Genomic DNA, 72089 nt, shown 5'->3' on the forward strand with positions numbered 1-72089 from the left:
CCAATTATATATCCTTTCACTGAGAATTCAAAATACTTTTAGGACTTCCCTTGATGTATCTATGATTATGTTTTATTTAGGTCTACCATTGTAATTTGTTGGTGTTTTTTTAATTGGTTGGAAATGGCTTTTCTAAGTATAACCCCATCTCTACCCCACACTTCACTCCCCTCTGAGTGCACTTATAGTCATTCTCGTGATCTCCATTTCCTCATGTCAGCCCTCTTTTCCTGTGCTCCACATTTTCTTTGGGAACTGCAAGCCCTATATACATTTTGGTAGGGGTATTGTTCAGTAGTGACTCCGTGTGTAGTCACTTCAGCATCAGCTTTGACAGCCTGGTTTCCTTGACCTTCCATTGTTTTTATCTGACCCATCCCAAATCTTTAACACGCCCATCTCGTGTTTAGGTATGGGGGCACTTCTAGAGAGAATCTCAAAAGTGGAACCATTCAGTGTTTCGTTTTTTGTTTTTTTTTTTTTTTTTTGACACATATGCATTGAGCATTGGCTGTATTTGATGTACTGTTCTAAATGTTTGGGATATGTCCATAAAGAAAGACCACTACCCTCATAGAGTTTGCATTCTATGGGGGAGACATCCAGTGATCAGTAAACTAAGTAAATTAGGCATCAGTGCTATGGAGAAAGAAAAAGTAGAGTGGAGATCAGAGGTGGGAGGGCAGTTGTAATTTTCAACGGCATGGTCAGCTTAGCCTCCAATGAAAAGTTAAGACTTGAGCAAAGACATGAAAATAGGTGAGGGGATGGACATGCCTCACCTGGAAGAAGAGCACTGGGGTAAAGAGAACAGCCCCCAAGTGGCCTAGGGTCCTAGGGCAAGAGTGTAGCTGGTATGTTCCAAGAACAGGAAGGAGGGCAGTGGCTGGAGCGAGCAATAATGGTGGAGATGGGAGGGGATAAGGCAGGAGAGGGTAAGAGAATTTAGGCCAGGGAAAAGGTCATCCAAGGAGTGTGGATTTTACCCTGAGGGGTAAGGGGAAACAGAGCACAAGCAAAGCGTTTTAAATCGAGGAGGGACTTAGTCTGACTCAGGTCTTGAATGGCCCGCTCTGGTTGCTATAATGAGGAGCTTCTGCAGAGGGACAAAGGTCGAAGTTAGGCAGCAATTGCAGGGCTAGCGTAGAGAGGATGACAGGGTGATGGGTTGGTTCAGGGTGGCAGCAGAGGAAGTAGGGAAATGCAAGGAGATTCTCAATATATTTTGAAGGTATGACCAACTGGACTGACTGCTAGACTGGATTTCAGGTATTAGAGAAAGAGAAGAAAAAAGGTAACTCCAAGGTTTTTGGCGTGAGCAACTAGTGGGATAGGCTGCCATCAACTGAGATGGGGAAGGTTATGAGGAGAGCAGGCCTTGGGGTGGAGGACTGGGTGTTGCTTTTGGACATGTTGTATGTGGGCTGTCTAATCAGGGTTCCAGCTGGATGTGTTGAGTAGCTAGAGCCAGGCAGGTTTCAGGAGAGAGGTCTGTGCTAGAAACACAAAGTCGGGAGTTCCCAGGAAGTAGATGAGATTTAAAACCATTACCGTGTATGATATCCCAAGGGCATGAGTCCAGGTCGAGAATGACCAGCTCCTCTACAAATTTCCGTGCTCTGATATCAGCTGGACTCTGTACGCAGACTTCTATTATTCCTTTGCTTTTCCCTTGGCTTTCTAGCCCTGGGTCTTTTAATCTGGATTATTAAACTCCTGCCGAGAATTACAGGAAAGGTTATATGATGCTGTATACTTGACTTCACATGTGATTCAAAAAAGTCAGAAAAAAATGTTTATATTAAAATTACATTTTATGGAGCCTGCAAATAATTTTTTTAAAGCAAACACAATTTTTAAAAGAAAATGTATGCTTTTTCTACGACTCCTTTCATCTTTTTAATTTGTTGGAGGGATGTGTTCCCCAGTTTAGGAGGACTGTGGGAGGAAATTTGGGATGTAACCTTGCCAGTTCCCCATCACAGAGGAAGGTTCCAGGCTTACACCTTCATTCTTCATCTCACTTGGTTTTTGGAACTTTTGGTTGTTTCTCACATCAGATTGTTCTCCCTTCGTGAAGGTTTCTAAAGTATACAACTTGGAAAGAGTATTCCAAGGAAAGGATAAATGCGGTTTCAGCCATGGAAGCACCCTTGTAAATAGCGTGGCCTCCTATGGTGATGATTTTATAATGAGCACTACTTGTATGTGTGGTTTTTTTTTTTGATCCATTTGTTAAAAAATTCGGTTTCAGGACTTCGTACTTATATTTTATACAGCTTGATTTATCTTTACAATTCTCACAGTTGTATATGCATTAAAATTCTAGCTTCTCCCACAGGATACACACCAGTGAATTGGGCATGGGGGTACAAGGGATCTAAAGAACAGTGACTCCAACTTAAAAGAGTTATGAAGCCCGGTGGTGGGTATTACGGAGGGCACGCGTTGCATGGAGCACTGAGTGTGGTGCATAAACAATGAATTTTGGAACCTGAAAAAAAATAAAATTTAATTAAAAAAAAAAAAGAGTTATGAAACAAAGTCCTGGGCTCTGTTTGTTTCCACCATCGCATTTGTTGAGAGAGAAACAGAAGGGTGGAAGCCTCTGGAAAAGAGACATTTGGAGGAGAAAGTCTTTGATCCTTTCTTGAGACACCAGAAACACTTTAAGGAGTAGATAAAGACAGATCGTTGGAGAATAGAAAGACAATTAAAAACTCCATGAAAGGGACTCCTGGGTGGCTCAGTAGGTTAAGCAGCTGCCTTTGGCTCGGGTCATGATCCCAGGGTCCTGGGATCGAGTCCCGCATTGGGCTCCTTGCTCGGCAGGGATCCTGCTACTCTCTCCGCCTCTGTCTACCGCTCTGCCCGCGTGTGCGTGCGCGAGCTCTCTCTCTCTCTCTCTCTGACAAATAAATAAATAAAATCTTAAAAAAATAAACCCAAAACAAAAAACCTCCATGAAAAGCAGAAAGTTATATAAACAGAGCAGTATTATCATTGCCCTTTACTCAGCTAGATTAATCACCCTCACATAGGAAGCCTGGACTTGTTTTTAAACATAGGGCAAGACACTTTGAGAGCAAAGCACATTCTTTGGGTAAAGCAACATTTATTGAGCATCCATTGTGTGTTAGTACCTTTTTTTTTTTTTAATTTCTTTTCAGTGTAACAGTATTCATTGTTTTTGCACCACACCCAGTGCTCCATGCAATATGTGCCCTCCTTAATACTCACCACCTGGCTGCCCCAACCTCCCCCCCCCCCCACTTCAAAACCCTCAGGTTGTTTTTCATCTTTTTGAATATAATCACCTTTTATAAAATGCTCAACTTGCCTTTGGGATAACTACTAAAATTTCCATTTTTTAGTGGCAAAAACTCCAATATAGAAAAGATAAGAAACTCGCCCCAAATTGTGCAGTCACTCAGTAGCATGTTGGAATTCACATCCAGTCTGCTGGCTTTGAAAGCCCCATGTTCTGATGCTGCTCTTTCCCAGGGTCCAGGCAGAACAATTATAGAAATGATCATCATCCACCTGAATACTATGGATGAAATCAGTGTTTTAATCACAAATATCTTGTTAGCAGAAACAGAACTCCAAAATAAAGCTCTCCAAAAACAAAGCACAGCATTTATCCCCAACCAATGCATATTTATTAATAATTAGCCAATTATTCCACCATAGTAATATCGAAGGTAGCATTTATTAGAGTTCTTAAGTTAGTGGTTCTCAACTAGGGGCAATGTTACCCCAAGAGGATATTTGGCAATGACTGGGGGAGTGCTCCTGGCATCTACTGGGTAGAGACCAGGGAGGCTGTTAAACATTTCACCAAGCACAAGGCAGCCCCCACCTGCACCCAAACAAAGAAGTATCCAGCTCAGAATGTCAGCGATGCTGAGTTGAGAAACCCTGCCCTAAATAAAGAACATATGCAGTGAAAGGCAACAAATGTAACTGGGTTAATATGTGGATTCTTTCTCCTTTATTTCTCCAAAAGATAATCGAATTCTTGAATGAATATTTATTTTCCAATATTATTTTAGCTGTGTTTTGATAGGCAGATGAAAACTACCCATAATAGTCTGGATAAAGTGACCACTTACTGGTGTCCTGTGAAGGTTCAGGTGTTTATAAAGCGTGTTTGTCAGTGAAGTGTGTATCCTCCGTTGTATATACATTGAGGGTATTTTGTGTGTGTGTGTGTGTGTGTGTGTGTGCGCGCGCGCGTACACTTGCAGGTTTTGTCGGGAAGTATAAATTGGGTTTTGGAAAAAGATACCCCCCCACTACCTCCCGCCGTAAGCCCTCACTTCTTCCTATTAAGATTTCCCTTGCAACTTGGCCTCTTTTAAACTCCTATCTCGTGCATTCTCTCTTCTAATCTAATACCTCCGCGTACGTATCTAAACATGATCAGTGACAGTTTTCGCTGCGGGGTGAGGCTTTCACTGACAAGGCCGGTGAGCGCTGATTTGAGACCAGCCATTGTGAGTGACTTCAGCTGTCTCTTCAAGTGACATCCAGCTACTGAGAAAGGAGCGATGACGAAAGTTCTTTGGACAGAAAACTTTCTCTGACAAGAAGGTGACAGGTCCTTGCACAGCTGGTCTCTGATATGCCTCGGAAGGGGCCCATGGAGTGACTAATTTGAGCTTTGCAGTAGTTGGGAGGAAGCATGGGACCCATGTACTCTTAGGGCTTGGAGCAGTCTGTAAAACAGCCTGGATATAGACGCAGGCTGGAGGAACCCATCTTTGGTGGGCAATAGGCCAGGGAACCCTGTCTGTTTAGAACACGAGAACACTGAAAATATTCATGGTGCATGGACATCTGTTGTTTTGCCTGCCCAGAATCCATCCATTCTTCCTTCTCCTGGTCACAGCACCTCATTTCTCCTTTAGCAAGACACCCCATGCCTACTCTCATTTGGTTGGAGCCAACCCTGGCCTACTGATTCCAGGGGTTAGCCAATCAACACATCCATTCCCTTCATCACAGGGATTGGTTCAGAGAAGTGCTGGTGACCCCAGACAAGCCAAAGAGACTTGGTTCTGTGCCTTTTGCCATAGTTGTTAAGGAAGAGATGCTCATTCTCCCTGCTGTTTTCAAGCTATCGCTGTAAGCTTGGAATTTCTGGGAATCATGATGTGAAACAAGATACCTCAGAGAATAGAAGAGCTGAGAAATAGAGAGAAAGAGACATCCCAGTTCTAATGAAATTATTTGAGCTTCTAATTTAGCTGTCTGTGATGGTCCTTCTCCCCTAGACTTTCCATTACACAAACCAATGAATTCCTGTTTTCCTTTTAGCTGATTTAAATTGGTTTCTCCAGAGACAGATTCTTGATCCATACAAATAAATACAATTTTGAGTGCCTGCTATGTGTGCCATGAGTCCATTTTTCCTCACAGTGACCTCTAGGGTGGGCACTCCTGGTATCCCAGTTTAGGCAGAAGAAGGTCTGAGACTTGGAGAGTTTATGTGATGCCTAAGGCTGGCAACTAGTAAGGGTGGCACTGAGAAACAAGTTCTCTGTCTTAGAAATGCTCAGCTCCATTTTCTATGTGGAGAGGGTGGAACAAGTGGGTTTTGGAGCCAGACTGTCTGGCTATGAGCCTTTGTCTTAATGCTTCTGAGAGATGTGCCATTTATAGGAAACTTGATGGTTTTGTACCTCGGTTTTCTCATCTGAAAAATAGAGATTATCAATAATTGTGCCTATTTTAGGGAGGTTGCAAGGATTAAGTGAGCAGATGCATGTGAAGTTCTTAGAACAATACCTGAAACACAACGAACACTCAGTGCATGTTAGCTGTCTTTATTTTCTCTATCTGGGAATGAGCTGGAGTGGCTGCTTTAGGGGCAAGACCTAGGCTGTGCTGTCTTAAAACAGATACCCCAAGAACACTGAACACCTAAAGTGACTGATTAGAACTAAAAGTAATTATTCTATGAATAGAGGAGAAGTCATAAAAATAATGGGTGTTTTAAATGGGTAACGCATCATATTTCATTTATTCATTTGTTATGTAAGTGTTTATGGAGTAACCAATCAGTGTCAGATGTTGGATTGAATGCAGACATGAAGAGATCAGAGCTCTTTCCTTTAGTAAAAGAAGTTAAGGCAAGAATAATATTAATAGAGTAGGGAAAGTGTTGTGTACTAGAAGAGAGAAGAAGTGCTGTGCCGTGGAGGCTTGCTTGGAGGACAGATGTGAAATAGGACAAAATGAAAGGACTCAGGGCCCAGATGTTAGGTAGGCAGTGTCCTAGTGTACAGAGTTAGGGGTGTTTCATGAGAGGGAAGTAAGTGCCAAGCTGTAAGGAAATATGGATCATACTCCTCTATTCTCTTCTTTGAGGAAGGAGAGTATATACAGATGTCGAATGCCATGACCAGGTTCCGAGTTTGTAACAGGGTCCTACTGATGCGTTGAAGGATTGGACAATATTAGCGTTGAAGTTGACTACATTTTATGGTCTGGTCATCAGCTCATCAACACACGGACACAGAGCCCATCCACACTGGCTGGGCCCAAAATAAAGGAGTAGAAAGCTGGCTCTATGCACCTCTCCTTCCACTGATGTTCCTTCAGCTTATCCAGCTGACAACCTCTGGTGCCCATCTTGTGGTCCCACCCTTCTCTCTCTCTCAGAAATCTGTCTTGGTGTGTTCACCCATATTGTTTCTAGGTGTTAGGTACTCTTCCGAGGGCTGTCAGATTGGCTCTCTTCATTAATCCTCCATTCTTAGTACTTCCCCTTCCTACTTTTGAGGGCCCACCATTCCCTCTTGCTGGGCCAGAGCATTTTTTCTTTTTCCCTGGTGAAGTCAGTAGGCTTTCTGTATTACAATCAACATCTCACCAATCAGACTTTAGAGGGCTGATATGAGGGGAAGGAGCAAGGATTGGGTGACTAGGGACTCTGGTGAGTAGATTTTTGCTTGTGAGGAGCTCTTAGTCTAGAAGAGACACACATGCCACAATTAAATACAACAAAGTGTGAACAGCACATAAATAGTAATATATCCAAGGTCCAGGGTGGAGGAAGGACTAATTGATTTACTTGGTAGGAAATAGGACATAGTCAGGGAAGGTTTCCCATGGAAGATAATATTTCAGCTGGATTTTTAAGGATGGATAGTATTTCATAAATTTGGAAAAAAAGGATTGCATTGTCAAATATAGTAACACTAGTCACCTGAATTGAGATGTGCTGTAAGTATAAAATATACTACATTTTGAAGACTTAGTACCTCTCCCCATAAAAAACTCTTTAAGTATCTCCTTAATAACATTTTTAAATTGATTGTATGTTGAAATGATAACATTTTGGATATTTGGGGTTAACTAAAATATATTATTAAAATGGATTTTCTTTGTTCATTTTTAAAAGTTGTACATTTTTATTTTATTTTATTTTTTTAGAGAAGGAGGAGAGAAAGACAGAGGGAGAGGAGAGAGAGAGGCAAAGGGAGAGAGAATATTAAGCAGGCTCCACACTCAGTGTAGAGCCTGACCTGGGGCTCAATCTCATGACACTGGGATCATGGCTCGGGGCCCCACAAAATTTAAAATCACACATGTGACTTTCCTATTTGTGCCTTGTTTTAGTTATATTTCTGTTGCACAGTGCTGCTCCAGGCAAAAGAAACAGCAGAGGGACAGAGACAGGCATGAGTGAGGGCAGAAAACTGGTTGACTCAGTTGGAGTATGAAGACTTCAAACCTGAGGGGTGGGGAGAGACGCAAAATGTGGCTGGAAAGGTAGGCCCGGGGCAGACCACCTGAGGAGGCCCGAGTGATATTCTGACAACAATGGGAGCTGTTGAAGGGGTCAGATGAAGAGACTCCATAGGCAGATTTATGTTCTTCATCTTCAGGGCAGTCAGCGGGGTGCAGAGTCCTGATTTGTAGAAGACGTGGAGGCGGTAATTGTCCAGGGTAGGTGTATTTATTTCTCATGGCTGCTGTGATAGTATGCCACAAACTTGGTGGCTTTAAACAAAGAAGTCTGAATAAAAACAGGGTAGTTGGGATGGAAATGAGAGACCGTATTTGAATCATATTTAAAGATAATTTACATTAAAGCTTAGAATGATAGACTGTCCAAGATTTATTTCACAAAGATCCACAAGTGGGGAGGAAGTAAGCCTAGTAAAAACATTATTTCTCTGAGTCAATCAATTATCAAAGGGGAGAGGAATGGAAGTCATTACAGTATTCTCTGTACTTTTGCGTATGTTCGAAATTTTCCAAAATAAAAGCATTTCAAGAGAAGGTAATCAAGAATATTCCATTTCCTTATGTTAGGAATTATATTTCAGTTTTGATGTGCCTGGCATTTGAGGAGTCCCCTGTTGATGGATTGTGGGGTAGCCACAGATTTGGTTTTCGGTGATTTGACACTCTTGTATCACCTGACAGATAGGCCTAAAGACTTACTTTGTGTGGAGGCATGGGCACTTGTGACAAGATTTTGTCTCAGGATAAATGCCCTTTCATCACAAGAGAATGGGAAATTCATGTCACCTTGTCCAAACCAGGAGCAGTGAAAACCCACAACCAGCCAGGGTCTTGTTGGAAGGAAACAGTTTGTTTTCTTAATCATCCCAATGTCACTTACAAGTAGGAATGAACGACAGCGGTCCCTTTCTGACTCCATAAACTAACTGTCACACGGAAAGATGAGCCTATTTAACTGAGGGAAAATGCTGAAATAGTTTAATTGTGTTGTCTCTATAGCAGACGGTTGTTATCAGGGTAGAGGAGGGGGAAGCAAAACCCAATGAAATATTCAATGCAGACAAGAACGTGTGGGTGAGTGTGATTCTGTAGCTTAAACCACGTGCTTTCTTTTCAGATAATTTTTAGTTTTGCTGCAAAGTGTGGTATAAAAATGATGCGAGAAGAATGGTTTGCTGGTTTATTTAAAAACCTGCATACACCATTTACAAGGTATGTTGTTGACAGTTAAAAATGACATATCTATTATTCATGGGGTCCCCCTTGACATAGAAGAGGTTGCTTGAACTTGGCAGCTGTAAATGAGGGAAGAGGAAAGTGATGGAGTTCATGATGTAAATCTATGCTTAAACGTGTCTCAGACTATTTCAGGAGCTCAATATTGCAATTTTCCTATGAGGGATGACCAGCTCAGGGACATCCTCTTCCGATGTAAACATCACTTAATGAAGTTTCCTTGTACCCTCCAGTTGCTCATTGCAATTTCTTTGCTATATTCTTCTTCTCCTTCTTTCTTTCTTTCTTTTTTTTTGGGGGGGGGAGGGTCTGCCTTCTTCTGACCGGTGTTCAGGAGCATACAGCTATGCCAGCTGCTGACCTTAAAGCCCGAGTCTAGTGGTCCAGCCCCTCTAAGGACCAGGTTCCCCATCTTTAAAATTGATATGAAGATTTGTAGGTGTTTCAGGAAGTTTTTGAGAGAATTCAGGTATAATGCATGTGATGGACTTAGCACAGTATTTGCCCTACATGAAACACTTGGTCAACATTAGATACCGGAGAGTTTGAGACTTTGAGAATAAAGAGATTTGCCAGGCCTTAAAAACACCAAAGAAAATGAAACCCAAGTGCTGAAGTGTGACTTGTAGACTCAGGGTGGCAGCAGAAGTGCCAAGGAGCTGGTGAGATGTGCAGAACTTCAGGATCTACCCTGCACCTGCTGAATGAGCAGATACACTGTGACATGGTCCCCAGGTAATTTGTATGCATGTTAACTGTGAGAAGGGCTGGACACACTCCTCTTGCAAGATGTGGCAAGGGAGGGTTTACCTTTTGCCTTGGAGCTAGAAACACGGATGCTAAGGAAACCATCCATTCCAGAGAGCTGTCAGGATTTGGGGCTAGACACTAACTTTTGGACCCTGACTCCACCCCCGCTTTGCGAGAGTTTGTAGAACTGCCTCTTCCACTAGTCTAAAGTAACAGAAGTCTGGGGATGGAGGTCAGTGTGGGGGAGTACCAGAGTCATGAGTTGTTGGCTTAAAGTTGAAGAATTTTTGATTTTTTTCCTTCTGCTCCCCACAAAGCCAAGTAAGGGAATGTCTTCAGGGACATACTTCTGTAGACTGGGGATGCTTTAAAGAAGTGGAAATTGGTATGTCATACCCATTGAATGGTGACTGCATTGGGAACCTTCAAGCCCAGCCTGGTGGTACCATTTTGTCAGAGTGGAGCATGGTGAGGACACTCTTGGGGTTATTGACATATGGTCCCTGGAATTTGGGAGTGTGTCTGAACACAGGGACTAAGGGACTGATGCTTCTTCCCTAGAGATTTCTGAAGTCAGGACATGCCTGGGAAAAGAGATGAGAAAACTACCCCTTTCCAGGCCCTTGTGACCCTCAGAGAGCACAGAAGGAGACTGAGCAGTTCTTTGACTCCATGTGAATGAGGATGGATTTAGAGAAGCAGGCTTTGTCGTGCTGTCCTTCTTAGATGGGTTGAGTAGGGACATGATCATGAGTGTGGTTGAATGGGAACAAAACTTCCCATCTTTAGGGTCCCTGGTGATTGACAGGGTCAGGGTGAAGTTGTCTACCATCCCAGAAGACCAGGGCTCCTCTGGAAGGAGATCACCATATTGTAAAGATAGTTGGTAGCCAACAGAATCCTTAGACAATGACAGAGTGAGAGTAACTTCACAGCCACCAGGCAGGTGACCATTTTGCTCCAAGTTCTCGATTCCAGGGAAGAGATACCTTGAAACTAGCGTTTGGATTTCCCTCCCTTCAAAGTGCTAGGAGGAGAGGAGTGAAAATGAAAACACTTCCCCTCCTAGTTCCCTAAGAGTTACAAGACCAAGTTGGTGATAACAAATTGGGGGGCATTTCAAAGTGGATGTGAGTTTGGAGTCACAAGGTTGCCTGGACTTAGAGTACTGAAAATTATCATGAGATTTTGGAATCTAGTCCAAAGTTTACTAAAAGAATACAGTTAGAAAATAAACTGTAGTCCAGGGCGGTGACTGGAGAAAAAAAAATATAACGTTTCTGGTTTATATCTCTCTGAATTATACCACTATTAGCTCAAAACACAAGTTCCTTTGCCTTTCATATATTTCATATCCATAGTTTTGGCCATGACATCAATCCTTGGCTTTCGTGATTTGCAGTAACTTTCAGTTTTGCCTAAGGATGAATTTGAAGCCCTTGTTTGGAGCTGAGACCAGAGAGGGAGCATTGCCCTTTCACCTGCCTGCTTACCTCAACCCTCCTTTGTCATGCTTTACTTGTTTTCATGGACACAGCGACACTGGCTGTGTTCTTTACTTGTAAACACTGACATGAAAAGGAAACCAAGTGCTAATTTAGGTAACAGCAAGGAAGTAAAACTGGAGATACCTAAGAAAGGAATGAATTTTGGAACACTGAAAAAAAATTAAAATTAAATTAAAAAAAAAAAAGGAAAGAAATGATTCAGATCCAGAAAGCAGAAATTTAGGAGAGTCTTGGGAGAGGGATGTCAGTTTCAATGTGGCTTATATCTGTGATAGAAACGTGTTGGCTGAAAGTTCGACACTAAGACAAGAGGAAGTGTTTAATAGGCTAGTGCCCCTTCATCTCAGGGATGAATAAACCTTCCATGTACTAGACTCAGCCTTCAGTGGTGTGGCAAGTGCTTCAAGCATTCAAAAGGTTGTCAGTGGAAAATGGGATTGGCATTATCTCGGTATATGGGCTCAAAATCATTGAAAGAAAAAATTGGGGCTTTGGAAGTTCTTTAGAACAGTAAGAGCTGCCTCATGAGGGTCAGCTTTCTGTCACAAGTCATGAAATTTCAGTGTTTTTAGTGACCTAAGAGATCTACCTTACAATCTACATCTCCCTGATGCTACCTCTGCATGTGATAATGCCAGGAGCATTGAGATATAAGGGTAGATTATTCTGGAGAGTTAACTATGAAATCAATATGTCATGGACCGGAACAGAAAAGTGTAAATTTGTTGTTTCCTTAATCACAATAAAAAGAAGAGCTAAAATTACCAAGTGCCTATTATGTGACAGGCACTTTGGGGAGCCTCTTGCTCATTCTTTCATCCATCTGTCTGTTCATCCATCCACCTACCCACCCACCCATCCATCCATTCCTCATCTGTCATCTGCTCATCATTTTGTAAATCCCCAAGAGGAGTCTGTGAGGTTTGTATTATTATCTAATACAGATCTGATCTGAAATCTGGTTTAAAATATTCAGTATCCAAAGATGAGATGAGTCTCTAGAGCTGGAGGATAGTCACCTCTTAGCCTATGGAAACGGAGAGACAGAGAAGCAGAGTCTCGGAGGGCGAGGATGGCCCAAGTATTATTCAGAAGGGAAGGATTCTTGTCTATGTGTCCCAGAGTATCGCTATATCCTCGTTACGCTAGCTAGCCCTTCAGTGGGGAAGGTTTTCTACTTTGAGAACTCCTCTTTGCTGATGCTTAAGTAGGCATCAGTTTGGGCTTGTAAATCCTTCTTGTTTGTACCTTCAGTGAAAAACTACATTAAGAATATATAAACTGAAAAAAAAAAAGAATATATAAACTGTAATGTGTGCATAGGTGAAATCAAGAACTTATGTGTGTATGTTTTTAAAAATATGTGATTATATATTATATCTGCCTAACAATATATAATTGACACATGTACAAATTAAATACACTATTATATACACTATTTTAGCTCACCTGAGGCACTGAAGGGATGGGAATGCAAAGCTTTCTCCCTGTGTTGGGAACTAATTTTTGTTGAGTTGCTATGAGTCAGTTTTCTCCTATGTGTGATAGAGCCAAAACTTGAACTCAACTATGACCGCTTTCAAAGTCGCACTCCTCCAGGTGAGATTGCTGTGTTTCTTTGCCTTTCTTTGAAATACCCAGCTGTTGAGAAATCTGATTTCTAACTTAGTCTCAACTAGACAAAAGCTCTTCGGCCACAACCTCGAACGACAGCTGGGACTAGAGGCTAAGGGGGACGGGGAGCCTGGTGCACTAACTGAGGGCACCACTCAGCGGGCCTGGCTCCTCTCACGGCTCTCCTGAGTTGAGGTGTCTGCCATCCTGAGGTGGGTTTAAATCCACAAAGATAAATCTCAGATGTAGAGGTGCAATTCCATTTCATTTAGTGCTTTGTGGAGGCTTTGAACAGTTAACATTTGGAATATTTGCCCCTGAGGGTAGTTTGAGTCCATTTCCCTGTGTTGGATTTCCAGGATCAGACCAGTTGGAGATGGAGCCAAGCCATGCTGGATCTCAGGTTGGGAGCATTGGATTCATGTGTCGACTTTGAGCAAGAGCTGAATGCCAGAGGCAAGAAGAGATTCTTCTGGGAAGGATGGAACATACATTTTTGTCAGCCCAATAATGCTTTTACTTTGGGTGGGAATTCCCTTTCTCTTTGTGCATGAGGGCTTCATCCATCACTGCCCTTCCTTGTCCAAGTTCATTAACCTGAGCTTGTGTTCATCTTGTGGCAGCTTAATAACCTTTATTTGTGGAATCCCTCAAAAAAAGCCTTGGTTATAAATCCCACGTCACAGAAATGAAGGCATAAATGCCAATCTGTGTCACTGCATAATATTTATTATTTTAATTAAAGAAAATGGATAGTGACATTTATTAGGTCACAAGTTACTTGTTAATGGCAATGAATGACAAAAAAATTACTGATTTTATGAGCAAATCTTGGAACGCTCGTCAGTGATTATTCTGCTGCATGCTCAGTGTGAGTGGCGCTAACAATGCATCGGGCACATTTTGGGGAGCCAGCACTTGTTATTGGTGAGACACACTTCTTGTAACAGAAAGCAGCGGCTTACTGAGAGGGAGTCAGACTGACCGGTGAATCCCAAGTTGCTTTTGTCCTCCAGCTCTCTTTAGGATGTAGTTTGGTTTTCTGAGATAATTACAGATGCGTTTGTGTATGTGTCAGTTACTTTCCAAGCAGACTAAACATGGTGTCAGGAGCCAGGGATTTGTATTAGCATGTTAGTCGATCTCTGAAGCATTCCCACTGAGGTACCCATTTGGACAGGGAAATAAGTAAGAAAGAGTGGTGTGTAATACTCCCAAGACAGAGGACTTTCAGGGTGTTTAAACATGCATTATTTCATTTAACCCTGCTACTGCCATGAGGAGCATACTTTATATCTCCATCTGCTAATTTTTTCATTTATCAGCATACATTATTGGGATTAATTGTTTGAGGGACTAGCACATGGATGAGAAAACAAACACACAATTGTTGAGTAACTTGTGCGTCGTCTACAACTTGCAAATGACAGTGCTGGTATGTGAACCCATCGTTTGTGTGACTTCAGAACCTGTGATCTTTTCAGTACTCCACTGTGCCCTGTAACAGTGTCTTCTCAGTGGCGGGGGGCGGGGGGGTTTGACCACCACAGTGGAGCAGCTAAGGAGATCTGTGGTCTGAGGAGCTCGCTGCTGCTAAAATTAATTTTTGTTCCCGGGGTATGAAGAAATTTCTGTTTCCCAGTGCTTTGATTCCTTTGCCTTTTGTGTGGCTTCTTTCCTTAACGAACAGGCTTCTTTCCTTTGACTTTTGTGTGGCTTATTTTCCTGAATGAATGAATTAAGGCGGACACATTTTTTTTTTTAACAAAAATTGTTAGCTCATTTACGATCGTAGCTGGTTATGATCTTTATTTTAATGTATATTTTGTCTGAGTCCTACTGATAGGAAAATGTTAAAATACAAGGGCTATATTGTTTTTACTTCAAGTATGCTGGCAATTGTTTTATTCCTTTTGTCCAGTGACAACAAGAATAATTTTGTTCTAGGGGCACCTGGGTGGCTCAGTGGGTTAAAGCCTCTGCCTTTGGCTCAGGTCATGATCCCAGGGTCCTGGGATCGAGCCCCGTATCGGGCTCTCTGCTCAGCGGGGAGCCTGCTTCCTCCTCTCTCTCTGCCTGCCTCTCTGCCTACTTGTGATCTCTGTCTGTCAGATAAATAAATAAATAAATAAATAAATCGTAAAAAAAAAAAAAAAGAATAATTTTGTTCTTAAACACAGATGCAATCTACAATCCACATTTATAAGGTGGTCTTAAAGATAAAGCCACATGAAGGAAGAGAGAGACATGAATATTTATTGAATGCATACTTTGTGTTAGCTGTTATACTATACACTTTATATGAATTATAACATTTAATCTTTTAAGATATGAATTACTATTTTCCAAGTGCAGGAATTAAGGCTCAAACTCTTTCCACTCTGCAACTAAAGGCTATTAGGTCAATTGCACACAATCGGTGTACATTCCTATGAAATCTTTGATGTTGGGTCATGCACTGCCTGACCTTTTTCAGAAATTTTGGAGGTAACATATACATCAACATATATCTTAAGTGAGTTATCTTCAATGAGTTTTAACAAATGCATGCACCTGTCTAATTGTCATCCCAATCGAGATGTAAAAATATTAACGGCACTGCAGAAAGTGAAGACAGGAAGGCATGTCCTTTCTAGCTAATCCCTGTCACCTATAGGCATCTACTGTCTTGACCTCTTCATCATCGATTACTTTTTCCTCTTGTTCTACGACTTCCTATTAATGCAGTTTTATGGTATATATTCTTAAATTTATGGCTTTCTTTTATTCAGTGTTATTGTTTTTCAGGTTCTTCCATAGTGGCTTGTGTGTCAATAATTCATTTCTTTTTATCACCGAGAGCATCCCATTGCATGGATATGTCACCATTTTATTTATTAATTCACCTGCTAATGGATATTCACATTTTTTCCAGTTATGGCCGATAATGGATAAAGCTGCTATGAGCATTGTTTTGCAGGTCTTTGTGCAGATATTTGTTTTCATTTCTCTTGAGTCAATAGCTAGGATTGGGATTTCTTGGTCATAAGGTAGGCATATGTTTAACGTAAGAAACTGGCAAACTGTTAACCAAAGTGGTGGTGCCATTTTATGTTCTCACCGGCAGTATGTGAGAGTTATGGTTGCCTCATGCTTGCCAAAATCCGCAGCTGTCAAGCTTTTTAATCTGAGCCGTTCTAGTAGTTGCGTTTGTTTTAATTTGTGTTTAGTTTTTGTTTTAATTTGTTATTTCCCTAGTGGCTATTGATGCTGAGTACTTTTCCTATGTGCTTATTGAGCATACAAATGTCTTCCTCCATAAAGTATCTATTCAAATCCTTTGCCAGCCTTCTGTTATCCAAAATTGAGCTGCTCATTGTATTTTATTTATTTGTTAAGAGTTTTTTATATATTCTGGATCTAAGTCCACTGTCAGATAAATATTTTGCAAATGTTTTCTTTCAGTCCGTGGTTTATCTGTACATTTCCTCCCTTTTCTGGTAAACCACTTTATTGAGGTGTGATTGGTAAATAAAATGTTGCACATATTTTTCGGTGGCTTTTCTTTTTGCTTAAGTCTAACTCATTCTTTTATAATTATAACTTTCATCGTTTGATATACTTCAAGGCTATGAAGATATTTGCCTGTGTGGTCTCCTAGTAGTTTTGTAGTTTGGTTTTCACAGTTTGGTCTGTGAGTTGTCTTAAATTGGTTTTCATATTTGGAGTAAAGTAAAAGCTGTGGTTCATTTTTTACCATATGGATACTAGGTTGCTTTAGCTCCATTTGTTGAAAAGCCTCCTTTCTCTGCTGAATTGTTTTGGTAACTTTATTTAAAAAAAAAAACAAAAAACCTACTACCATATATATCTATTTCTGGACTTTGTTCCCTTTCATTGATCTGTCTGTGCATTCAATACCAATACTGCACAGATCTATATCCTTTGCATTGCTATATAAATTTCAGAATTAGATTTTAAGTTGTTAAAAATAACGCCTTCTGGGATTTTGATTGGTACTATGTTAGATCTGGAGCTCAGTTTGGAAGAGAATTGGTATCTCTAAGTACTGAATCCTCAAATCCATGAATATGATCTATCTCCATTTATTAGGGAGTCCCCTTAGTTTCTCTCAGCAGTGTTGTAGTTCTCAAGGATGAGAGTCCTCATGAGTTTTGTATATTGTGTACTTCATCTATGTTGTAAATTTACACGTAAGTATTTTTGTTGCTGTTGTAAAATGGTATAATTTTAGAATTTCATTTTGTAATAGTTCATTGTTAGTACATTAGAATGGATTTTTGTATATTCACTTAGTAGTTCTAAAACTTAGGAACTAGATCACTTAAGATTTTCTATTACACAATTATTGTAATCTGAAAATAAAGACATTTTAACTTTTTTCTTTCAAATTTGTATACCTTTTATTATTCCTGCATTATTGCTCTGGCTAGAACTTCTTGTTAAACAGAAGTAGTGAGAGCCGAAATCCTTCCCTATTCCTCATCTTAGGGGAAAATGCCACTTTTCACTAATACATGTAATGTTATTTGTAAGTTTTATTTTTATAATAGATACTTTTTATCAAATTGAGGGATTTTTCTTTGTTCCTAGTACTGAGAGTTTTTTTTTTTTTTAAAGTATGAATGGGTGTGAACTTTGTCACATTCTTTTTTGAAACCATTGTGATAGCTAACTATAGCAAATTTTCCTTTATACTGTGGGTATGGTCAGTTATATTCATGTACTTTCTAATATTAAGCCAAGTTTAACATACTTATGATAGAGACTATTTGATCATAATGTATTAACTTTTAATAAATTGCTGGATTTGCTTTGTAAATATTTTTTAAAGATTTTATTTATTTGACAGAAAAAGATACACAGCTAGAGAGGGAACACAAGCAGGGGGAGCTGGAGAGGGAGAAACAGGCTTCCCACCAAGTAGGGAGCCTGATGCGGGGCTTGATCCCAGGATGCTGGAATCATGATCTGAGCTGAAGGCAGATGCTGAACTGCCACCCAGACACCCCATGTTTTGTAAATATTTTGACTAGGGTTTTTCTATCTTGTTCAGTAAGGTACTTGGGCTGAATTTATTTTCTTTCCTTTTTTGTCGTTTTGTGTTTTTTTGTATCAGGGTTATATTGGCCTCATAAAATGAGTTGGGAAGTATCCCCCCTCCTGTATTTCCTGAAAGAGTTTGTGTAAGACTAATTATTGAATTCAAAAAGGCCTGCAATTTTCTTTGTGGAAATGTTTTTAATTATGAATTCATTTTTTCAATATAGTACGATTCAGGTTTCTATTACTTTCTGTAAATTCTGGTAATTTGTATCTTTCAAGGAATTTTTCTACTTCATCTGTGTTGTTGAATAAATTCCATATATTTGTTCATAAGAGTCCCTTACTACCATTGTAATGTCTGTAGTTACATCCTCTTTCATTATTGACATTGGTAATTTATAGTTTTCTTTCTTTTTTTTTCTTGATCAGATTTGTTAGTAATGCTCAATTTTATTGATCTTTTTAGAAGACTCAACTTTTGGCTTTGTTGATTTTTCATTATAGATTTTTATTTCACTGATTTCCTGTCTTTATCATTTCCTCCTTTTATTTACCTGATTTAAATTTGCTCTCATTTTCTAATGTCTTACTAGCAATGTATCATTGATCTTAGACCATTTTATATTTTAATATAAGCTTTTAAAGCTACAAATTTCCCTCTAAACACTGCTTTAGGTGCAACATGCACATTTTGATACATTGTGTTTTTCATTATTATTCAGGTAGAAATATTTCCTCATTTCCCTAATAGTTTTTTTTTTCCTTTGGAGTATGGATTATTTAGAAGCATGTTGTGTATTTTTAAAAAAATATTTGTGTATTTTATAGACATTTTTTCTTGTTTAATTTCTAATTTAATTGTTTTGCATTGTCTTCTATCAGTGTTTTATAAGGTCATAATCTCTTTTTTAAAAAAAAGATTTATTTATTTTAGGGGAGAGAGTACGGGAGCTCATGCACAGGGGCCAGGGGAAGGGGAAGGAGAGGGAGAGAGAGATTCTCAAGGAGATTCTCTGCTGAGCACCGAACCTGGCCTTGGGCTCCATCCTACCACCTGAGCCAGTCATGACCTGAGCTGAAATCAAGAGTCAGACAGTTAAGTGACTGAGCCACCCAGGAGCCCCTAAACTCCAAATCTCTTCATCATTTAACTCCTTAAAACTAATTGATTAGTAAATAAGGCTGCATTAGTTATCTTTGTATGTGTACATGTATATTTTGTCCTTCTTGTTTGTTTAAGATATATTATCATGTGTGAAATTACAGATTTAAAGGATATGCAATTTTTTTAAGTCTTTTTCTCCCCCTAGCATTCTTCTGTATCTCTTGCCTCATCTTACTGATCTGGATTCAATTTTCTTTTGAAGTCATAGAATCAACTATAAACAGCAGTACTCCTATTCCTTTGAGTTTTTTCCTGTAGAGATAACTGTCTGCATGGACTACAAAGTCAGTAGGGCCTACTGACTTGTATAAACCTTCTAGATTCCGTGAGAGGTTAATTGCCTCTCCCATTTCCTGTCTCCAAATATACTTTCATATTCTGACTTTAGGGCTGTGGGAATAATCATCACTCAGAAATTCTGGCCACATCCTTAATGTCTATATATCTATCTTCCCTTCTCTTTTCTTTTCTCTCTTTCTTTCTTTCTTTTTTTAAATTTCTGATCCCCATAGAGGAGCCTTAGAGATCATTACCTTGGTGCACCTGATTTTTTGGTATCTACCTAGGATTTTGGAGTAATCAAGAAGCTCACAACAGGCTCACAAGCTGTTTAACATTTCCTTTCTGAGCATCTTGCTTAGAATGATAAACCCACGTAGGGTCATGAAATCAGGATGTAGGGTTGCTTTAGTACATCTTCCTCACAGCTTAGTGAAATCCCTATATCTCTGAGAACACATAGCCTTCCCCAAGTTCTGATCTATTTCTGATAGAGTCAGTACATTCATAGTAAACATATCAATTCACTATTCTAATGTTAATAATTAGTCTATGGTATGGATGTACATTGTATTGGAATTTATAATAATGAAAACACATCTCTAAAATTTATGCTTGGGGGTATCTGGGTGGCTCAGTCAGTTAAGCATTGCCTTCCACTCAGGTCATGATCCTGGGGTCCTGGGATCCAGCCCTGTGTCAGGCTCCCTACTCAGTGGGGACCCTGCTTCTCCCTCTCCTGCCCCCTGCTTGTGCTCTCTCTCTCTCTCTCAAATAAGGCAATAAAGTCTTTTTTTAAAAAATAAAATGTATGCTTAATTTACATGGACTTCTTCAGCTTATAGGTGTAAACAATAACTCATACATAGTAATAACCCCCATATTCAGGTGAGCACGTAGCCTTTGAGTTCATGTGACTCATATGTACTAGTCTGTCTTGTGGAGCTCACTAAGAGCAGCCCAGATTCAAAATGAGGATGATTAAACTTATCTTACTGGGAGGAGTTAGCAAATACTGCCATGTTTCATTTTCCATAAAATGGAAAAAAAAAAGAAAGAAAAGCTATAGTATTAGTCTGGGATCAGTCAGGAAAACAGAACCACCACAAGTATTATGGGAAAAGGAAGTATACTATTTGAACGTGGCATCCATGAATGTGGGAGAAGTCTAGTTTTGATGATTTGGAAGCCAGAAGATCAGAAACACAGTCACTAGTAACCAAGGCTTGACACAATGGGGCAAATGGAGAAGTCATAGCCCCTGGGAATGAGGAGGAACCACTGTATCTAGTGCCATCCTGCACAGTGGAAGCTCACAGAGAGGTCTATGAAGCTGTCACATCTGGCTGCCGGAGTGTTCCTAAAACAATGGCATCTGCTTCTCTGCCAGCTTCTAAATGTCATGCAAATTCCCATCATTGGCAGAATCTTACCTGAATCTGTGTGGGGAAGGAGATTCTAGAAATGGACTTCCCCCTTGTAAGGGCATGATGGCAGGGTTAACCTTGCAAGTTCCAGAACAGAGACTGTCTTCTTTGCACCCTCATAACATCGAATACATGCTTGGTACCATGCATGGGTTCTGTAATTACTGTCCTTCTCCCCAGTTCCACAAGGTCTCTTTGGAGACCATGCGCTCTGCTGTGGCAGGAAACTAGGAAATCAGCCGCAACGACCTGCCTAAACCCTTGTTGCACTTCTAAGACAGATGGAGTCTCTGTGTGATCTGACATGCTAGAACGGTGTTTCCACCGTACATATGATCCCTCCGTGGAGCCTGGAAGTGCTATAGTCATGTTGCCTTTCTTTCCAGGAAGATTTGGTTGCCTTAACATGTATCCTTTTAAAATGCAGGTACTCTCAGATCAGTAATATAGTCTAGGACTTTAGTGTAAATTTATCTCATTGACATTGCTTGCTGACATAAAAGGACTCTTATCAGAAGAGCTGAGAGTTAGAAGGGCTTGATGAATCTAAAGAATGGCTCACTGGGTATTTTGTTAAAGGATCACTATTTTTGGAATAGGGCCTCATACAGGAAGAAGCATCAGATGAATAGGGCCATCAGATTTGAGGTTCATCAGAGGCTAACAGGTGATACATGGGCACCTGGGACCTAGAGGCAAAGGAAAGAAAGTTCCAGGGAGAGAGGAGGAAAGGAAGTGAATATGTCACTTATGAATGACACTTTCCTTGAAAGTTTGTCCCAGGTTATTCGTTCATATTTAAAAAGAGCCTATAATATTAGAAGGAATATCAAATTCTTAGATCTGATATCTTGAACTGAACAAAGGTGGTAGACAACAGCTAAGTGACATGAATTCTTTGGTGATCCACTGGGAGATTACAAAATTTGGGTACAAGGAATCCAGTGTAGGGGTTGGGTGATTCAGACACTGCCTGGTTAGGAAAGCCATCTACCCACCAAGCTCTTGATAGCTATTGAGGACTTATTCAGTGCCCAGGGGCCTTCTAAGTGTTTAGTATGTAATACTGAATTTAGTTCTTCAAAGAGTCGTGAGGGTTTGCAGCTGTTATTTTGGGGTAAGTTACTTGCCCAGGTTCACATCTTAGATGCAAATCCTTGGTTGGAATTCAGTGGGGAAGACTGAGTAGGTCTTGTTTTACTCTTGGTATGTTGTGTGACATCTGAAGTTGCTCAACTCAGAAACTAAGTGATCTCAACAACTGTGGGTAAGAGAAAACAATTTCCTTGTATTTCTGTTACTTTTGAATCTGTAGGTACCAACCTTGTCGTTTTTTTTTTTTTTTAAAGATTTCATTTATTTATTTGACAGAGAGAGATATCACAAGTAGGCAGAGAGGCAGGTAGAGAGAGAGGGTGAAGCTGGCTCCTTTCAGAGCAGAGAGCTGGATCGCAGGACCCTGAGATCATGACCTGAGCCAAAGGCAGAGGCTTAACCCACTGAGCCACCACCAGGCGCCCCCAACCTTGTTCTTTTGACTCATATTTTATATTTTGATCCCTAAAACAAAAATACACAAAATCACTCTATTATTAGTCCTTGCAGTATTCCTTTGATTTTACTCTATTTTCAAAGGCATAGATGCTTCTATGAATGCTCCTGTGTGTGTATGCTTCTAAGGGTGATGCTATAAATCATTTATTAAATTCTAGTTCATCTTCACACCCAACTCTAAGATCTTCAACAGAAACTTGGTTTTCAGGGGCTTTCGGAACGGTGTGGGCTACATTAAAGACATGTTTCACAGATCTATGACTCCCTTACGTGATGGAATTTTAGACTAAAAGGGTAGGTTGGGGATGAAGAGAGAAGAGAGAGGTATGGTAGACAGCAGAGCTACAGAAGAAAACTTTATTAAATAGCCTTGAGACAAAGAGAAGAAGCCATAGATAAGTACTCTTCGGTTTTTATTGAAGACCCTATGTCCAAAAATGGAGAGAAGCTCAGACTTGAGCTTTAGGCAGTGCTGGAGTCTAGAATGCTAGAAAGAGAGGGGGCTAAGGTTTTATGGTTAATTTGTATCTTGAGAAATATGTTCTTTTTTTTATTATGTTATGTTAGTTACCATACAGTACATCATTAGTTTCTGATGTAGTGTCACATGATTCCTTATTTGCATATGAACACCCAGTGCTCATTACAATACATGACTTCTTTAATACCCATCGCCATGCTACACCATTCCCCCACCCCGTCCCCTCTGAAACCCTCAGATTGTTTCCCAGAGTCCATAGTCTCTCATAGTTCATCTCCCCCTCTGTCCCCGCTTCAGTTTCCCCTTCATTCCCCTAATGTCCTCCATGCTATTCCTTATGTTCCACGTATGAGTGAAATCATATTTTAATCGTCTTTCTCTACTTGACTTATTTCACTCAGCATAATCTCCTCCAGTTCCGTCCATGTTGATGCAAATGGTGAGTATTCATCCTTTCTGATGGCTCAGTAATATTCTATTGTATATATGAGCCACATCTTCTTTATCAATTCATTTGTTGAAGGGCATCTTGGCTCCTTCCACAGTTTGGCTACTGTGGACATTGCTGCTATGAACATTGGGGTGCATGTGCCCTTTCTTTTCCCTACATCTGTATCTTTGGGGTAAATACCCAGTAGTGCAATTGTTGGATCATAGGGTAGCTCTATTTTTAACTTTTTGAGCAACCTTAACACTGTTTTCCAAAGTGGCTTTACATTCCCACCAACAGTGTAAGAGGGTTCCCCTTTCCCCACATCCTCTCCAACATTTGTTGTTTCCTGCATTATTGATTTTTGCCATTCTAACTGGTGTAAGGTAGTATGAGAAGAGGCTTGCTAGGTTAATAAATGTCCCTTTTAAATCACCCGTAGTACCTCAGTGGGACCAGCATTCTTTTGTCTCTTGACTCAGGTCTCTTCTACATACCAGAAAACCAGCTTGCAGTCCTTGAGCATGTCCTGCTCTGTGTTTGCAGTTAAAGAAATACAAAAGCACAGGTCCAGCTAGTTCAGAGGGTTCAGAGAAAGCTTGTTTCATTGAGACACAGTATTGAAGTTTCCAACCATTAACATGTTCACCGTTGCATACATTGTGGAACGCTTTTTCCCAGTGATTTTCACCTTTTTAATGGCTTAGTTTCACATTGCCTTATAAGTAATAGTTTGTGGCTTGGTCAATTACACTACACTATTGACTGAATATTTGTGTCACCTCAAAATTCATATATTGAATCTCTAACCCCTAATATGATGGCACTTGGAGATGGAAGTAGAACCCTCATGATGGGATTAGTATCCTGATAAAAAGAGACACTTTTTCTTCTTTATCTCTCTTTTCTCTTTCTTTCTCTCTCCCATATGAGGATGTAATGAGATGACAGGCATCTGCAAACTACACAGTGGACCCTTACCAGGAAACAGCTAGGCTGGTGTTCTTGATCTTGGGATTTCCCCACCTCTAGAACTGTGAAAAATAAATGTCTGTTGTCTAAGCAAACGCATTAGTGGGAATTCATTATGGCAACTTGAACTCACTAAGATACTTCATCATGACTGTCAGTTTTTAAATCTTTGCAGGAAGAAAAAAAAATCTTTTAAATTAATCAAGAGTCGATTGAGAAGAACATAGCATGATGTGAAATAATAGAGACTTTGAGGTCATACAGGGTTGGGATTGTATCCTACCTAGTTCTCATACAGGAATCAGGTGACATTAGACAAAAAGCCTTATTTCTTTGAATATCAGTTTCCTAATCAGAAGCTATGGGGATATTGCTTCTGAAAGATTCAGACCTATTAAATATGTAAACTTCTTAACTCTGAGTTGGTATATGATAAAACCTCAGTAAGAAGTTGCTATTATTCATAAGCAGGGGAATGACCAGCATGTTTTGCCCAATGACACCAAGTGCTGAGGAGAGTGTGAAGCAACTGAACACTCATTTGCCGCTGGTCGGGGTATAAACTGGCACAGCCACCTTGGTAAACTCTTTGGCACTCTCCATTAAAGCTAAACATCTGCAGACCCTGCAATTAGCAATTTCATCCTAGGTATACACCCCACAGAAGTGCATACATATGTAGCCCAAAGGACATGTGCAGAAATGGTCACAGAAACACTATTCACATTTGCAAAACCCCCAAACAACTCAAATGTCTGTCGATAGTCCATCAGTGAAAAAAAAACTATTGCTGTATGTAGCAATTTGGTTGAATCTCACAAAAATAACATTAAGTGTTAGAAGCCAGATGTAAAGGAGTACATATGGTGTGATTCCATTTGTGTAAAGTCCAAAGGCAAGCAAACAGAGTCTATGGGGTAGAAGTGAGGAGGAAGTGGCTGGTAACTAGGGGGTAGCAAGAAGTACCAGGCAGCTGGTCACATTCTACATGTTTTTAATCATTTCTTAATCTGGTTATAAGAGTATATAGGTGCTTTATAAAAATTCTTTGAGGTACATTTGTGATTTGTGTACTTTTCTGCGTATTTTTTACAGTTAATAAAAATTTCATTTCTCTTTTTTATTATTATTAGCTGTCTCTAGAAGTGTTTGGTTTTTCTCTCATCTCTGTGCCCCCTGCTCCAGCCGGAGCCTTGTGCCGTGAAGGCGAGTCCCAATGCTTTAGGATCTCTCCGTTGTCAGCTTTCTGCCCACCCCACTGAGTAATCTCAGAGACAGCACTGTAAAATCGGACTTGACTCTCCTGAACGACAAACTCTTCCCTCAGCGGGGAGGAGACAGCAGCCCTACCCCTCAGGCGTGATGCCCTGCCAGCCCCTCAGACCTCTTGGTTGATTAAACTCCACATCTTGCAGAGCTTGCAAAGTCCAGGATATTGTTTAGATGAAAGCCAGTGGAGGGAGGCCCTGGTGGAAATGCTCCCAATGAGAACCAAGGAATTAAAGGGGTTGTTTACGATGCACTTGGACACAAGTTTATCCAGAGGTCCTGGTAGAAACTAAACTGATGGCTAGAGATAGATCCTGTTTTTAGGAAGGAGATTGGTTAGCTTTAGAGAAAAAGCAAAGAAAGCCGTCTGAAGCATGAAGCAAAGTTGGTAGAAATTTCTATGACCTCGATCTCCTCCATCCCCCCAGGGACCCATGTCTTCCATGCGAAAATGTTTTGGCACCTAGTACGTATCAGACTTGGTGTGATACTTATACAAATGTCATCACAAATAGCATTAGTCCATCCAGATAACATTGGTCCATACTCCAGACAAGGGAACTGAGTCTCGGAGAGCTTAAGTTTCCTATGGACATACAGCTATTAAAGTAATTTAGGAATAGCTGATTTTTTGATATACCTGTTTGTTGGCCACAGCTGATGATCACCAAGCAAACAAGTACAATGAGTTTCATATTCGGAGAACTGATGAAACTAATGCCAGAATTGTCTCTGCAGACGTTCAGGGATAAATCTAGCAGCTGTGAAGAGATTTCAGCAAGCAAAAATTGAGCAAGCCAAGAGGAGGCAACAATGCGATCTACATCATTACTTCTCTTAATTTCTGGAAGTTTCATTATTCTGTCATACTGTGATTTCATGACTCAGGTACTTATCTTGAGTTCCTGCCAGGTGGTAAGCTTTCTAGGGTGAACATGTGTTGTTACATGGCATCTAGGCCAGGACTGCACATAAAAATCCCCCTCCACTCCCTACCATGAGCATTTGGCGGTCAGATTTGGTCATTACCACATCTCAGTGGCCATAAGAAAATGCCATGTATTTGGCCCTCGGTCATTCTCTGTGACCTCTGATATGCCCAATAAATGTGACCCTTTGGGACACATGGTGGGTTTTCTTTTGTCAGAGTGGTGGGGAACTGACATTGCCACTCTGCCCATTCATTGTCTCAGTCACTGCTCATCAGCTAACTCCTTCCTGGAAAGTCTATTGATTAAAGGTAAGCCACAACGGTGGCCCAAGTGACTGACTCAGTTGCAGTGCCGCATCTTAGGGCTCCCTGCCAACTCCTTGGGCAGTTCTGCTTGCCCAATTAAACGCCTTGCATCACATTGACTACATTGGCAGAGGCTCCTCTCTCCATTCACCTGTTATTGAGCATTAAAGGCAAACTCAATTTTATGCAGATAAATAGAGTTTAGTGGTAATGTGCCGTATGACCTTTGAAGTGACAAGATGACATTAATTTTTAGGGATTCTCCCTTCTCAGACTGTCACTCTTGAGCATGTAACTTGATGAGAAGTGGAGGTCTCTGCATTTTGAGGACGTACTTACAGTTTAACATGCTGTTTCAAATGTAAGGAGGCTCTCTCTTTAATTTTTTTTCACCAGCTTGACAGTTTTTCAAACATATTCACTGTCAGCCCTAACAACCTGTCAACAAATGCCATTATGTGAAAATTGCCAAGATTCACTTGAGGACTGTGAAAAGTGACAGACATGCCACACGGATAAGTTTCTCAAAAACCCAGGGCTGAAACTTTTGAAAGACACTCTGGCCCTTCCAAGGAAAAAATGAACAGTCAGATCTCCAGGAAAAAAAACCCATACACTTGTCATATCAGATATCCGTTTCTTTCTGGGGCAAATTGAGGTGTATGTGGAAGAATAAAGCACACAGAGGACGATAGCAGCAGCAATCCGGGGCTGGGTTGTGTCTCTGCTGTTATCTGTGAATCCAAGAAAGGAACGGAAAACCATTTTTTTTCCCCCCTTTCCACTGGAGAATTTAAGGGGATGCTTCCTTCATTTTTAGGTTGACTGTTTCTGGAGTAGAAGTAGGGAAGAAAGAGTGGCTTAGATAAAGCAGAGCGGAGCCAACCATGAGACTCACACACAGAAAAATGACAACTTGTCCTAATACTGGGACGGGATGCATCTAGGCAGGAAAGTACAGGATGGGGGATAATGTGGTGTAGTACAAAGAGCCTTGGATTTGAAATTAGGGGACCTGGATTTGAATCCCAACTCTGCTATTTAAACGTTTTCTGGCCTTGAGCATTTCAATTTAATTTCTCCTGCCTCAATCTCCTCATCTCTGCACTGGGAATGATAGTACGCACCCCAAAGTATTATCACAAAGATTAAGTGAAATAACCTGTGAATGGGACTTTGCTTTAAAGATGGAGTTGAAATCTGAGACTCAAACTGACTCGCTAAGAGACTGTCTGACCCGAAGTGTCATAGTTCTCATTTCAGATGTTCCCTGGGCTCTTCATTGATGACTGAGGTTTCTGTTTATCTGTGTCCGACTCAGGTGAAATGTTCTGCGTTTTGGAAGACTTTTCAAACCAAAGGCAACCCACCCATGAACACTGGGGTTGAGACCCTTCTGTCCACATGACATCTGTCCATACTTTGATTTGTCCACAGGACTGGGGACTGCTGGGTTTTGTTGTTGTTGTTTGGACTTTGTTCTCCTTTTTATTTTAAACTCCAGGGCTTACTGTCTGCTTCTGTCTCATATCTGCCTCTCCAGAGATGAGGAATTCTCCCCTGAAGAGGAATTCACATAGGAGACCCATAAGGGGAACAAGATGACAAAATTTCAAGTCCTCTATAAACCGAGGGAGGGTTTGCCCTCACATTTTGGGTGTTTGTCCTAAGGAACCTTAGAAAGGAAATATTTAAACAGAATTAGGTGAGGCTTTTTAGGGATCCACACTAAAAGGTAGAGTCTAAGGTCAGCAGGCATTTCAGTGCTGAGCATACCTGTGTCTTCCCCATACCACCCTCTATATCACTTTCAAAGCCACCTCTCCATTTTTAGATATATCTGGGTACCCTTTGTAATTTTAGAATAGCTTCTATTTTCCTATTATGATTGGGGTATCTTCAAAAAGAGTTGGACCTTATTTCCTTTCCTATGTGGACCTTACATGTTGATGTTGTGCTCATGGTTCAGAGGAATGTCTTTGATGCTACTCAGGAAGCATGGATCCAGTCAGGGGTCTCCAATGTTGATTGGCTGGTACTTGTCAAGGGCCCTCAATATCCCATGTGAAAGCCCACAGGACAAATACCCTCTGAACAGACTGGGTGTAAAAACCACATTTGCAGGTTCATGACCCCCTTCTTATGATCTGCTCTACTTATGACTGAATGTGGGAATTGTGGTGATGGTGCAGGGACAAAAGAGAGAACAGCTGTGAAAGCATGAATATGTGGTCATAGATTTTCCTGTGTAAAGATTTGTAAAAATCTTGACCTTGACCCTTGTTTATCAGATATGACACATGATGTCCTATTTAATACAGCTCAATCTCTCTGAGTCTCATTTTCTACCAACTGTGAAATAGGGATAATGTCTGTGTTTTAGAGCCGTCGTGGGAATGGACTGAGACTGGGTGTAAGAGGACCCTGTGACTACCTGTCGGTCTGATTTAGGTGTAGCCATGGTGGTCCTAGTGATTTGTGATGCTAATGCTCTTGGAAGCCATTTGATTGGAGAAAAAGTTTAGTATCTAATACATTGTCTCTTCTGTGAAAGTCATCAAGGTGCTGTTCCTTGTGATGGAGATGATAATAAAGATAGTAATGATAGCCGTAGCTTATTTACAGATTATCTACATTCCGCATGTGTAATATTGTTTAGCCTCCCATATAATCTATCACATTCAGGTTAATTATATACCTCTCTTATGCCCTTTCTAATGATGAATAAACTGAGATCCAGTCGGGGTTAATTCCTTTCTCAAGGTTTCATAGCTACTAAATGGAAGAGCTAGTCCCACCTTTGTCTGAGGCCGAGGATAGAGACCAGGTCTCAGAGAGAGGCAATTTTCACAAAGTCTAGTATTCAGATTCCTTGAGTCTTTATGTAGCTGTGGAGTTTTTCCAATTTAAACTTTCCCTGTTCTTCTCTTTGCCATTGTGCCCTTGGGAGCAGAGCCTTCACCTTGATTTTGGCTGTAACTTCCATTAACTCTAATGGGTGTCTAGCACATCTCCCCCAGCATGTTGAGAAGAGATTATTTCCCATCCAATTGTTTTAATGTTGTGGGTGTTGAGTGAGTCTACAAACATTTAACCTTTGGTTTCATTATAAGGCTCAGAGCAGACAGGGTGTGAGGAGAAGATAAACCAGGACACAGATGCCGAGGGAAGATGTATTGGAGATGGCTTTATGAGAGCGCAGTGTATGGAATAATAGAAAAATAATCACAAGTGCATTTGAGAAGTGGATGGATCTTTCTTTTTTAACTTTGAACGTTAGATGAATATTGCCAGAACGCAGAATGGAAGAACCTAGGAGAAGAAAAACTGCGTGTCGTATAAAATTGCAATAGAACAGCCCTGTTTATTTTTCTATTATTTAAAAAAGATAATATTCTAGAATTTGTAGGGTACATCAGGGTTTTTTGTGCATAGTTCTTTCTTTTATTTTATTTATTTTCAGGCCCTCATGATAATCTTGTGTGGTTTGAAGGTTCAAGGGTATGGTCTTTGGATGCCTTCACTTTGGGTCTCACTAATACCACTTATAGGTTTGTGACCTAGAGAAAGATTCTTAATCCTTCTGGTAAAAATGACATATTCATACCTCATGAAGTTATCACAGGATATATATATATATGTGTGTGTGTGTGTGTGTGTGTGTGTGTGTGTGTGTGTATATGTGTATATACCTATGTATATATATAAAATAATTTAAGTACGTGTGAAATATATATGTAAATGCACATGAAATAGACACATATGAACTCTATATGGAATAGTAATGTGAATACACATTGTGGATATATACATACAGCATTTATACCTGCATTTATCTCTCTCTCTCAATGTATATGTCCATATCCTGTATAGGGCTTGACACTTACAAGGCGCTCATTAGGTGCTGTTATAATAGAACTGCCATTCCTTTCATTCCACATTCTCCATTTAATAGATGAGCAAGCAAAAGCTCAGAGAGGAGACTTGAACTACCCATGGTTATATAGCTCGTTCATGGCAGGGTAGGAACATGAAGATGGGGTCTCTGGATTCCCTCAGTGTCCATTTTTATTGGTTACACAGGGGAAATAGTTTGAGAAATGTCACTGTCTAAATCCACAGCTAATGGCTCCTAACGATTCTCAAATGAATCAGGCTGTTTCGAAGAACATTTCCATACATAGCCCCATAAGGCATGCCTCTCTCACAGTCTCCTGGCTTATTGTGAGGGCTGCTGTTCCAGTGTTTTGGCAACCTTGTGTCTATTCTGCCCCCAGTGGGAATCCTGCTCCTTTCTTTCTAGAGAGAGGGAGAGAGAGAATCTTAAGCAGGCTCCCTGCCCAGCATGGAGCCCGATGCAGGGCACAACCTGAGCCGAAATCAAAAATTGGATGTTTAGCTGACTAAGCTACCCAGGCACGCCAGCAACCTTATTTTCTTAGCTCTTTCATTTAACTAGATGCTTTTTGTATCCCCCTTCTCGCTCTCCAGGATCCCGGAACGGGTCCCCAAGTAACTGCAAGTTTCCGTAAGTAGCTGTCCTCTCGCTTCCCTTTCCTCAACTTTGTTCTCAGACTACATTTATGACTTGCGGGTGTATCCTGCCCCAGGAAGATGTATTTTCTAGACCTACACATGCCCTTGGACCTACAGTCAATGTTAGTGGGACAAATCAACTTCAGTCCAAAGAGCGTCTTTAGGTCTTCAAAGAAGTGGACCCCTTTGCCAGTGCCCCAGTCATACACCCTGTTGGGTATATCTGATGTTTCCATGGAGTAGTTTGATCCTTGTTCTAAGAATGTTCCACTAGTTTTATTCATCATACTTGCTTCTGCATTAGAATGCAAGTACTTTGAGAGAAGCTACCATGTGTTTATACTATATATAATATTAATATATTATATGAACAGATATATTTCTAAAAATGTTTAATGTTTTACTCCTACGTTGAAGTTAAAAAATTATAAATTTTTAAATTTAAATTCAGTTTAGTTGACATATAGTGTATTATTAGTTTCAGGGGTAGAATTTAGTGATTGATCAGTTGCATATAACACCCAGGACTCATTACAGCAAGTGCCCTTCTTAATGCTCGTTACTCAGTTACTCCATCCCCCCACCCCCCTCCCCTCCAGCAACCCTCTGTTTCCTATAGTTAAGAGTCTCTTATGGTTTGCCTCCCTCTCTGATTTCATCTTATTTTATTTTTCCTTCCCTTCCCCAATGTTCATCTGGTTTGTTTCTTAAATTCCACATATGACTGAAATCATATAGTATTTTTCTTTCTCTGACTGACTTTTTTTGCTTAGCATAATACCCTCTAGTTCTATCCACATTATTGCAAATGGCAAGATCTCATTCTTTTTGAATATATATTTATATAAATATGTATAAATACATATAATTTATATAATTTACTATAATTTATATATATATGCATAAATACATATGTATATCTATATATAACATCTTCTTTATCCATTCATCTGTTCATGGATCTCTGGGCTCTTTCTGTATTTTGGCTATTGTGGACATTGCTCCTATAAACATTGGGGTGCTTGTGCCCCTTTGAATCACTATTTTTGTGTCCTTTGGATAAATACCTAGTATTACAATTGCTGGGTCATAGGATAGTTCTATTTCTAACTTTTTGAGGAACTTCCATATTGTTTTCCAGAGTGCCTGCACTAATTTACCCTCCTATCAACAGCTTAGGAGCGTTCCCCTTTCTCTGCATCTTTGCCAATATCTGTTGTTTGCTGGATTGTTAATTTTAGTTATTCTGAATGGTGTGAGGTGGTATCTCATTGTGGTTTTAATTTGTATTTCCCTGATGCTGAGTGATGTTGAGCATTTTTTTCATGTGTTTGTTAGACATTTGTATTCTTTCTTTGGAGAAATGTCTGTTCATCTCTTCTGCCCGTTTCTTGACTGGATTTTGGGTGTTGAGTTTGATAAAGTTCTGTATAGATTTTGGATACTAGCCCTTTACTGGATATGTCATTTGTGAATATCTTCTCCCATTCCATAGGATTGTTAGTTCTGTTGATTTTTTCCTTTGTTGTGCAAAAGCTTTTTATCCTGATGAAATCCTAATGGTTCATTTTTGCTTTTGTTTTCCTTGCCTTTGGAAATGTGTCCAGCAAGAAGTTGCTGTGGCTGAGGTTGAAGAGGTTGCTACCTGTGTTCTCCTCCAGGATTTTGATGGATTCCTGTCTCACATTTAGTCTTGCATCCATTTTGAGTTTATTTTTGTATATGGTGTTAGAAAGTGGTACAGTTTCATTCTTTGCATGGGGCTGTCCAATTTTCCCAACATGATTTGTTGAAGAGACTTGTCTTGTTTCCATCGGATATTCTTTTCTGCTTTGTCAAAGATTAGTTGACCGTAGAGTTGAGGGTCCATTTCTGGGTTCTCTATTTTGTTCCATTGATCTTTGTATCTGTTTTTGTGCCAGTGCCATACTGTCTTGATGATTACAGCTTTGTAATATAGCTTGAAGTCCAGAATTGTGATGCCTCTAGCTTTGTTTTTCTTTTTCAACATTGCTCTGGCTATTTGGGGTCTTTTAAGTTTTGGTAGGTGCTCAGTGCTTAGCAAATGTCACTTTGTTTTGAGTTTAAGAATTTCAAAACTGAGGGGAAAGGGGAAAGAAGACAAGGAAACTATTAGGAGATAGAATGGTCCTAAAATCAGCTTTGTTTACATCAGGAGAATATTCAAGAAATTAGAACATATTCTGTCTTTCTCATTCACTCTAAGTTTGCCTGCTTTTAGAGGAGATTTGGTTATTTTCCCAGTTTTGGGTAAGTGTGATGGGGTCAACCTAATTAGGGTTGGTATTACTTTGTTTTCTATGGCGAGCCCATTGTAAAAAAAAAAGGTTTATCTACCCTACATTCTGATGGGACACATGAATGTTCTTATTAATGATTTTATTCAGGGAGGGCAAGTTTCTGAGTAACTGTTTAACGTCATTAGACAGAGATTAAACCCTGCTCAATGTGTATCTCATTGCCCCTCTTTTCTCAACACAGAAAAGCTCAAAATAGAAAGCATTATGACCCCAAATATTTGGAACTTCTTTTCCTGAGACAGAAAGCTGACTTAGGTATTTCCTGGTACTGAAGAGCTCTTATTTGCTATAATGTCAATCTGATCATGCTGCTTTCTGGTTTAGAAGCTCTGCTGCCCATGAGATAGAGACTGTCCTCATTAATGAGGATCACAAACTCACCCACAAGGGTGTCTGATCAGAGTTTGTGATCCACAGGACCTCCTCTGTGTATTTCTTTGCTCTGAATTTTTAGGGGACTGTGATTAGGGGAGCCTGGATTTGTTTTAATCAGATATGGTAAGATGCACAGACTTGGAATTGACTGTCATGAGGGGGAAGTATACACTCACAGATCCATAGAAATAGAGGCGTGCATACAATGCACAAAGGCCATACAGGGAAGCCCCAGGGCCAGCTGGGAGGCAGGGAGAGTGGGGAGAAAACGCAGACAAGAGCCTTTGTTGTGGTTTCTGAGGGAAGGAAGAAGTGAGGCAGGGTTAAGAGCCTTAGGATTGGCTCATTTGAATGATTCCAGTGGGCTCTGAGTTGTAGGGGCTGTCTAGTTGTCTGGCACCTGGACCTGGGGTGATTAGAGTGGGGGTACAGGGGCCTGAAATATGAGAACCTGATCCACCTATCATGGTGGACTGTATTTACCTGCATGGAAGAGGATGGAACTGCTTTAAAAAAAACAAGACTGATCATGTCGAGAAACTAGAGAAAAGATTTACTCAGCAGATATTTATTGACCACAAATGGCATGGACAATGGTGTGCTATGCTCTGAGGACTCACTGGGCTACCTACAGCATGAACTTGGCCTCTCAGTGCTTACAGTTTGGTGGAAGGCTAGACTGCCATGCATGGAGAGAAAGCAGACTTGAGGTCTTGAGTTCCCTAAGTGGGCTATTTTTTCTAGAACCTTCCTTTCCCAGCTACATGCACAGAGAGGAGCATAACCCTTCCCCATTATGTGTTAGAGGGCCCACAAAACAGATGGGAAATCTCTGCTTTGCACGGAGATTATTAAAGGGATGAACGGTTGGATAAATGGAAAACATTATTGGCTTTGGAATTTCCTCTTTGTGCTACTCTGACTCTCTACCTCTTTATTCTCCTTTTCTAGGAGACAAACATTAACAAATAATGTTTGTAAGGTACCCAGCTCAGTTGAAGCCTCAAGTAGATATTCAATGAATGACAGTTTCCCTTCTCCTTTGAGTTTACCACTTCCTGGCAGCCCTGGTGCTTCCTCTCACTCTGAAGTTGACAGGTAGGAAAGTGCGGTCTTTGGGTTGCAGCTTGCCAGACTCACTGGTTACCCTAAAGGGCCTGTGGTATCCATACCACTGTTCTCTCGGCACTTCAAGGCCAGTGTCCATGAACAGCTAAGCCATTCTGGGAAACTGAGGAGTGAGTGAAAAAAGATCTGAAGGTAAATTTAAGGGATATCTTGTCCTTTTCCTTCTTAAGTAGGTATCCCAGAACTAGAAACTTCCTTTACATGATGACACATGCAACTATGGTGAAGTATCTTCAGCAAGACATAGAATGTTGAGAATTGGTCCTTGGACTCTCTACATTCATGTGGGCCTCCCCCACAATTTAATCATGTTGCTGGGTGTTTATTTATCTTTTTATATGGGGATATCTTCAAGGACAATACCATTTCCTGTCCTGAGGTTTATTTTCCTCCAGTTCAGATCCAAAGAACATTTGTTAAACTATACCAGTTACCAATTATGCCTTCATACCTTTTTGGTGATGTTTGTATTCATTCTTATGGATAAGAAAACAAAAATTCAGAGAGGGTAAATGACTTGCCTGAGGCCACACAGCCAGAATTCGAATCCCAGTTTGTCCATTCTGTTTCTGATCTGCTTCACTACTGGGCTAAGTATGGCTACATATTCTGTCTTGCTGTTGACTTTCATTTGTTCTATTATTGGCTGCAGGGTAACTCTCTCAACCAGTCATCAAAATAATCCTTGAAGTTATTTGGAACCTATAGTATTCCTGATGCAGAGCAGGACTTAGGGATAAGAGACACACAGTCGTCCATTTGAGATCTCATTATCCATTCATGACGTAGTGATTGACCAAGCACCTACTCTGTCTCCTGCATGTTCTGAGATGCGGGAATGTAGCACTAAATAAGGTTATATGACCCCATCTCACGGAGCTCATATACTCTGACAGGAGGGCACATGATAAATAAGCAAACAAATAAATAAAAGTAGGTAATTGTGATCCAGTGCTTAGGGCTTCAAGGGAATAGGGAGATAAGGAAAAATTTCAGTGTGACTGAGAGCTCTGTTAAATGGGGTGGACAGAGAGAAATACATTTAAGCCAAGAACTGGAGGATGAATGATTAGCCAGTATGGGGCAATGTGGGGAAAAGCATTCCAGCTACAGGGAAGAACACTAGAAAGGCGTAGAGGTTAGGACTTTTATCTTGAGGAGTTTTGTTCTATTAGCAAGACCTGACGAAGGAGTCCAGGCAGTGTATTCTACTAAGGGAGTCTGCAGGGCAGATAGTCTCCTAGTGACCAGCCAAGCTTCTAGAAGGACAGATTATTGCAAACCCTGAGATTTATGCACCTGGAAGGGTGGTAAGCCTGGCAAATGCCAAGAATGCTGCCTGTGTCTGGAAGCACTGAAAGCTGAGGTCAGCCCCAGAGCCCAGAAGCCTCTCTCCGTCTGCCTGGGGCGGTGGCAGACAGCATGAGTCCATCATTTCTGCTGCACAGCCAGCAGTAAATCGCAGCTGGTTATTGCTAAATTCTGGGATTTGCTTCTTGGAGAAAAATAATTAACACTGGCAGGAGTTTGATTGCATTAATTCACAGAAAGAAACACCCAAATGATAAATCCATAGTGGGAGAACTGCCCATATGTTACAGATTGGCTTAACATGGTTGAGGCATTAAATAAAAGAAGTCTGGGAAACAAAAACCTTTATCAGCTTTATTAGCATTGAACTCTGTGGCTTCCACTGGGGCTGACACACTTAATTAAAGATGCTCTGGTCTAATTAGGTTGCACATCAAATATACAAATACGAGCTTTTAAAAAGCCCAGTGATTGGAGTTTGGATTCCCTCTGGTGTGCATATTTATTTCATCCCAACACCAGAACCTTCTCTGGTGAGATCTGGACACTGTTGTGTAATTCCACCCTGTCTGGAAGGAGTAGGCATGATGCTCTTTGTGCTGAACCTCTTAGTATCCAGAGGAAGCTAGAGAAAGCAGACTTGTCTTACTTTCTTTTTCTTAAGAAGAGGACACATCTTGAACAATTCATCCAGAAAGCCATTTTGGCCATAGTTTTGATTCAACATTTTTTGGGCTATTTAGATCACCAGTTGCCATTATCATCATCGTCATCATGACAATCACAATTATTACACTTTACTGAGAACCTGTTTGGCATTGGCTGCTATTTTATATGAGCTAGCCCATTTATACTGTCATGGCTTTGGGAAAAAAATTAATATCACTTGTCTTGGTTATCTATTACTGCATAACTAATTACTCCCATGATTTCTGTGGATCAGGAATCTGAGCATGAATGGATTAGCTGGGTCTTCTGTTTCAGCCATCCCCCAGGCCTATGGTCTCATCTGAGGCCCCAACTGGGGAAAAATCCACTTCCAATTTTGTTCACTCATGTGGTTATTGGCAGGATTCATTTCCTTATGGGCTATCAGAATGAACACCTCAGTTCCTTACTGGCTGTTGGTTAAAGGCCTCCCTTAGTTCCTTGCCACATGAGACTTTGTAGGGCACCTCAGAGGGAGTGAGATGGACATCCAAGATGGAAACCATAGTATTTTTATAAACTAATTTCAGAAGCAATGTTAAGTCGGGCCCACAGTCGATGGGAAAGTTATACAAGAGTGATGATCAGGAGTCAGGGTCATAGTTGCCATCTTAGAGGCCACCTACCACATCAGTCTTCTAATTCTTCAGCTGTCAAATGAGGCAGCATTAGTGTCTACCTTGGGGGTTGTTGTTCAAAGTAAACAAAAGTTTTGAACAGTAGCTGGTACATAGTAAGTTTTTTTGTAAATGATAGCTATCGCTGATATCTTACAATCCTTCCAATAACACAGTGGGTTAAATAGAAATATTCCAATTAGAGGGAGGAAGGAACATAAACTTAAGAAGATAACATGTCCATGATCATGAGTACACTCTTGTACTCTGCCTTGAAAATTCTCTACCTTCCTGAACTCTGATCTCTCTCATCTGCTGAGTGATACTGCTATACTTTATCACAGTTTCCCATCCTATGCTGTAGTCCAGAAGGTGCTTCCAAGTAGGAGCCCGGGGTAATTATACTGCTTATCTCATCTATTTCTTGTCTCTCAAAAATTTTAAAGTCCTGTGATGTTTATTGTTCTTTGTCTGAAAACCATCATTTCATGTATCTTATCTCATTTTCTCATTGTTGATGGTTATATAGAATGTCTAGTACTAGTTACTTCAACCTGGACAAGAGTGGAAATTACCCTCATCAATGTAATTTAAAAAAATATGTGTAGTTTTACATTTTATATACTAACTTCATTTAATGTAGGGAAGGAAATGAGACTGTTGAAGTAAATCTGAGGCATATCCATGGAGGAAACCAGAAAAAGTTGACATTTGGGGCTGCTTGAGTTCTTCCCTCCTCTTCCTCAGATTTAGCTGAGGTTACGACCACCTCTGCCCTTAAATACTTGCTTCCTAGTTATAAAACACAAAATGCTAGAATCTAGTTTTGAGGCCCGACTCTGGCAAAAGGGAGCCTGCAAACATGTCAGTGCTGTAAGCATCCCATCTCAGGGTAGAAAATAAAGTATTTGGAAAGGGTTAATATTTGTTGTTATTGTTGTTTTTTCCGGGAGAGTGTTTCTTAGGACTTAACACATGGACTCCACTAAAAATGCTGTTGTTTGGGGGCGCCTGGGTGGCTCAGTGGTTAAAGCCTCTGCCTTCGGCTCAGGTCATGACCTCAGGGTCCTGGGATCAAGCCCCACATCAGGCTCCCTGCTCAGTGGGGAGCCTGCTTCCCCCCTCTCTCTCTCTGCCTCTCTGTCTACTTGAGAACTTTGTCTGTCAAATAAATAAATAAAATCTTTAAAAAAAATAAAAATAAAAATGCTGTTGTTTGGCTCAAGTTTTATGTTTTGCTAGTTTCTACTCATTTCAGTTTACCTGTTGCAGCAGGTGACAGGCATCTCTCTGGTGTTCTGGGAAAATCTGGTGGTGAATGGATTTACCTTAATGCACAGGGGACAGAAAGAAAGCCAAGGCTGGGTGTCCAGAACTGTCTCTGCGTTAGTCATCCTGAAGGACGTGCCTTCCCTTGCTCGGGAGTCAGCCGAGTAGGACGTGAGGAGTGGGTGCTTCAACAGGCACCACTCCCCTGTGCTGGGTTCCAGCGCAAGTTCCTGGCCAAACTGGGGGCCAAGGAAGTCTCTGTCTCCTTTCTTTTTATCCTTTCTTTCTTTTTTGCAAAAATTTGTGCCACATTAACTCACATGAACCTTGCTTGCCCTGGAGTCCTCTGAAGATGCTTCACCGGACCAGTCCATTCAGGCCCATATGAAGAATTGTCTGACCCCACCCTCCTTTCATTCAAAACTGAACTGTCCATTGTTTTATTCTCACAGGGCCCCGAGAGCTGGCAGCTGTAAACATGCGATTTTCCATGTTCTTGGCTGTTTAATGTCTGTGCCCTCTGTTAGGTGAGAGGCTCCACGAACATGCAGGAACTGCTCAGCAGGGGTGCCAGTATACAGAGGGCAGCCAGGGTCCGGTTGCGGTTTGAGGAAAGGAGGGATGGGTTACATTCAGCTGTACGGCAGGGTTCTATGAACACCTAACTCAGGCTCAGAAGGCCTAGAATCTGGTCTTTTTCCAAGTGGCTTTACTTCTCAGAAGGTGTTCAACAGGGAAGGCCTTCCGCTCGGCAGTTGTTGTGGATCTTGCTGTTGCTGCTTTGAGTTGAGAAAGGAGAAAGTGTCTAACGGAAGGCTGGCTATTGGTATTTGGTTTATGCTTAGTAGAATCTGGAAAAATTTTCATTCTTAAGTGCTCTATATTAGCCTTTAAAAAAATTAACCATGCATTTAGAGTAATCTAAATTGCCCTGGGTTTGGAGTAAGTCAAAATCTAATTTGTGTTTGGGCTCAGTCACTTAACCAGCTTCATGCCTTTGTTAGTTACTTCTTTGAGCCTTGGTTTCCTTCTCTATAAAATGGGGCCAGTAGTATCTGCTACCTCCTGGGGTTGCAGTGGGAGTGAGTTAGTAGAGGGACTGCAGAGAATTAATAGAGTACTTTGGTGTGCAGTAGGTGCTCATGAGTGGTTGTTATACTATAACAGGTAATCTCAAAGGCATCATCCCCATAGAGGGCTATGGGGGATTTGATGTTAGAGAGGGTGATAGTAAAATGGTTTAGAATGCAGGAATGCCACATAGATTTCTTATTGTGTTCCAAATCTTACTGTGAAATAGTAGTTCCTTGTGCTTTTTTTTTTTTTTTTTTTTTTTTTGAGAGGGATTCTGAGGTTGCCTGCAGGCTTGGAAGAAGGGGTGCCAGGATGGGTTAGCAGTTGCTGCCCTGTTCACAGTGGCAAGCCACATGTCATATGCTGATGATCTCTGAGTTTTCTTAGTAAAACTTTTCTGGTTGTCCAGTGTGGACTGAAGGAGGAGGGATTCAAGAATTTAACAGGGAAAGAATGAGCTGGGAGGTTTGGGCGTGTTTTCTCTAGGGAGTTGCTCTGTCCCAGCCCAACCTGACTACATGTCCCCAAGATGGTTCCCCAGAGTTGCTGAGTTCCTCCCCATTGGAAGGGAGGGTCCTAGCCAGCCTGTGTGTTTAATGATCCCCTCTTTGTTGCCCTCTGTTTGCCTCTAATGTGGACTCTGAATTTGTTTGCTCAGAGTTTCAAGGCTCATTAGGCAGGCCATGTCTGGCTTTCCCTAAAGAGCAACTAGTTGCTTTTTGGACAATGGTCAGCAACCTTTTTCTTTTCTCCTCGATGATTCTTGACCAAATGGGGGATTTTCTTTCTCTCAGAGGTAGTTGCTACACCAGCGCTACCGATGCCCTGCAGTTATTAACTAATGGAACAAAATGGTGATGGGGAAAGTTGACAAATAGCCAGAGGTATTCTGTGGAAAAGGCCCTGAAGTGGAATGACTTCCAAAGTCTCGTCCCAGTGAGGGGGAAATGAAATAATGCACACAGAAATGCTTGAGAATAAAAATGACCAAAGAAATGCTTACTAATTTGTTGTTTTTCCTCTAGGGATTTAAAAAAAAAAAATGACTTCTCCTCTTGGTGCTTCTTTGCAGGACAGGCTTCTAACTTTCAGATCTTATCTAAATGTCATCATTTCCACCATGCCCTTCCTAACCACCATCTCTCACAAGTAGTCCTGCACCCCATCCTTCCTGATCATGCCACCTGGTTTTCCTCTCATAGCAACTATCAACAGCTGAAGTTGAAGTACTGGGCTACAGATGTGACTATCATCTCTTTGCCTGCTTAATTTTGTTTTCTCAACTCCAAGATCCATAAAGGGAACCATGTGTGTCTAGTTCGCCAGTCTATCCCCAATATCTAGTAGATGACTGGCACACAATGAGTGCCCAACAAGTATCTGTTGAGTGAGTATTTTGGGACAAAACATGATATAGGAACAGGATTAGTGAGATTACAATAAATGCAGTCATGGCTTGGTTTCCTGGTTTCATCTCTTATTAGCTGTGTGATATTAGGAAAAAGTTTCCCTAACTGCGTATTTATAGAAAGAGGAAAACCAGAGGAAGGGTTGAATATAAATCACTACATGCAGTGACTATGACAGGTTAGTACTTTACAAATATGGGCTATTACTATTAAAATGAGTGACTCTTCATCCCTTACCTTACTCATTCATTCAGTGTTAATTTACCAAGTTATTTATTCATTACGTGCCAGAGGGATTTTTCCCTAGGAGAGAATCAAGTGGCCCTTAGATGTGCTAACTTTTGTTCTTTTGTCCGACTTCTTTGCCCTATTCTGGGCCCAGTCCACCTGGCTCAGGAACAGCGTTAGCCTTTCCTCCCAATGCACAGTGGTCTGTTAAGTCCTTCTTCCCAAGTAAGAGCTACTGGATTAGAGAGAAGAGTTGTTCCTTATATGAGACAAATTGCACTGAGAGAACAGGACCTTGTTAACTATAAAAGTATGGGCTCAAAGTTCGGGGACATAAATAAAGGGATACTTGTGACTTCAAAGATGCTAAGATTTAGACCCAGATCAAAGACTCATTTAATGAGTGCCTACTGCATGCTAGGTACTGTGTACTTAGACATTCTCATTCTTATTTCAGCTTTTCATCCTGATACCCTCTCCCATCTCCTTCTAAAATCGAGTAGGTGCCACTCTTCTCTGAAAATCCAAATCCTGCTTTTGACCCCCAGGTCATGTGCCTTGTCCTCCCCAATGAAGATAACGTCTCCTTTCTTTGAATTCCCCTGGCATTTTACTGTCACCCTTCTTGTGGTAATTTATGAGACTTAAACTCTCAGCTTTCTATTGACATTAAACACAGAGATAGAGAGGAAGCTGTGCTGGCAGCATTGTGAAATCTGGAAAGAGGGTGGCACAAGAGTGAGTTTCTGTAATTCTAGCTACTTTGTCCTCCATCCTCAATTTTATGAATTTACCTGGAGTTTGTGGGGATGTCTTACGTTGACCAAATTCACAAGAGACTATTTTATACATGAGAGATTATGCATTTATTTATTGCGGGAGTTCCATTGCTGCAGGGACAGGAGTACTTGTGCTAGGCGTTTAGAGCTCTCTCTGGGGCTCCTCACTTCCTGCAGTGTGCCACTATGTCCAGATGCCCCTTTTCAAGAAATGCACCCTTACTTTTCCAGCTGCGCCAGCCTATCCTCGAGGACTCATTTTTGACATGTTTCTCTTCCTCACTCCATACATCCAAATAATCACAAGCCCCACAAACTCAGACTTCCAGATGTCTCCTGGGTTGGCTCTCTTCCATCCATGCTCACCTGCACTCTCCACATTTAGACTTCCGTCACCTCCACAGCCACATCACCTTCTAAATCTCATCTTCCTTCCCTCTCATTGGTCCACCACGCCACTCTGAAACTCAGTCTGGGAAGTAAGGCCAACCACGAACTTCTGGTAAGTCTTTGAAATGAACTGTTTCTCCCTCTGTCTGAAAGATTAATGTCCCCAGCAGATGAGTCAAACATTCAACTCGGGTTCTCATCTTGCCTCTCTTGCTGATCATGGATCCAGACCCTTCCAGTTTGGAATCTGTTTCCCTCCCGGGAATTCTCTTCCTTCTTTTCTTCTTGGCCACCACATACATGAACGATTCATACTAGACCCCAGAACCTAAAATGCTCTTCCTGAATACTCTCTCAAGACACAGCTTTCTATCTGGTCTGCCTCTCCAATGTAGCAGAGAGAAATTAGTGTCCAAGACAGCTCATTATTAATGTCTTTGGACTGAATCCTGGCTGAGAGAGGGGAACAGGGAGCTCTTCCTAGGGCTTCAGTTTCAGACACGTAGGAGAATGTTCTTTAGCAGAAACATGCCATGAAAGCAGTTATTTTCTAGCAAGGATACTAGGCAAAGACACCATGGACAGGTTCCTTCTCTGGGGGCCATATTTCCTGCCAGAGCACACATCTGAGGGGTTTTAACCCCTCCCTTACAATAAAGAGAAAAATGCCTAGAAATGCATTTCCATTTACATGAGATACATGTCTGGGAGACAACGGATGCTCTTCTGGACAAGTGACAAATTCTTCTACAAATCTATGGTTACTTTACCACCTGGACCAAACGCTTACCACTCTGATTTTCTCCCTTTCAGATACCATCTGCCACCCCCAATCCTGTGAGGCTGTTATCGTTTACCCCATTTCTAAAGTGATGAACTTAAGGAAGATTAAGACATGTTCACAGTTGTTTCCCGGTTAGTGTCAGAGCCCAGATTTGAATCTAACGTCTCTGGGTCCATAACACAGTGTTTCTATCTGATCATCCTGATTCCAAAAATAAAGAAAATAAAACAATTAATCATTTAAAACAACTTTTAGACATGACCTTTAAATAACTTTCCTAACTTCTTCACTCTGGGATGTTTACAGAGAACATTTTAGACTTTTCAGGAGGAATTCAGAGACTGTGTAGGAGACATTGACTCCATTCATCCACCAACACAAAGTGCCAGAATCTGTTTCCGGGGGGAGAAAAGAGAAGAGGAGAAGAATTCAAAGGAGGGGCAGCTGCTGAAAGAACTTAAGTTTTTTAAAGCTATAAAACAATATATGCTCGTTGTACACATTTTAGATAAAGCAGAAAAGTATAAAAACAACAAGCACCATGTTTAATACTAAATACTACAGTGTAGTGGACATCTGTTATTTATCTACACAGCCTCCATGCTTACTTTCCCCTCCTGCCTTATGAAACTGAGTCTTCATTTTCTCTGCTAATCTCTTTTTCTGCTCTAACTGTATAGTTTCCACGGAAACTTCCATTGTGTTCTATGCTTCCTTATACCCTTTGTGCTGCCCCCTACAGACCACAGGTGATTGGTCCAGGAGGAGCACCTGACCTGGTATCAGCTAACATAGCCCTTCCCTTGGATTTTTAAATGTGAGGCCAGAAAGAGCATCTGTCTTCTTCCAGTAGAAGAAAGTATCAGATGAAAAAAAAATACATCTATCTATCCATCTATCTATCTATATGTTATTCAATACTTTTATTTCTACAGGTTGGTAAAAATCCATTTCCAGTGATCAAGAATAATAATGGCTGTCCGGGTTTAATGCCTTTTTAACTCTTTACCAGCTGTGTGGCTTGGGCAAGATATTTCACCTTTCTTAGCCTCAGTTTCTCCATCCATAAAGTGGCATTGTTCTGAGGATTACATTAGTTACTAAATGTAAAGCACTTAGATCATTGCTGCATATACAGTAATCACTCCATTAGTGCTTATTACTGTTAGTAGCAGTGGCAGTAGCACTAGAAATCCTAGTAAGGATGGCAATATTACATGCAGAAAGATGCAGACAGCAGAGTAGGCAAGAGAATCTGGGTGGTATTCATGTTTCTTGGTTCAACTTTGTTTCTAAGATCTGCTGAAAACTTTTTCTTCTCAGGGTTGGTGTTTCAAACTGTTGTGGGGTTCTGTGAGTCAGAATATTCCATTTTTATCTGGTCTGGGTAACTTGAGTTCCTTACACGTGCCATCAAGAGTCCAACAACTAAATTTATTGGCACTTAACATGTTTAATATAAATGAGATAATTACAAAAGTTATATAATAAATACCTCTGTCCATTAATTAGGAATAATAAAATTTAACATTTTGTATTTTTGCTTCAGATTTTTATATTGATAATTATTATTATGATATAAAATGTGACATATCAGTAAAGCCTCCTTTGTACCCCCACCAGCCACATTGCCCTTCTCTGCTTCCCAAAGAAAGCTACTGTCTTGGCAAATATCCTTCATTTCCATAATTTTTATTCATTTGCTACATCAGTATGTATCAATAGGTAATATATGGTATGAGAATGCATTAGTGGTATATTATGCAGTGCTTATCCTTCTGCAACTTGCTTTTAAAATTCAACATACTTATAAATCAAGTTCTTTCACTTAAGTGTTGAATTTTTCATTATTTGAATGTAAGATACTTTATCTCTTTCTCTCCTGATGAACACTTAAGTGTTTTCTCTCATTTATTTATGTATTTGTTTATTTTGCTCTCACAAACCATTAACATGTTTGTTAATTTGTGTGTGTGTGTGTGTGTGAGAGAGAGAGCATTTCTCTTAAGTACGTACTTTAGAGAAGTGATGTTACTGGTTGGCAAGACTTAGATAACATTACTAGATGCTGTCATATTGCCCAAATACCCATTTATCAGTAGTGTACACATGATTCTTCCAACATTTGATATTGTCATCAAAAAATGTACAAAGTTTTTGGGTAAAAAATGGTATTTTTATAGTTGTTTAAATACATCTCCTTTATAAATGGGAAAGTTGTGGAATTTTCATGTATTTTTTAATCATATTTGCTTTTTTATGAACTAAATGCATGTAGGTTTTGCTAATTTTTATATTGAGTTATTTGTCTTTTTCCTTATTGAGTATTAAATGTTCTTTATATATTCTGATACTTATCAATTGTCAGTTGAAGTCATTCTCCTGGGCTGTGGCTTGTCTTTGTATTTTAATGGCACCTTTAGTTATATAGAAAGAAAATTTAATTTTAGTCAAAATTCACAACCTGTCTCTTTATGATTGGTGCTTTTTGATGTCTCAGTTAAAAGAATAATTTATTATCAGTGATTTATAACTATATAATTTTACATTTCTTTTTTACTAAAATTTTGATTTTTATTTCCAATTTTATACATTTATTTCACCTAGAACTTATTTTTCAGTAAGGACTTATTTTATTTCTTTCCTAAATGAAAATCATTTGTAGCAGCACATTTTAATAAATAGTCCATCATTTCCTCACCAATTAGTAATGTCAACCCTTGTTGTATCAAGTATCTGTGTACATGTGACTCTGTTTCTTAATTATCCATCTAATCCTATCCCATCCCATCCCATCCCATCCCATCCCATCCCATCCCAAATCATGCTATCCCATTCCATTCTATGTTTATGTATCTCTGGGTCATGCTTAATTGCTATAGTTTAAATATGCTATCTAAGGACACCTGGGTGGCTCAGATAGTTGAAAGTCTTCCTTCAACTCAGATCATGATCCTGGGGTCCTGGGATTGAGCCCCACTTTGGGCTCCTGGCTCAGTGGGGAGCCTGCTTCTCCCTCTCCGTCTGCCTCTCCCCCTGTTCATTCTCTCTTTCTCTCTCTCAAATGAATAAATAAAATCTTTTAAAAACAGTATCCTATCTTATGGGAACATACCTGAGGTGGTTTCAAAACTTGTTTGTAAGTTCTTTGACACTTTTCCCATCAAGAGGTCTAGTTCCCTGCTCCTTGATTCTGGAAAGGCTTACCTGAATATTTCAAACAGAAAGGATGTTGTGTGACTTTTAAGGCTAGATCGTAAAATGTGATAGAGCTTCCATATGGCTGTCTCAGGATCGAGCCACCATGTTGTGAGGAAGCCAAGCAGCCCTGTGGAGGGGCCAAGTATGAGTGTTGTAGCCAATAGCCCAGCCTAGGTCCCAGCCATCAGTCAGCCTCAATGGCCATTACAGGTGAGTTAATGAGCTTTTAGATGGTAGCACCATGAGCAGTACTTTTAACTTCTGCTGGTGCCTCTCAGAACAGAGATGAGAGGTTTCCACCAAGATCTGCCCAAACTGTAGATTTGTGAACAAAATAAATTACTGTTTTGAACAACTTAGAGTTGAGCAGGTTTATTATACAACAATATATATTGGAAGAGTTTCACCTTCTTATTCTTCTTTACAGTTGTCTGTGCAATTCTTGGATCTTTCTCTTCGGTGTGAATTTTAGGACCTCTTTGTCAACTCCATGAAAAACACTGTTGGAATTTTAATTGTAACTGTATTAAATTTATAGATTAATTTGGAGAGACTTGAATTTTTAATGGTATTAATATTCTCATTTATAAATATAGTATAAATTTATAAGTCTTTATATCTTTCAATGATTTTTTTGGCATTTCTTCCACATTTTAATAGCTTTTATTTATATTTTAATAGCCTTATTTCCTTATGTTAATTAAGTATCTTGATTTTTTTTCTATAATACTTACTAACTGGTTAGTGCTGGTTTATAGGAATGTTATTTATTTTTATTTAGACATCTTATCCAGAAATCTTGCTAAATTATCCTTTTAGTTGTAGTAGTTTTGTTTTACTGTATAATCCATAAGATGATATATAATTTTTATATAAAATCAATTTTTTCTTTTTATTTCTAATCTTTAACTCTTATTTCTATTTCTTGGCCTACCCCATGAACTAAGGTCTCCAGAACAATGAGATAAAAGTGATTGTAGCATATATGTCCATTTCCTGACTTTAAAAACAATGTTTCTAATATTTTACAACTAAGCATGGATTTTATAGTAGGTTTTTAGAAATCACTTTGTATCAGGTTAAAAATTTTTCCTTCTGTTCCTAGTTTCCTAAGATTTTGTCATTAATGAGTATTTAAATTTTATAAAATGTTTTACCAATATTGTTTGAAATGATTATTTTCTACTCTTGAGCCATCTTTGCATTTCTAGGATAAAAATCTGCATTATCATTGGCTTCTTTTTCCTCTGTACAGGGTCATGAAAGTCATCAGAGGATTGGAAGTCTATTAATAATCTCTGGATTAGCTGTTATATAGATAACATTTGATGATCCAATCACCCCTGGCTCCCTGATTTTTTTTTTTTTTTTTTTTTTTTTTTTTTTTTTTTTTTTTGATTCTCCCTTTAAATCTGCATCTCATAGAGACTGTTGAGTGCTCCCATCAGGAGGTACAGAATGCCTGCTTGTAGCTCTTTTTGATGTTAGAATTTATCATTGGTTCAGGTATGGTCAACTCACTCCATCCTTTTATAAAATTCACCACCATCTTCCCACCTGATAGCTTAATTAGCCATTGATAATCATTGCCCAGATCTATAATTTTATTAAATGTTGCAAAGTGGTGATGTTCTATCTTTGTTTCATTTTTTAACCTGGAAATCTTCAGAAAAGAAGAACTTTTATTTTCCTCCCTCTCCTTCTTATTCTTTTATTTTTTTAAAGAAGATTTTATTTATTTATTTATTTGTCAGAGAGAGAGAGTGTGTGCACAAGCAGTGGGAGTGGCTGGCAGAGGGAGAAGCAGACTCGCCACTGAGTAGGGAGCCCAATGTGGAACTCGATCCCAGGACCCTGGAATCATGACCGGGGCTGAAGGCAGTTGCTTAACCATCTGACCCACCCAGGCTCTCTCCTTCTTATTTTAAACTGAGGGAGAATTCATCTAGGAAAGGAGGGGAGCAAATAGTTGATTTTTCTCCTTTTTATTTTCCAGTTTTCAAAACAATGAGTTTAGTTTTCTAGCGTCCTCTAGCAGTGACTGTCTTTGTTCATTCCAGCTGTTGAAACAAAATACCACAGACTGGGTGCCTTATAAACAACAGAAATTTATTCCTCATAGCTTGGGAGGCTAGAAATCTGAGATCAGGGTGCCAGCATGGTCATCCAAAGGCCATCTACTGGGTCTCGGACTTCTTATATCTTCATGTGGTGGAAGGGACTAGGGAGCTCTGCGGGGTCTCTTTCATGAGAACACCAATCCCATTCATGAGGGTGTTTGTTCTCATGACATAAGTACCTCCCAAAGACTCCACCTTCAAACTCATCATATTGAGCATTATTTCAATGTATGAATTGGAGGTTGGATACAAATATTTAAACCATGGAATGACAAATTTTAAAATGACACATGACTTTTAACATGATTGATATGTTTAAGTCAATGACAGGTAGTATTCTTTTTATGCTCAAATTGCCCCATCATTGGCAAATGGAATTTCCTTCAAGTTGGCTTCTGTGTCCTTTGATGTGATCCCAGAAGTCTTGGTGACTCATTCTTTCCTCTTTGTCTCTGGCTCATCTTGCTCATTTCCTGTGCTTAGATCTGCAATCAGCCATTTCTTCAAGGAGCAAGTACTTTCTATCAGTGAGAAAAGGTATTTTGAGACCAGAGTCTGGACACTGGGCTCTTTGTATTTGGTTTGTCATTATGCACAGGGCTTTTCTGCAGACAGCTCTAAGAAAAACACATTTTTATGAATAACTACATTGAGTTGATACTGACAGTACAAATGCTCAAAACTAATATTTCTTTGCAGTTCTTTTTGACCTTAGGATATACCCATTTGAGACTCATGGTCAAATTATATTTTAAAGTCACTTGGAATAATGTCTTTTGATTATGGCATACATAGTTCGGTTCTTTGTTTCCTTTAGTTTTCAAATTTGAAGTACTTTTTCTTATTCTGATTTAGTTTTTTCAACACAGCTTGGTAAACTGTTTACATAGCTCTAGAGGCATGTCTGAAAAACAAGAGATATTCAGAGAAATCTAGTTTTTACCCCCACTCTCCACCCTATTCTTTCACTTGTACCTATGTGGCACCTTAAAAAAAAAAAAAAACAACATACAGGCACTTCTGTGCCTGCATTTTTAAAATTAGAAGCAGGTTGACTTATACACACTTATTCTTCCATAAAGGAGAGGAAATATACTCTACATGCTTTTCTGTTCCTTGCATTTTTAAAATTAATGACATTTTCTGATGATCATTCCATAGCTATATGTAGATCTCGTTTATTCCTTTTTATAATGCATGGTAGTTTATCCAACTAGTCATCTATTGGTGGACATTTGTATTTGTAGTTTTTGGCTAGTTGTTTCCTATCACCTTATTTTTTTGCCAGCATGTCTTTGGGATTTCTGAGTCAAGGGTAAATGCATGTATAACTTTGCTAGACAGTTTAAAATTCCTTGCCATAGGGGTTGTACCATCTGAAAATTCTACCAACAAATAGTAAAGCCCCTGTTTTTCCCGTCACCAACACAGTGTGTGTGTGTGTGTGTGTGTACGCACGCATGTGAGTGTGTGTATATATGTATGCAGGCGTCTTTTGTAGGCGTGAAATTCTATTTAGCTGCGGTTTTACTTTTCATTTTTCTTTTATTAGTAAGAGTGAGCACTTTTTCACACATTTGAGTTGTGTTTCTTTTTCTTTGACTCCTGTATCTTTTTTGTTTTGTTTTGTTTTGATATAGGATTGTTGGGCTTTCTTTCTCTCTTCACAGAAACTTTTAATATATTGGGTTTGTTGACATTATTGTGATAGAGGTTGAAAATATTTTTCCCTTTTGCTTTTTTTCCCCACATATTGAAAAAAATATTTTGCCACCTGTTCTTAAAATTATTCCCATCATCATTCCCTTATTCCACCCTTCTGACCTCAACAATTTCTGGCAAAGGGATATATTTTAAATGCTGAGTTCTAGAAAAAGCAAAGAAAAGTCCATTCTTCCAGAGAGCTGTGGTTGCCTTCAGGAGAGGGGCTCTTTGTGATGAAGGTCTGCAGGTCCAGGAAAAAAACCTACTTTCTCATGACTATTTGGGAGGGAGCTCTGGAGAATCCAAGTCACGGGACTTGTCTGGGTGTGGAAAGAACAGTGTCTCAAGAATCCTGAAGTCACAGGTTTGAATCCAGCCTTGTCACATCCAGACTGACCTTACCATTCTTGAGATCGTTGTACTTCCTTCATAGGTGACATCGTCAGATAAATTGGTACCAGATGTAATGGACCCTTGCATTTAGGTGGCCTTGTTTGATTAATGAAAGTGAATAAGCCTCTTTTCTGCAGTATGGGTGTCAGAATTTTAGATTTTCCTTTTCTGGCCATTGTTTTTTCTACGCTTTAAGGGCAACCAATTCATTTCTTCTTCTATGCCTGTGATTCTTTCCAGCAAGCAAGTTACTGGTTTCCTTATTTGAAGCCTTTTACTTTCCACCAGTTCTCAGACTCCCCTGGAACTCTGCCCACCAGCTGCCAGGCCTTGATATTTCTATATGAGTCACAGGTAGCTTACATAGGTTGTGAATGCCCGCATGCCTTCCTTGGAGGCTGTTGCCAGGAGATCTGGTGGTCCCATCATCCAAAGTTTCCTCCATGTCTTAGATACTGTGCTTAATCTGACTGTCCAATTTTGCCAGCTGATTGTCCAAATTTGCCTTCAGTTTTAATATTGGGACATGTAAGTAATAAAAATGGTAAAACAGAAAGCAAATATTCTTGGGGATATTTTGCAAGGAGTGACCAAGTCCACATGTTCTGTGTATACATGGCTAGTTGTATTAGTTCTGTGTCCAAAATATGTTCCCTATCTGATCACTTTTCCCCGCTGCTGTGCCACCTCCTCTGTCCAAGCTACTGTCTCCTATCTGTGTTCCTGCAAGAGGTTTTTAACTCTGTTTACCTCTCACTCAGCTGCAACCCAGTCTTCTCCAGAAGCTCTCTTGAATCTATCACTGCCTGATTGGAAATGACTGAGTGTCTTCTCGTTGCACTTAGAAAGATATCCAGACTCCTTATTGCATCTGCAAGGATTTGTATGATCTGATCTCTTCTCTGACCCCAGGGGCTTCTAATCTCCAACTTGTTTGGTGTCTCCTATCATCCTGTCCTTCCTCTTATCCCTCAAACCAGTCAAATGCATTCCTGCTTTGGGGCCTTTGCACTAGCAGTTCACTCTGCTGAGATGGTCATCATGGAACATTCTCTCTCTCTTTTTTTTAATACTTCAGTTTAAAAATATACCATATTAGTTGCAGGTGTATAACACGGTGATCTGATATTTGTAAACATTATGAAGTGATCACAGAAGTCTAGTTACCATCTGTCACCATACTAAGTTACTACAATATTATTGACTATATTCCCTATGCCATATTTTACACCCTAGTGACTTACTTATTTTATAACTGGAAGTTTGTACCTCTGAATCCCCTTCACCTAGTTTGGTCATTCCCGACACAAAAACCAGTTTGTTTTCTACATCTGTGAGCCTGTTTCTGTTTTGTTTGTATATTTGTTTTTTAGATTCTATATGTAAGTGAGATCATATGGTATTTGTCTTTCTCTGACTTAATTTCACTTAGCATAATACCCTGTAGGTCCATTCATGTTGTTGCTTATGGCAAGATTCCGTTCTTTTTTATGGCTGAGTAATGTTCCAGGGTGTGTGTGTGTGTGTGTGTGTGTGTGTGTGTGTGTACCACATCTTCTTCATCCATTTATCTGTCAGCGACACTTGGGCTGCTTCCCTATCTTGGCTATTGTAAATAATGCTGCAGTGGACATAGGAGCGCATATATATTTTTAAACTAGTGTTTCCATTTCCTTCTGTTAAGTATACAGAGGTGGAATTGTTGTACCATACGGTAGTTCATCGTTTTAAATTTTTTGAGAAAACTCCATACGTTTTCCACAGTGGCTGCACCAATTTACATTCCCACCAACAGTGCATGGGGGTACCCTTTTCTCTACAGCCTCACCAACACTACTTATTTCTTGTCTTCTTAATAATAGCCTTTCTGACAGGTGTGAGGTGGTATCTCAGAGTTTTTGATTTGCATTTTTTGGAAGATCAATAATGTTGAGCATCTTTTCATGTGTCTGTTGGTCATCTGCATGTCTTCTTTGGAAATATGTCTATTCAGGGCTTCTGTCCATTTTTAATTAAGTTTTTTTTTGGGCATTGAGTTATAGGAGTTCTTCATATATTTTGGGTATTAACCCTGTATTGTCATTTACAAATATCTTTTCCCATTCACTAGGCTGCCTTTTTGTTTTGTTGATGGTATCCTTTACTACGGAAAAGCTTTTTAGTTTGTGGAATCCTGTTCTTTAATTTCATGTAGTATACTATTGTTGCCAACTCTGTGTTATTCTGTTTTGCTTAAATGTCAGTATCTCAGAGAGGACTTTCCTGACCATATCTGCATAAGCAACTCCCTGTCCAATAACTCTATCATGTGGCTTAGTTTTATTTTCTTCATAGCATTTACATCTGGCATCTTATTTAAGTATGTCAACCTGTTCCGGGCCATATTCCCAGTATCTGCAACTCTGCAGAGCACATTTTAGATATATAGTAAATATCTGTTGAATGAAAAAATGAAAAGTGTAGTTGTGTCTGTGGCATGGAGGCACCTGGACACTCAGCATCAGAGGGTCTCAGTAACACCTGACATCTTTCTTGAGTGGAAATCCCACACACTGGATGTAACTGTCCATTCTGTTCACTTACTGCCTTGTCTGATCCTCACAAGTGAGTTGTTCGGAGCAGCTAATGAGTGTTTCATTTCACAGATGAAGACACTTTGCTGAACCCTTTGTTGAATGTTACACTGTGACTGAAGCAGGCCACCAGCTGCTCCCATCTTCCAGTGCAATGGTTTTCTGTAAGTTCCTTCCCTTGTGCTCCAGACTGCAGGCATAGACAGTGGAGACTAGACAAAATGAGTGGCTTCTGCAGAGCATACTACCCAAGGAGTAAATTTTCCAGAGGCTTAAAGTAAAATTAAATGCAAAGACTATGTCCAAAAAGAGATTGCAACAAAAAAGAAAGGCAAAGCTCACTTCAGATAAAGAGTATATATTTAGTTTTGTAATGCCGCAGTTAGAAGTAGGAGGGAGATGATTTGCCAAGATTTGGCACAGTGGTATTTTAAATGCTCCTTCCTGGAGCTTTCTTTCTTTCTTTCTTTCTTTTTTTTAAATTCCCTGGTCATTTGTTATGTAGCTACTGGGAGATGGGCTGCAATGGGGTAGACTCTTCGTTTTCTTTTAAATAACTCACTTCAACTTAAATTCAGGGAGAATCAGGGCTCCTCAAGGTCTGTTTATTGACTCTGCCCCTTTAGCTCAGGGCAGTATAAAGATGACAAAGCAGCTCATGGGAAACAGATTTCTTTCTCTGCTTTGGAAGGAAGGTAACAGGGTGCTGGTGTCCCAGGAAAACAGACCCTGCTAGCCCCTCCTTCAAACACTGGTCTCAAGCCCTTTATCCTCCTTTGTTCTAAGCTCTTGGCTGTTTCTGGCTTTGTCACAGCTGAACTAGTGAGAAAACGAAGAAAACTTAAATCAGCGTCCTGCATACTCATACACAGTAAATATTTGGGAACAAAAGTGGTAGAATTCAGTCAAATTGGCAGGTAAACATGTTTCTTTGAAATTGCCAGTTTAACTAACTTCTCTGCTAAAAAACCTGCTTTTGCCTCTGTAGACAGCAGAGTTGAAAAAACCATTTATGTGCACTTAATCATTTTATGATGTTCTTTTTAAAATGTTTATCTCCAATAGCCTTGGAACTGGAAACAAAATCACCAATTCCTTCTCTACGCATATCCCCTTCCCCAGGAGATATCTCAGCTTTGTGATTTATTTTACTTTTAATAAAATATTGAATGCCATTTTTTCTAATTATTTCTTATTGAATGTACTCCTTAAGTCCCCTTTTTTCAAATAAAAAGAATAAAACCGACCATGTAATAGGACAATGGTTCTATCACTACTGATAATTATACATTTTGTTCTCATTGTAATTGCCCTGGTTTGAACTGTGCTTATTTTAGCAGAAAGCGTTCATTATTTTATCAACAACTGGCAGACCCCGCTGGTATTTACTGACTTTTCTTTAACCAAAACAAGGATTATAGCTCCTATCCATGGCTCAGCTGCTAAATCTTTGCTAAGAAATTTGGGAACCCCTTTTGAATGAAACACTGTACAAAGCTTTAAGCACTCTTTGCAACTGAGTTGTATTAAATGATAGACAAAAAAAGCCCTCTGAAGAATTGGTGCTTAATTACAACTTAATTAGCATAATTATGCATGCTAATAGCATCTCAAATGAATAGCAGTTGTCAGGAGGTTGGGACCATCTGTAAGAATGTCGGATTAATACATCATTTTTTATTTCTAACAACGCTGTAACTCTTTCCCTGAAAGTGATTTTCATTAATCAAGTTCATTTTTATTATATAGAAAATTTGGCATTTTTCATTATGGGCCATTATCTGTTTCCCCATGCAGCCCTAATACAATACTAATGAGCCCCCGTGTGGCTGGTCCACACTGACAATGGTGGTACAGGTGTATTATTATAATTGTTACAAACAGCACAGTGTACCTCTGGAGTAGCCGAGTTCTAATCTCCCGGCACCCGCGTTTCCACTTGGTACCTCCCCAGGGCCTAGTACAATTTTCAGAGCTTTATGAAAAACATACATGTTTGTGGTTACAAAGAAGCTATTTAAAGAGAAAGAGGCCTGTGATTACCTGTGGCCAGGATGCTGTTTTGCTGAGAATCCCTTTTGTGGAAACAGAAAGCTTTGGGGGCAGAGAGGAGGTCTGTGCCTCAGCCAGCCCCGCAGCTCTGGGGAGGGGGGAGGCAGCGTCTGTGAGGCCCGGGCAGGCACTGCAGAATGGCTCCCTTCCGTTCAGCATCACTCATTGCTAAACGTGGTCATAAAACCGCAGGGGGGACATGTGTCTTCATGGTTCTTAGCCCCAAGAAGCACCCCAAATGGCAATCTTGAAATCCACATCTGGATTCATGCACACATGCTGCAGCAGGCTTTGCAAATATCTAGAGAGTCTGCCCAGTTTCTGAGCTGCTCTTTACTTTTAACTTTGGCTTTCACTTCTTTTGAGGTTTATCCATGCTCCGCCTCTGGCCCCAAACCTCTGCGGGCCCTCTCCCTGATACACAGCCACACAGGCACCCCCCCTTTTTTTTTTAGATTTTATTTATTTGACAGACAGAGATCACAAGTAGGCAGAGAGGCAGGCAGAGAGAGAGAGGGGGAAGCAGGCTCCCCACTGAGCAGAGAGCCCAACTCAGGGCTCGATCCCATGGGATCATGACCTGAGCTGAAGGCAGAGGCTTTAACCCACTGAGCCACCCAGGTGCCCCCACACAGACCCTTTTGAGTCTGTTACTTTCAGAGGAGCCTCACCTGTTTCGGTGTCCACGCCCCAGACTGAAGCCCGGCTGAGGTCAGGACGCCCTGCAGTGGGGCAGGAGGGCTCTTCAGTGCTTTTCACCCATTCCCAAGCTAGAGGGGAGCGGCTGCCCCACCTGCTTTGCGTACACGTGGAACAAAATGGCTACAGCTCTATTCCAAACCTCAGTAGAAAGACGCTGCTGACTGCGTAGACCAGCTCCGCGGTCCAGAGTTGAATAAAGCGCCCTCCCTTTAGCATCACAAGCTCCATGGGGGTTGGGAGGGTGCTCTATGTGGGGACAGTGACGTGTGTTTGTACCTTGTGCTGGCAGATAGGAGAATGGGGGTGCGGAGGAGAGAGGGTCAGAAGGGTTGGGACAGGCTGTGGGCATTTCCCCCACTTACAATCCTCAGGAACTGTGGGTCTGTCAGACACTGCGACACTGCACTGATCCCACTTACAGGGAAGCACACTGTGTGTGACTTACGTAGGCTGTGGAGGAGCAGGAATATTGCATATGACATTCTTGGGCTAACACAATTACTTGTCATTTATGTGTTTTTGTTTGTTTGTTTGTTGTTAATTTGCTACGTCTGGCAACCCAACTCCAGAGCCAGACTGCCTGGCCTTGAATCCTGGTCCTGCTCTTTCAAGCTGTGTGACTCTGGGCAGCTTATCAAACCTCTCTATGCCTCGTCTCCCCTATAAAATGAAGACATTGCTACAGACTTTAGAAATTTGTTGGGAGAATTAAATGATTTTTTTTAAAGATTTTATTTATTTATTTGACAGAGAGAGAGAAATCACAAGTAGGCAGAGAGGCAGGCAGAGCAGAGAGCCCATTGCGGGGCTTGATTCAAGGACCCTGAGACCACGACTTGAGCCGAAGGCAGAGGCTTAACCCACTGAGCCACCCAGGCACCCCAGAATTAAATGATTTTTAACAGGTCAAGCATCCAGAACAGTATCTGGCAATAAGCACTCATAAAGTGATACCTATTAATATCTCCCTGGAACTGGGAGCCAGTTGGTGGCTTCTGTTCTATTTCCAAGTTTATTGTGTTTCTGATTGCCTGTTTGTCTCTATCTCAGTGTTAGACATTGAATATTTTTAAAACCAAAAGGTTTCACAACCTTGAGGGTGGCTATTGTTTTCTAAAGTCCCAAGATCAGGGACAAGATGCCACTTGTGGTTTAAATGCAAAACACGAGGGCGGCTGTTGCAGGTGGGGTACCGGTGGGATCAGAGGTGGCACAGAGCAGTGGTTCTGAGCACGAGCTCTGGAGCTCAAGGAATCTGGGTTCTTGAGTTCAATTATGAGCAGCGGGATCTTCCACAGGCCTATTGAGATGACCTCCCGTGTCCTTATTGGCAAATGGAGTTACTCATGGTTCCTGCTGCGCGGGGCTGCTGGAAAGACTGCCCAAGATAGGTTTGGATTGCTCAAAGCAGTGCCTGCAGTGTGGACAGACCTGCCCCCTAACCACTACCCCCAACTCCCAGTCTAGTGGGAAATAGCCAAGGGCCTAAATTCTACTCCACATTTATCACTTACCGGCTGTGGGGCTCTGAACAAGTAACTAAACCTCTGTGCCTTGGTTTCCTGCTCTGTAAATGGGATAATGGTAGTGCTGACAGCACTGGGTGGCAATCTATTACATACAGGTGTGCTATTATATACAAAGCATGCCTGGCACTTAATTAGTCATCAGCATGAGCTGTTGTGGTTTTCAGCTGCTGGGATTCCTTATCTCTTTTATACTCTCCCTTGTTGGAGGAATAAGACCCCAGTTCCTTGCCAGAGTGAATTCCAGGCAGGGCATCTATACTGAGAGCTTGCCTGGCTTACAGCGAGCTACCACTGGGAGATGCACTTTGTCTGTGACAGCTCCAATCAGCCCCAAACAAAAGAGCACCAGGCAGTCCTGCCGACAGCCTTTGCTGGGGGGACGCGGGGTTCTTCTGAAGGTCACAGGCACTCTGCTTTTGTTGTTTATGGAATGGCCCGCTTTGTGCTCAGGTACCCATGCACGCACATGTGCACGTGCACACACACATACCATGGCCCCTGGCCTGGGAGGGTCCAGGTGGGCTGTTTGGTCCTTCCGCCCCTGTGGGGTCACCTTGAAGAACACTGGTGTGACCTGAGTGAAGACCTCTTCCTCCACACTCAAGAAAGGAGAGATCTTGTATCTCCTATTAGAAGGGTTGAGAGTAAAACCCACTGAAAACTGAGACCCTTGTTAAGTGCTTGCTAGTCACTCCGTCAATGGTTCGGGCATTCGTGGATTCTGTAGGAGATGTTTAATGAATTGTTTTTCTCGGCAAAGGAAAGAAGGTTCATACAATGGGACTCTGGTGTGGGGGGTTGGTCCTCAGTGGAGCTTTTGACCCTCCTGGAGGAGACAGACAGTGCCTGAATGCTCTGAGGGCAGGAGGGACATGGGCAGGGGGAGGAGGAAGAAGGCACAAGGATCCAGACTGAGGTGGAAAGTGGGACAGAAGGTTTCTACCAGTTCGGTACAGAGGAACTGCGATTTCTGGGCTGCTCTAACATCCTGTCCCTGATTTAAAAATGTCCATCATGCACAACCCTGCCATGTACTACCAGGGACTTGTCCTACAGACCTGTACTGACTTTGTGCCCTTGGCATAGATTTGAGAAACAGAAGATTACAAAGAACCAGGATGTTCATTAATAAGAGAATGGTAAATCAATGATGGTACAAACAATGGGATATTATGAACTCGTGAAAAAAGAATAAAGCATATGTCTACACAGTTACAGGGAAAGATCTCAAAGCTCTTTGTTGAGTGAAAAATACCAAAGGCAATATGAGTGTGGATTGCTCCCCTTGGTGGGGAAAAAAGGAGATATATACACAGGCCAGAAATACCATAGGGTGAATAATGCTTGTGTTTAAAGGCAGGGCCTGGGTTTGGGAGTTTGAAGGAGGTTTAACTTCTTTGTATAGGCTATTGTAATGCTTCTGTTTTTTTCCCCGTATGTGCACATTAATTTTTCAGTCAAAGAAGGGGAAGAGCAGAGAAAGAAATCTGTCCTCTGCAGTGAGGCCCAGAGAAGCCTGTCCAGGAGAGCAGGCTGCATGCCTGGCGGCAGTGGGGAGGGGGCACATCCATGATCCTGCAGCCTGAGTCCTTCCAAACCTTTTCTCAAAGATCCTATACCTAGTCAAATATTGTAATTGGTAGAAACACCTCATTGCTGGTTTCCCAATATCATATTGTCCCACAGGAGTGTTGACAGAGCTTCATGTGAATGAAATTTGTATACATCTCTTTTGCTCCTAGAACCAAAGTAGTTTGGGGTAGGAGAAAGTGGATTTCCTAAAAGGGTCAAGTCAGTGAGAACCGAGAAGCATCTCTTCTTAAGTGTTGTTAATCAGAAGAAAGGAGCAGTTCACAGTCAGCTTGCATGAGTAATAATCCATCGTTGTGTTACTGTCCCTCTGTGACTGGATCCTGGTAGCACTGGGTTTACTCTTCTAAATCGCTGGAAAAGATTGAGCTTTTGCCCCCCCTGGGTCAACGTGCATGCAGCTTGGGGTGAGTCCCTGTCCCTCCCTAACCTTGATTTCCTTATTTGCAAGAGGGAGGGTTGCTCCCTGTCCCTGCTGGGAACCTTGGGTTCTGATATCTACAGTTTTATGCAACTTAATGAGAAACAGAGAAGGGGTGCAGGAGAGAGTCTTCTAGCCCATGAATACCAAGTTGGTACTGCTGACACTTGCTGATTGTATCTGTTTATACCAGTTTTTGGCTTAAATACTTGGTTCATTTCAAAAAACATTTAAAAATGTTTTAAAAACATTTAAAAATGTTAAAAATTTAAAAAACATTAAAAAAAAACAACAACCCTGAGTTCAAAGAGCTATTTCAGGTTTTCTGCCTCCCCGCTTTTTGGACCTGGACTGGTCTTTGTGACCCATGTGGATATATTTGCTCAAGGGACCCTGCTTATGGTGGGAAGGGTACTGGCCCCAAGTCTGCAGACAAGCATTAACTCATTCTACTTTTCCCACAGTGCTCTCTGGCTCCTGTCACCAGGCCTCCCGATGGTTGTGATCTTCCAATTCCAAAGCCAGAATGTTCTCTAACTGGTGTTTCTGAACTGTATATAATGTTATTTAAAAAAAAGAAAAATTCTTCAAAATGCTTAGAGAGCATGGGGGTGGGTATGGGTAGAGGAGTGGCGGTGCTATTCATTAGAATTCCTATAGAGTAATCAAATCTTTTCATTCCAAAGGGTGTTATTGCCTGGGAATTAATATTAGATCTGATTTTGAAATAAGCCTAATGATGATGACTTTTGGGGGGTATATATATTTTTTTGCTATATTTGCATAAAGCCCTTTTCTCAGCTTGGCATATGGAAGTTAAAAATATGAGTTCTGCCCTTAAAATTCTTGTTGGCATATTATCCAGCAGAAAAGGCAATTGTTTGCAGGGACCACCGTTAGGGAGGCTAACTCTCTGTCCTTTAAAATGTTGCTTTTGAAGTTAAATGGTCTTCCAGGTGCAGAAGGCCATGGGCTAGTCAGTGCTGAGAGGGCTCAGAAGCCCTGGCTGTCTAGAGCCTTTGGGGCTTTCCTAGAAGCCATTGCTGGGTGTCGTGGAGAGGTCCCCTTGGCTTTGTACCTGTTCACAGGGCTTTCTCCCTCATCTACTGAGTCACAGCATCACCTCTCATATTTTCTGATTCCGCATCGCTGTGCACAGGATGAAGTCAGTGCACACACAATATGGTGTTTTATCCTGCATTTGTTACCTATTGTATCAGAAATTACCCCAGAATATAGTGACTTCAAATAACGAACTTTTTATCTTAGTCTGTGGGTCAGCAATTTGGGAGTGACTTAACTAGGTGGTTCTGTGTCAGAGTCTCTCCTGACCTTCATTTTCTTTCCCTTTTCTTTGTACACAGTTTTCTTTCTGCTTAATAGTGCTTTCCCTTAGCTTTCTTTCATCAGTTTTGGCTAACTCCTATACATCTTACAAAACCCAGATTAAATAATCCATCTTTTTATTTTTCCACTCACTATGACCAGAAATTGACTTCTACTTCTAGGATTTCATAACATTTGGACATCCCTGTATTAAAATGAGATTCTCTGATTTTTTAGTGTGTGTGTGCATGATGTCTAGAGCTGGTATGTCTAATATGGTAGACAGTAGCCACATTTAACTTTTTAAATATAAATTTAAATTAATATAAAATAAATTCATTTCCTCAGTCACACAAGCCTTGTTTTAAGCGACACCATGGCTGGTGGCTACTGTGATGGACAGCGTAGAAAACTTGTCCGTCATCATAAATAGTTCTATTGGAAGCATAGTCTAGTGTGTTATCTCTTTCCAATCTGGAGTTCTGTCATCATCCAAAAAGCAGGTTTTTGTTTTGTTTTGTTTTTGGTTTAAAACATTAAGTATCTGGCCTGTTCACCTTTGCATTGCCTGTATCTGACATAGTGTTTGGTTGAATAAACTGGGAAAGTGGTTTCTGGAGTTTTTCCAGAGACTTACTTGACATACAAGGAGTTCCCATTCCAACACCAAATGCTGAATGTTCCTTCACTGGGACTGAATGAAAAAGGGATGGTCTAGTAGTCAGTGTTAATTGATTAGCTCAGTATCTAGTACAACACCCTCTCAAGTGTTACCTTCTAGCCAGAGGTAGCAACAGGATACAGTCGCCATTGGGAAATCTAGGTATAAGTCTTCTGTGAAGTTCCTGGGAGGTTTTGTTTTGTTTTGTTTTTTGCTTTTCTTATACTGTTGTAGTCACAGAGACCTTTTATGCCAGATGATAAGGTGTCACTCTTTTTCATCTCAACTGGAGTACAGGTATGATGGGTGGGGCTGCATTAGCCGTTTTGTGGCCATGAGGTGATGAGTGAGCATACTGAAGAGACAGAGCAAATGATAGGGAAAGGTGGAACATAATGCTCTGCAGTCTCTACACAGCACTGGACCACATTTCTCCAGGTTTCTTCTTATGTGAGGAAAAAGTACATGCTTGGTTTTGCAGATATTGTGGTTGGATTTTATATTCCTTGCAGTCAAGTGCGATCCTAATGAACACAGATGAAATGAGTAGAAACTCCAATCCCTCCTAATCAAAGGTAAGGGGATTTTTCTCCAGAACTTAGTGCTCAGGATCTCCAGCCACTGGGAACATAGCAGCTGAAGGTAAAATTTCTTTCCAGATTGTCAAATAAAGAATTGGAGACTGGGCTCACTGGAAGCACTGAAATGCAGTCCTCCCCAGGTGTGAAGAGTGTGGTGTTCTACTAGGTCTTCCAGGAGGTGGTATCACTGGGGTTGTTTCCCGAGGGCTGCCCCAGAGCATCTGAACCCACGCTGACCAATGAGACCTGTACAACACACCATCAACTGAGGGCCAATCCAGCTCTGGACACTGGGCAGTCTTCTCTCGTCCCAGCCTGCTGTGGAGCCTAGAAATGAGCAGAGAAGGTTCTGGAATGACTTTGGAGTCCTTCACTTTATACATTTCTCATAGTACACTTTTGACTTTAAGCAGACCAGAGAAAATATCTTGTTCTGGCTAAACACAATGAAGTTTGTCAGTGGACAAGAGTTCCAAATATAACATTGTATTTATCTCACCCAGATCTCCTGTGTGTAGTATTTGCATGTATTAGTTAAGTACTTAAGTCCATTGAAGGAACGCTGTGTGGTGTGCTTTTCATCTAGGGAAATAAAGACACCTGTTGATATTGCATAGACAGGACAGACTTAGACTTAACAGTCAAATGCCATCGTTTAGCATTCTGAGCCACAGACTTTTGTTTGGCGACTGGTTTGCAAGGCATCAAACCTCTCATTGGCCTAGAACAGCAGAGTGGCAGCAAGCTAGATTTCAGTCAACATACTCATGATTTGCCAGTATTTTGAACAATAAGTTGCTAGCTAATAAATTTTCCATAGCTTCCTTTGTAAATGCCAGCTAAAGGCCTAAACATTCCGTGTAGATTTAATTACACATTTAGTGTTCCTGTAATTTTGAATTAATTACATGCCAAACAGATTTATGTTCTATATACTTAATAAACCTCCATAAGTGCCCTTTTAGCAATCAATTGGTATTTAGGACCCGGTTTGTGTTTTTAAAAATAATGGTTCACGTTGCTGGGTCTTGTTGTTCCTTCCATATGTTTGGGTGTTGATAGAATTAGAGGCACCAGATGTTGATACTGCTATGAAAACAGAGTCACAGGTGGATAGCAGGGTTTGGGGATACGAGGTCAGAAAGGGGATGAGCTTGGACCTGGACTTCAGAGAGCCAAAGGGACTTCATCTACAGGTTTGGACTGTGGCGTCTGTCTCTGACCACGGTTTGGTGGAGAGCAGATGCTGCGCTTGGGGGTAGAGATGAACTGCTGCGAGGCGCACGTCCCTACCGTTTCCAGGTGGTTTATTTTTTCTCAAGGTGCTGCTTCTGACTGTGTTTTTTCTTGAGACACTCTTATTTCCAAGCTTATTTGGGATCTTAATTTTATTTATCAAGTTTACTCTGTACCCAGCACTGTGCTAAGTATGGATATGCCTTGTTTTGATGATATCTGATTTCTCATTACAACCCTCTGTGGTGGAGACACGGGTTGGGGAGCCATTTGTGTTTAACGGATGAGGAAACTGAGATCCAGAGATGTAGTCACTTGCCGAGGTAACAGCATGAGTATGGGATGCATTGGGAATTCTGACTTGGTAGAGTATACAGATGCCTGACATCTTTAACTGAATTTTTATTTTGAGTTTTTGTTTTTAACCTCCTGACTTAGTCTGCTTGGGCTGCTACAACAAATCACCACAGACTGGGTGGCTCAAATAATAGATCCTTATTTCTTACAGTTCTAGAGGCTGGAGGTCAGAGATCAGGGTGCCAAGCATGACCCGGTTCTGGTGAGAACCCTCTTCCTGGCTTGCAGATGGTCCTTTCCAGCTGAGCACGCACAGGTGGAGAGAACATACAAACCCTCTGTCTCCTCTTTTAAGAGCAGTAATCCCATCAGGGAGACATACCATGACCTCATCAAAACCTGCTTACCTCCCAAGGGCCTCGTCTCCAAATACCATCACCCTGGGCAGTGGGGCTTCAGCATATGAATCTGAGGCAAGGATGGTGCTCACGGTTTTGTCCATAGCACCTCCTGAAATGGCTGATGATAAGTCAGGTTGGAGGAGAAAATCCAGGGTCAGTGACCTCGGGACCCTCTCAGGTTTGCATGATCTCTTCTAGCAAACATTTCAATATGTGCCACGGAGCCACACTCAGTGAGGACGCAGCCACCACATTTCCTAAGAGCCTTTAGGAGAAATCCTCCTTTAGAGCAGAACTGGAAGAGGCAGGCTCTGCCCTTGGTAGTGAAGATAAAAGTGGGCCGGTGGGGGAATGCAGAGGCAGGTCGGGGTGACGAGAGAAGGGCATTGGTGAAATGAAAAAGCAGCTCCTGGGGGCGGGATTGGAATTCTACATAAAACAGGGTCTCAGAAATTCTCCCTGCGCAGAGCCAGCGTCTGATTTCCCTTGTCGTCAGAGGTCAGGGAGGCCGGTTTACAAGCGCAGGATAAAGGATGCTGCTGTGCTATCACTGAACAGGTTCTGTTCTGCTGGGGGTGAATGTTGTTCAGGCAGGTTGCTTCTAGCTGCCATCCCCGCGGTGCCTCCTGCGGAAGGATGCATGCATGCAGGAGCAGCCCCCTTCTCTGACCGCCTCCCACCCCTCTGATGGGACTAGTGAACTCTGTGAAGGGAGAAACTTGCCATTTTGTCTGTGTCCTCTCTATCCGTAAACGTCCCCAGGCCTGTGAAATTAAGCAGTAACAGCCTACGGCCGCCATTATTGCTAGGTAATTGACTATGTATCCCGAGTGAAGCAAAGGTGGCCACAGAACAGTAAAGTCAATTATCATTTATTAATGGTGGCTGCAGAGCATAGCAGAGCATTTTATAAATTGAATTTTTAAATCGAACAGCTTCCTATTTATATTTTTAAAGGTGGAAGGCAGAGGGATGGGATAAAGCATGTGACCTTTAGCTGGTGATACAGTACATGCGCACGTTCTTGGAGATTGTTTTTAAATGAATTCTTTGTTAGGCCACCTTTATGAGGCATCTTATTCCTTTGAATGAAAACTGCTAAATGTGCTAATTCTCTCTAGTCTGATTTGGGTGAATGGATTTGATAACTGTCATGTGTCTGTATGTGGGCCATAATGTGCATTTTATCCACACACACATCTATGTCCTTAAACATCAAAAGAGTACATGCAGAAACATGAAAAGAGATATAAGGTAAAGCCAGGGGAAGGCCAGTGCTAACCTCATGAGACTTTCTGTTCAGTAAATGTGCCATTTTAACTGGTCCTGAGATGGAAAGAGACTACCCAAAAAATCAGGGGAAAGATCACCAATAACAGAACTTTCATTGGAGGATGGTTTAGGCTTTGGTGCCTTTTTTTTTTTTTAAAGATTTTATTTATTTATTTGACAGACAGAGATCACAAGTAGGCAGAGAGGCAGGCAGAGAGAGAGGAGGAAGCAGGCTCCCCGCCAAGCAGAGAGCCCGATGTGGGGCTCGATCCCAGGACCCTGGGATCATGACCTGAGCTGAAGGCAGAGGCTTTAACCCACTGAGCCACCCAGGCGCCTCGCTTTGGTGCCTTTTGAAAGCATTTTTATCTTTTTTTTTTTTTAAGATTTTATTTATTTATTTGACAGAGAGAGATCACAGGTAGGCAGAGAGGCAGACAGAGTGAGAAGGGGGGAAGCAGGCTCTCCTTGCTGAGCAGAGTGCCCAATGTGAGGCTCGATTCCAGGACCCTGGGATCATGACCTGAGCTGAAGGCAGAGGCTTAACTGCTGAGCCACCCAGGTGCCCCAATTTTTTTTTAAAGACCCCATTTATCTATTTGACAGACAAATCACAAGCAGGCAGAGAGAGAGGAGAAAGCAGGCTCCCCGTGGAGCAGAGAGCCCGATGTGGGGCTTGATCCCAGGACCCCGGGATAACGACCTGAGCCGAAGGCAGAGGCCTTAACCCACTGAGCCACCCGGGTGCCCCCAGGTGCCCCATTTTTATCTGTAATGAGAGAATGTTTAACTTGACACTGCTGATTAGCTACAATCACATAATTTATGGGAGGGCTGAATGAGTTTCTCCATTTTTTTCTTTTTTAGGATTAAAAAAATCCTTTCTAATAGTTAGAATGAATAAGTAGACTATGATCATCTTGGTATTAGTATCGAGTATATCATCTTGATAAGTAGACTGATACCATCGTGAGCTCAAAAATGTGTTGGCTCTTTCCATTCATTCGTGTTGTGAGCACACACCTGAATGGTTGTAGGAGATCTTGTTTCTTCCATGATTTTATAACTCAGGAGACTCTGATTAATTTGTATTCCAAGTCACACTTTCACCTACACGGTACCTCACAATCTGAGCCAGAACTGAAGGTGACCTCCAGGGGGATAGTCTGATGGCCCTGTTTGGCATGTGTTGTTTTGTTTTCACGACCGCATGACTTAGCCGGTTCTCACTAAACCGGCTACGCTCCACGGAACTGCTTGAAAGACACAAAGCTGAGCGCGAGGGTCTCCTTTCACCCGTTCGAGTAGTTACAGCTATTTGTCGGCCGCGCAAGCCATTCCGCTCTTTACCCCTTCCCCACACACCCTTTCTTCACCCCTGATGTTGCAGCCCAGGAATGCTGAATGTTTTATACAGATGTTGCCTCATGCATGATAAACACAATGCGCGATTGCACAGCTGGAATTCCCGCAGACCCTCTGCTCAGCGAAGATTCCCTCCTGTCAGCTCCTCCTCTCTGCTATGAAATCAGCATCGCGCCCTTCCCTTTCTGTGTTTCCATTAATTTTTCCTTCAGCACATCTGATTTCGATTGCAGGGTCTCTGGGTAGAGCCCTGATTAGCTTTTCTTTTGGAGTTGGTCCTCATGTTGCTTGCAAAACGAGTGCAAATCATGAAGACGGTCCTAAACAAAATCCTCTGGCTGGAAATAGTGTGGAGAGAGAATATTGTGGCAGGGTGATGCGTATTTGAAAACTCGCTGAGTTGGAAGCTGTTTGCCAGAGATTCTACATAAACAGTGGTGATTGTCAGGACTTATCTTTCTTGCAGTATTTACTTCTGCTAAGAACTATTGAGCAGACCGTATCTGGAAGATTCCATCTCTCTCCTAAAAAAAAAAAGAAAGAAAGAAAAGAAAAAAAAAGGAAAAAGAAAACCCATCATCTCTCAGAGGCATCCCACTTCTAACTTCCCAGCCCACTCAGCACTGACTTGGAATTTTTGGCCCCAATCGAAGCTTTTGTGCCTTTTTACATAATGGCCCAGCCCCTCTGCACAGGGATGGGTCGAGTGATAGTTTTCTGCATCGTGTCTGTGTTCTGTGACTGGGTCAACAGTACATCCCTGAGACTCGGAAAAATAACTGTGGATGGAAACAAAAACCGTCATTTAAAATCCCCACAGTCGCCCCCACCCACCGTGGAGGGGCTGACATTTGGGAGCCAGCGCCAGGCTCTGGCAGAACAGTGCTGAGGGCGCACTGGGCCAGCATCATGGAGGCAGAGGGAAAGGGATCCCTCCACCACCCCCCCTTCTCCATTCCAGCCAAACTTCCTGCTTGAGTTATAAATATTTAAAGCTACAGTCAACAAAGTTTAAAGACAGGGAAGTTAGGAAATCTAATCCTGTCTGCAGTGCCTTCTGTGTCCTCCGGCCTGCCTTGTCTATCCTTCAGAGTAAGGTCAATGGCACAGCTCAGACAGACTAATGCAGACCTTCTGAGTAGGCTCTTCTGCTAAGGAAGGCCATCAGCCCTAGTGAGTGGCACAGAATTTTCATCTTACGATTCTCACTCTGCGGAGAGTTGGACATGGAACGGTTTGCCAGAAATCAACCTTTTGAAGCAGATTGCTCTTACAGATCCTCGATTCGGATACTTTTAGTTTAAGAAGCACGTTATGAGCACTCTGTGCTGGATTTGGGGGATGCAGAACTGGAAAGGCACAGACTCTCCCCTTCAAGAACTCACAATTATAGTACGGAGTGATAGACACTCAAACTTGGGGCATTGGGAGGCTTATCAAGATAGACACACACTGCTGGGGGGTGCTTAAAAAACTGATTCGTTCATTCATGCAACAGGTACAGGCACCCACTATGTGCTAGGCTTTGGGCCAGCCCCTGAGGGTCGAGGGTGAAGCAAGGATGAGAGTTTGGAGAAGCCTCCACTGAAGGGGCTTAATTTGTTGGATCTCGAAGGATGAATAGGAGTTTTCTAGGTAAAAAAGAATGTGGAGTGCACATTCCTGGCAGAGAAGTCAAGGACAAATGTGACAGGCAAGAACCTTGTAGACAAAGGAAAACACTTTGGATCTTAATCAAGCTGGAGACTCCGGTTCCAGGGCCATGCCCCTCGGAGAAGGAAGAATGTTTTAAAAATTGTTCCACCTGGGGCGCCTGGGTAGCTCAGTGGGTAAAGCCTCTGCCTTCGGCTCAGGTCAAGATCCCAGGACCTGGGATCGAGCCCTGCATCGGGCTCTCTGCTGGGCAGGAGGCCTGCTTCCTCCTCTCTCTCTCTGCCTGTCTCTCTGTCTACCTGTGATCTCTGTCTGTCAAATAAATAAATAAAATCTCTGAAAAAATAAAAATAAAAATTGTTCCACCCAGACGGAAGCTCTTTTCCTAATTCTCGGAAATATCTTGTGTATTATTCACTGTCTTGTGGAAACATGGGACTTGGCTTGTTGCATCCCTCAAGGAAGGGGCAGAACTCCTTGTAGGGTGGGAGAGAAGCGATTTCTTCCTATCTTGCCTTTGCTGTGGAGCTGACCTTGCCTTGCCGGCCTATCTAGACAAGCAGCCCAAGGGTTCTTTGGCAGAGAGGCTGCTGCCTGTGCCTGGCAGGAGCGAGGCCGAGGAGAGCAAGTCGTGCAGGCCCTGCTCTGGGTCGGCAAAACTGGATGCGATTGCAAGTCATTACCCTGGAGATGTCTTCTTTAGGACAGTATCGGTCAGGGGCAAATTGAACAATTGTAAGATGAATCCTGACCCGGAGATCCGTTTCTAGCTGAGGAGGGTGTTCTGCTTTCCTGACTAGAGCTGCCCTCCTAATAGTGGGGCAGGCCTAAGCCTTAATTTTAAAAGATCCTCTTACTCATCTGCGGTAGAAATCTAGTTGAATAGCATGAAGCAGTTTTTATGAATGACACATGAAGTCGTTTTAGAAAATAATTTTTTTTTTTTTACTAGTCTTCCCTCAGTGAAAAATTTCTAGTTCTGTACTCAGCCTAAGTGCATTGGAGTTTACAGAGCACTCTCGTCTGTGTATTCTTCACAGGAACTTCCTGATGGGCAGGGGCAGAGATTCTTAAGCCCATTACATAGGTGAGAAGACAGAGTCAGAAAGATCCGGGACTTGTAGTGGCATGTGACTGATTTTAGCTAGTATGGTTCGCCGGGAATTATGGGGTGGCTCTCAGGGTCTGGCCTAGGCCCTCTAGGAGTTTGAACTCTGATCTCAAATCCCGAGGTAAAAATGTGATCGGGTGCCTTGCCCGAAGGGCTTCATTAGGGAGTTTTGGTGTCAGAGGACACGTTTGTATATTGAAGCAAATGTGTGGTTCAGGTCCGGATAGCTCTGAGATGGCTCTGTGATTGCACCCACAACAAGACACTGCCTTCTGTCCTACAGGGTGGCATGTGGGGTCATCCCCCTGGCTTGACAGTAGTCCCCAGTGGAGGTAAAGGACTCACACATGTTTGAACTCTCAAAAGTTATCAGCTGGTGATCCTGCCCTTTGGTGATCAAATGGCAGAGTTAAGTGTGTTGCTACCGTTTAGTTTTATCCTTTGAAGTCACCTGTAGTAACTCTATATGGCCTCAAAGAGGCTCCTTAAGACTTTGGAAGTTGGCTGTTTTTATTCCTGGGTGGTATCATAATCATCTCCAACATCAATCCTCTCCTCTCTGTCCACACAGAAAGAAGTACTCTGAAATCCTTTTTTCTCCTCTTAATCACATTTGCCCGTGACTTGTTTTTGAGCTCTTCCTTGTACGTGGCCTTATTTCTTGTTCTTCCCCAGTGTTTCTGTTCTCTGGTCACCCTTCTCAAATGCTGTACCATGGCATGCATGCCGGGCTTGCGATGGCTGGGCTGTGTACTTGGAAACCCAGGAAGATGAGTTGCTGCCAGTTGAGTTCAGTCCTGTGGGATCTGTGAGGCCCAAGGTTGAGTCAATGTGTGTGTTCATTCCATTTTTCTCAGGGCCTATCTCTTCTGTGCCTGTGGTGCCTCTGTCTGTGATGGAGAAGTGGCAAGGGGGCCTATTTTCTTAGATAGTTCTAAAGATAGCAGTCTGAGGCTAATACAGTGTGTGTGTGTGTGTGTGTGTGTGTGTGTGTGTGTGTGTGTTCTCACCTCTATCCGCACATATATAGTTGCTAGTATGATACAGAGTTCTGGAAGCTATTGTAAAATTGGATCACCCATGGATTCTCATTACCAGTTTGGACCTAAAATGGTAATAATTTTATTAGAAAGTGTGGAGACCTTAATATACTCAGTAATACGTTTCTGTAGGAAAGTGGCTCCAAAAGAAACTTACTTCCCTTTACCCAGAAATCACAAATCCCCTGGTCTTTTCTGGGGTTTGTTCTACCAGAATGGAAATTGTTCCCTGAACCTCTTCTAGAGGACAGCTGGTGTGGGAGGACAAGGTTGGGTGAGGGAACTATATCCTGAGAAGGCTTTCATGGAAAACAAGATGTGATTCTCAAGAGGAGAGGCTCTCTGAAACGACTGACTTCTTCACTGAGTAGGATGAGTCATCCTTTGTGAGTGCGTGTGGAAGGGGGAGCATGTCCAGGGATTGAGGCCCACTTCCTGGACACCGTGCTTCCCTGGGCCATAGATGCGGCTAACCTCAGACTTCATGCCTGGGGGAAAATCATCAGACTCTCTTTGGAGTTTTCTTTTATTTTGTTTCTTTAAGAAGATTAACCAAGTGGTGGGCAAGTTGGGAAAGCGATGTGGCTTAGCAGGCTCCCGTGACAGAACAACTGGCTCAAGCCTTCGTCTTACTTGGACTCGTTGCCTGACCTTACGCATGCGATTCCATCTCTCATACCTCAGTTTGCTCTGCCTGCACGGTGAGAATAACATTACCTGCCTGTGACAGGCTGAAAAAGGACCCTCCAAAGTTATCCATGTCCTAATCCCTGGAACCTGCGAGTTTTAGCTTATTTGGAAAAAGAGACTTTGCCGATGTGATTACATTAAGGATCTTGAGAGGGGGAGATGATCCTGGATGATCTGGGTGGGTCCTCAGTGCCATCATAAGGATCCTCATGGAGGCAGGGGGAGACTTCACAGATACACAGAGGAGAAAGAAATATGAACATGGAGATGGAATAGAGAGAGAGATTTGAATGCACTGGTGTTGGAAATTGGAATGATGCGGCCACAAGCCAAGGAATGTCAACAGCCAATGGAAACCTCCAAAAGGAACCAGCCCTACTGACACTTTGATTTTAGCCAGCAGACTGGTTTTGGACTTCCAGTTTCCAGAGGTGTGAGAAAATACATTGGTGTTCTTTAAAGAAATGTGTGGTGATGTGTCCCAGTGGCCACATGAAACTAATAAACACTTTC

The sequence above is a fragment of the Martes martes genome (assembly GCF_963455335.1).
Source record: "Martes martes genome assembly, chromosome: 17".
Classification (NCBI taxonomy): domain Eukaryota; kingdom Metazoa; phylum Chordata; class Mammalia; order Carnivora; family Mustelidae; genus Martes; species Martes martes.